Source organism: Quercus robur, chromosome 12 (genome assembly GCF_932294415.1).
Source record: "Quercus robur chromosome 12, dhQueRobu3.1, whole genome shotgun sequence".
Lineage (NCBI taxonomy): Eukaryota > Viridiplantae > Streptophyta > Magnoliopsida > Fagales > Fagaceae > Quercus > Quercus robur.
Window position 1 is genome coordinate 39,477,629 of NC_065545.1, and position 72,089 is coordinate 39,549,717.

General features: G+C 35.4%; 4 protein-coding genes across 7 annotated transcripts; 3 read left to right on the plus strand and 1 right to left on the minus strand.

The window, feature by feature from the left end:
* Window positions 1-4,601: 4,601 nt before the first annotated feature.
* Window positions 4,602-8,905, minus strand: LOC126709158 (cinnamoyl-CoA reductase-like SNL6). Its single transcript, XM_050409271.1, has 5 exons — window positions 8,647-8,905; window positions 8,379-8,533; window positions 6,831-7,022; window positions 5,613-5,947; window positions 4,602-4,883 (listed from the first exon to the last, which is right to left on the minus strand). Exons 1-5 carry the CDS (start codon window positions 8,777-8,779, stop codon window positions 4,781-4,783), a joined length of 918 nt encoding a protein of 305 aa, XP_050265228.1. The 5' UTR covers window positions 8,780-8,905; the 3' UTR covers window positions 4,602-4,780.
* A 14,111-nt stretch (window positions 8,906-23,016) lies between these two features.
* LOC126708501 (uncharacterized) lies at window positions 23,017-25,052 on the plus strand. Its single transcript, XM_050408291.1, has 4 exons — window positions 23,017-23,122; window positions 23,242-23,489; window positions 23,610-24,153; window positions 24,364-25,052. The coding sequence occupies exons 1-4, from the start codon at window positions 23,017-23,019 to the stop codon at window positions 25,050-25,052; spliced, it is 1,587 nt and encodes a 528-aa protein (XP_050264248.1).
* A 3,975-nt stretch (window positions 25,053-29,027) lies between these two features.
* On the plus strand, window positions 29,028-37,389 carry LOC126709065 (uncharacterized). Of its 3 annotated transcripts, none has more exons than XM_050409142.1 (5): window positions 29,028-29,337; window positions 29,764-30,068; window positions 30,551-30,689; window positions 36,647-36,732; window positions 36,856-37,389. In XM_050409142.1, the coding sequence occupies exons 1-5, from the start codon at window positions 29,334-29,336 to the stop codon at window positions 36,982-36,984; spliced, it is 663 nt and encodes a 220-aa protein (XP_050265099.1). In that variant the 5' UTR covers window positions 29,028-29,333; the 3' UTR covers window positions 36,985-37,389. The 3 variants fall into 3 exon arrangements, with proteins under 3 accessions (XP_050265099.1, XP_050265100.1, XP_050265101.1); XM_050409143.1 differs by having other exon boundaries at window positions 29,028-29,331; XM_050409144.1 differs by having other exon boundaries at window positions 29,028-29,304.
* Window positions 37,390-62,108: 24,719 nt separating this feature from the next.
* On the plus strand, window positions 62,109-64,277 carry LOC126709514 (uncharacterized). Of its 2 annotated transcripts, XR_007649409.1 has the most exons (4): window positions 62,109-62,728; window positions 62,817-62,989; window positions 63,158-63,352; window positions 63,851-64,277. XR_007649409.1 is itself a non-coding variant. In XM_050409785.1 (3 exons), the coding sequence occupies exons 1-3, from the start codon at window positions 62,186-62,188 to the stop codon at window positions 63,291-63,293; spliced, it is 852 nt and encodes a 283-aa protein (XP_050265742.1). In that variant the 5' UTR covers window positions 62,109-62,185; the 3' UTR covers window positions 63,294-63,616. The 2 variants fall into 2 exon arrangements, 1 of the variants encoding a protein (XP_050265742.1); XM_050409785.1 differs by lacking the exon at window positions 63,851-64,277 and having other exon boundaries at window positions 63,158-63,616.
* Window positions 64,278-72,089: the final 7,812 nt, after the last annotated feature.

Consider the following 72,089-nt stretch of genomic DNA (forward strand, 5'->3'; position numbering starts at 1 on the left):
TTGCATCTTTGATACCCACATGGTCTAAAGCAACTTTCTTTTGTTTTTGTGATCCCCTTAAGTAAAAATTTAAAAAGAAGAAAAAAATCCCAGATTTCATTGAATCTATGTGCTGTTTTTTTTTTTATAATAATAAAGGTAGTTAGAAATTATAAAGGTAGTTAGAAATTAACCCTTTTGAGTTTTTATTTTTATTTTTGCAAATCTAGTGGTGTTTTTGGTGATTTTGGTTTGGTGGGAATCAAACAAGAGGTGGGCGGCTACTATGTCGTCGCTTGGTAGAGAGCTCGTGTTCTTGATCTTACAGTTTCTAGATGAGGAAAAGTTGAAAGAGACTGTTCACAAGTATGCTTCTAAGAGTTTAGCTTGTTTGGTTTTTTTATTTCAGTGTTTTTTGCTTTAATTTTTTTTTTCCAGTTTTGTGTTCTTGAATCTGGGTTTGTGTTCTTGTTTTTCTTGTTCAATACACACTTAGATCTCAATTCATATAATTTTTATTTTTTAATTATGTTTTTAATTTTTTTTATTTAGTTAAAATTAATAAATTAATTTTTTTTAATTTAAATGCTGACGTGACATTTTTTAATGCCAAAAAACATTTTTTATTATTAATTTAGGCCATGTCAGCTTTAATTTAGTATTATTTATTCCTACCGTTTGTCACGTCAGCTTTTTCCGTTTCTGATATAACGGCAGGGACTAAAACGAAAGCGTTTTTCAGGATAGGGACTAAAAGCGGTAAAAATAAAATTTAGGGACTAAAATGGGATTCGCTTGAAAATGTAAGGACTAAAAGGTGGTTTTCGCCTTTTTTTAATTATAGAATTTTAAACTGTTCTATGATGAATGTTATTTATTATCAATCTAAACACCAATTGATTTTTGTATAAATGAAGTTCGAACCTCAAATCTTTAATTTGATTACAAACGACTTTATTTACTAGTCTAGTTCTCATACAATATTGAGAGGATCACTCATCACATAATCATATATACCAACATACGTGTGCATGGTTTGGATAACATATGTGCATCATCTGTCATGTTATTATGACTTGCGGCCATTCATATAAAGAAAAGGAAAAATTTTTTATAAAAAAATGAAAAAGAAAAAAGAAATTAGAGATGTATACACCAATGTGGGAGAGTAGAGGAGGCAAATCTACCCGGGCAATAGTAATCTTAACGAAAAGAGTTGTAATGTGGATGAAGGACGAAAGGATTCGTGAATTTATTTTGGTATAATATTAATAATTAAGGATTCATACAAGACAAAAGGCAAAAGAAAAAAGAAAAAAGAAAAAAAAGACAGGATGGAAAACGATCTGCAGGAGCCAAGCCATCCTGATTGATATGCTAATAATAATGTATGCTTTAATTTAATTTTAATCACGATGAGTTTTCATCACTCCCACCCTCGAAATTCACCATCAATTTGTTCAATTTCTTGTTGCTTATCCTCTGTTGGATGATCTTCATATCCAGCTCACCGCTGTACAGAGAATAAAAAGCATGTTATTATATATGCAAGTACAAACTGTACATCCAAGTTGCAACACAACGAGTTTCTCAAAAAAAAAAAAAGAGTTGCAACACAACAATTAATGTGTATTATAAATTATGAATTATATTACAGTCACGCCCTTAAAATAGTGGTATATTTATTCCAACAAATGTTAATCTAAGCAATTTTAATACCCATGTTACGGAGAAGTAAAAAATAAAAAAAATAAAAGTCAATAAATCATATTCTAATAGTCATATTATTTGATGGCAAGTGTCCTTTTTTTTTTTTTTCTTAAATGATGTCAAGTGTCACTATATTAATTTTAAATATACTCTAATTTTGTGTGTTGTGTTGTGAGCATATTTTTTCTTTGTAAACAACTCGTGCTGCTGCTGAATGCTGATGGCTGATGCTATATCTATGTGTTAATTCATGACGTGAAGCCTACATTAGTGGAGGATTGTTCGGTTTTGTCAGATTTGTGAAGTTAGCTGGTGCACAAACCAAAAAAAAAAAAAAAAAACCTAGTTCAATTTCTAAAGGGATGGGATGGCCCAACAACCCTGAGAGTAGAGGGCTAATGTGCATTTATGTTAAAAATTAAAAATTTATATATTTTTATTTTGTATGTGTGTTTATTTCTCAAAAAAAACAAAGGCTTGAAAATGTGTATTCTTAAAAAAATAACAATTTTAAAATGTGTGTTTTGAAAATATAATTTCAAAAAATTACCATTAAAATGTATTTTTAAAAAGAATAGTAATTTTAAAATGTGCATTTTGTAAATAGAAATTTTTAAATCACCATTAATTGTTTAGTAAACTTGTGAAAAAAGTTTTGTTTCTCTCTACTTAGGGTTTGGATAAAATTGGGCTAAAATTATTGTTTCAAAGTATAATTAGCAAAAAGGAATTAACTTTACTATCACGTTATTTGTCAATCTTTTTAAATGCACTCAATATTATTTAAAATATTATTTCAATAAAAAAATATTATTTAAAATTGTGACTAACATTAGTTTTGAAATCACAGTAGATAGTAAGACCTTCCCTACTACAAAGCTAAAATTCTTATAATACTACACTCGATAGAGTGTAGATTAAACTTCTATCATTATATTATGTTAAGTTTAATAATAAGGTTCCGTTAATATATACCCTTAGAGTATATATTAACTATCTATTTTAAGAAATTTTTTTTATGGGAAATTAAAAAACTAATAAAAAAAACTTATCACTTTTTCATTTTCCCATAAAAATTTTCCTAAAATAGTATACTAATTTATGGTGGAGTTTGGATACAGATTATTCCACGTCCACGTTTGCACTGTAGCGCATTTTGCCTTTTTTTTTTTTTTTGGTTTAGCTCGTAATTGTTGACAAGTCAACTGTGAACAGTGCTCTTATGCATTGTTCACGGGTCTCACAAATTACACTTTTTAGCAATTTTTTCATTAAAAATTGGTCTTATAGCACTATTCACACATTTAAAAAATGTTTCGCTACAGTGTTTTCAGTTTTCAGTTTTCAATTTCAGCAAAATAAGTTCTATCCAAACGGACCCTATGCCTAAAGGCACAAGTTAGTAAAACCCTTAATAATAGCACATCATTTTCATTTCCCCCAAATTCTAACTTTTGAAATATTTTTTATCTATCAAAGGGGGCAATTAAACCATCATAAATATCCTATTAATTAGTATGCACAAATATTTTTACTCTACAATCATGTGAATTTGATTCTTTCCGAGTAAATTATATGGATTCAATGAAGTTAAATCAAATATGGGGGCTACGTGTAGAAAAGACACCATGAGATAGGCAATTAACTTCAAAAAGAAAATATTTTTTATTTGTCAAGGGGCCATTCAACTAACATAATCTGGAGTTTAAAGTTTATACACTCTATGGAGTTTTTACTTTCAAACAAAATTTAACTACAAAATTAGTTATAACCTTAGACTACCACCTTACTTAATATCTTTTTATTGGAGATGAATTTTGATAAATCTACAATTGGATTACATCTTCTTCTTATATCTTCCATGATTGTAAAATTTCAAGAAAATTAAAAATCAATAGGTAATAACTATGTCGTCAATAAATTTTTTAAATTGCAAGTTTTTGTAATTTAAAATTATGTACAAAATATAAGCTTATAGATCATATAGTAAATAATATTCGATTGATATAAAATTTTACATGTGTATTAAGAACATAAAAAAAAATGCAATTCAACGATTAGATTTTCAAAATATGTTGTAATATTTATTTTATTAAGTGAGTTTGTAACTTTAAGTTACAATTAATTTTTAGCTAAACTTGACCCTTTTACCTTTTAGGGAGGTCGGCCTGTGATCATCAATGTCTCTCACTCTTTAAAAGTTAAAAATTGAAATATATGTGGCTACGCTGCTAGGATTATGTGCGTAGCACACGGAATACATAGATCAATGTCCTAACAAGCCATAATGCTTTGTTTTCTTTTGCTAAATAAACCATGTATCTATAAACATGGATTTGACTTGTTCCATAAATAAATGATGGTGATCATTGCTTGAATGGTAGGTGAGCAATTCGATTAGTCTTTCATTTTTTTGTCTAACATAAAATATTTTCATTCTTCTTCTACATATTCAGCTGTTAGGTTGCTTCCAGAAGATTTATAAGAGAAAAAAAAATTTATATTGTAGCTACCATATTTTTTTTTTAATTATAGAATTTTAAACTGTTCTATGATGAATGTTATTTATTATCAATTCATGCACCAATTGATTTTTGTATAAATGAAGTTCGAACTTCTAATCTATAATTCGATTACAAACGACTTTATTACTAGTTCTCATACAATATTGAGAGGATCACATAATTATATATACCAACACACGTGTGCATGGTTTGCATAACATATGTGCATCATTTGTCATGTTATTATGACTTGCCACCATTCAGATAAAGAAAAGGAAATTTTTTTTATTAAAAAAAAAAAGAAAAAAGAAAAAAGAAACTAGAGATGTATACTATACACCAATGTGGGAGAGTAGAGGAGGCAAATCTACCCGGGCAATAGTAATCTTAACGAAAAGAGTTGTAATATGGATGAAGGAAGAAAGGATTCATGAATTTATTTTGGTATAATATTAATAATTAAGCATTCATACAAAACAAAAGGCAAAAGAAAAAAGAAAAAAAAGACAGGATGGAAAACGATCTACAGGAGCCAAGCCATCCCGATTGATATGCTAATAATAATGTATGCTTTAATTTAATTTTAATCACGATGAGTTTTCATCACTCCCACCCTCGAAATTCACCATCAATTTGTTCAATTTCTTGTTGCTTATCCTCTGTTGGATGATCTTCATATCCTGCTCACCGCTGAACAGAGAATAAAAAGCATGTTATTATATATGCAAGTACAAACTGTACATCCAAGTTGCAACACAACAATTAATGTGTATTATAAATTATGAATTATATTACAGTCACGCCCCTAAAATATTGGTATATTTATTCCAACAAATGTTAATCTAAGCAATTTTAACACCCATGTTATGGAGAAGTAAAAATAATAATAATAAAAGTCAACAAATCATATTCTAATAGTCATATTATTTGATGGCAAGTGTCTTCTTCTTTTTTTTTTTTTTTTTTTTTTAAATGATGTCAAGTGTCACCATATTAATTTTAAATATACTCTAATTTCACGCCAAGTGTTATTTTATTTATATATATTTTTAGAAAGTTTCAACTTATGACGTTCATTGTTAATGATAATTCTTTATTATAAGACCAATACACCAATCGGTTTTTGGTATAGGCGGGAGTTAAATCCTAAATGTCTTATTTAACTATCAGAGACTTTAGAAGTTAAGCTAACTGGAACCAACCATTTCAATTATCCTTCAGTTGTATATCAATTATGATTACATGCAAATTCATGTATTTTAGCTTAGAAAATACAAATATATATATATATATATATTAAATTCTAATTTTATTATTATTTGATAATCAATTAAAATTAATTATACTTCTATATGATATTATAAATGTGTATTGTCTTTTACTTATTGGGTAGAAATATTATTTGTATAATATATATACCTTTGAGGTAACATAGGGGCAGAAGAGGTCAACATCTGGGCAAGCTTAACAGCATCTTCATGTCGATTAATAACATGATTGAAAGATAAATAACGTCCATAGGATGAGATATCTTCGTAGACACAAATGTGGGCTTCCACCAAAGAATTGAGATCGACGGTCACCAACACTCCATCTTCGTACATCTCAGCAGCTCCCTTCAAATATGGGTTAGTAATAGACAGATCAGGGCCCATAATCAACCCTGCATTGATTGATACCATATTCACTCCCCTGTCCATTGCTAAGGCCCATGCTGTCTTTTCTGCTAGTGTCTTTGATACCGCATGCCACAACTGTTTTTCCCATTTTAAGGGTTAACATGTACATTTTTTTTTTAGTCAGAAATTCAGAATTGGCAATATATAGATGATATATTAATTATTAAATAATGGAAAAGCAATAAATATACCTATATATATATATATGAAAAACTTTCTATTTTTTGTTACAATTTCTCAATTATTTGAAAAATAAAATCATAATAATTAAATGGAAAAGTATATATATATGTGTGTGTGTGTGTTTTCTCAAACTAGTAGTGGATGTTGAGTCTTACCACAAGGTTTTTTTTTTTTTTTTACTATTTGGGGGAGTTTTTATTTGGAAGAAGAGAGGGAGGTAAGTTAGTGACAGAGAGATTGAGAAGAGGGATTAGTTCTACTTATGTATTTTATTTTCTTACCTATTTTGGAAAAGGTAAAATTTAGGTACGTTTTGTTTTTTTAGAATGAGGTACGACCTCTTTTTTTGACAAAAATGATGTACGATTTCTTAGTCACATTACATTAATTAGGTTTTCCAATAAATTTTAAACACATAACTACATTGAATTTAATTATTTTAGAAAAATAATATTATTTGTGTTTCATTGATCAATACAACCATATGTTTGAACTTAATTAAAAAACTTAATGTATAAGATGTAAATAATTATACTTAAGTCTTGTCCTTCTGAAAAATTTCATATTGATCCCATATATATATATATATATATATAAAGTTGAGACAAATATAAAAAAAAAAATTTAGAGAAAAAATTGTTCATGATAAAGATACTTCTGATATGGAAAAGGTGTAATCAAAATAAATTTAGATTAGATGCCCAATCTAAAAAAAGAATAAAATGAGATACCAATTGGCTTATGATTAACATTATTGAATTTATTATATTTATACCTTATATTTACGACAAAAATTAATGTCACTCCAGTGTCTCTCATCCAAATCAGATGCTGTGGACTTACGATCATCTCTCCAAACGACGGCTGTGACCGAGGATGTGAAAACCACCTTCTCCAATGTTTCTGTTTGTGCACAAGCTTCTAGAACGTTGTGTGCTGCCCTCACCTCCACTTCCGCCATAAATTCCTACAACCCAAATTCAATAATTGCTCTTTTACACTTTTAAATTGACAGAATTTATTGAATGAAGTATGATCAGAATTTTATTTAAAATTTGGTCTGATTTTTCAATATTTGAATCCAATATTTATGACTTATATATAGTTATATAACAAAAGTGCAAAAAAAAAAAAAAAAAAAAAAGCCTAAATTTGGATTTAAGAATGTTGTATTTTTCAGGCAAATTCCTGGATTTAACTGAATATCCCGCGGAGCTCAAAATCCCTCAACTACAGTCTACTTTAAATTAAAGGACTAAAGCCCTATTTTTTTTTTTTCACCTTTTTCCAAAGAGGGAAAAAAGAAAAAAGAAAAAGACCCTTAAATTGGAGCTGGCATATATATATATATATATATATATTCGTGAGAGATGTGAGAGAGAGAGAGAGATAAAAAGTAATTTTAAGCAAATAAGCTCAGAAAGGTGAGTTCTCTTCATTGCTGGTGGAACAATTACAAAGTAAATAAAATTTGTAGGTTTTTGTTTTTAAAGCCAAATTATGAGCTAAGTAATTAAAGACTACTTTTTTATTAGTAAAAATAAAGACTACTTTTCTCTACCTTTTAGAACTGACTTTAAATTCACCTTAAAGTGACAGCCTTTTAAGGAAAGTTGCGGTGGACATCTCAGGTAGGGTAGCCTTATGAGTTTTGATATCAACACTAATAATAAAGTAACGGTATAGTTTTGTTGAAAAACTAGTAAAACTATAAATTTTATTCCTCATATATTATTAATTATAAAACATAATTTAAATATTACTTTATTAAATAATTAAAGACTCACTAATTGAATTTATTATCCTATCAATTTATAAATATTTTGTAAATTAAATAAGGTGGGCCTGGCCACATGGTGTGTCTTGGTTAATTTTGACATTATTAATTATATAATGTCACGTTACTTAATTGCTCGGGAGACAATCTTGAACGTACTAGAGAGGAACCGATAACCATTGCCTGAACTTTAATTGTGTGCGTGTCCCAACACACACGGCACAGAGAGAGAGAGAGAGAGAGAGAGAGCTGGAATTGCATGCACTGGCAAGGCAACAAAAATATAGCAAGTTGGAAAGTAACAGGCAACTAATACCTATGCAACTGCGTTGTAGTAATAAATTACATGACGTAACTTAGCTTCAGCTATAGTCACCATGTAAAGTGCCCGCATAATCGACTCTCCAAGAATACCACATATATGATCTTAAGCTAGCAATTTGTCAATACTCAATAGCATGAATCTTAATTGCCCCAACAGAGGAATACTAGTTACTCTTTATGTGTTGGCTAGAACAAGTAAATTGAAGATGAGAAGGAACTTACATCATAGGAGGGTTGGTCTTTTGGGGGCTCAAATGTGTAAAACAAGCCAGAGCAGCCCTTCAAAGCATCAATTATGCTTTGATAGTCGTAGGGATCTGAATGGAAAATCTTCAGTTTCTTGTTATCAGAAGCAAGCCCATTAAATTGCAATTCATCTGAACAATATTGCAAAAAACGACCAATATATAAGAAACAAATTAATTAAAAGAAGAAGATACGGTATTTCTATAATCTAGCTATAGCTAGGTTGAGAGAGAGTTGAGCTAACCATGGTGTTGAACCGCAGCGTGGACAGTGTAGCCTCTTTGGAGGAGACGCTCGACCAGGGTCGAGCCTAGGCGCCCTGAGGCATCCATAACACATACTGTATTTGAGGTGTGATGGAAAGAAGCTGGTGCCATTTGTATGTTTATTGTCTGTGTAATTGTGAGTGAGAGAGAGAGAGGGAGAGAAACTTATGGGCTTTTAATAAAGAGCAAGATAGCCAGCAAGAATACACATGAGCTTGTACTGTTTGAAGAGAGAGAGATTGGTCACGTAGTTATATAAATAAAGAAGGGTGGCTAGCATTGAAAGAGCGTGGTGAGTAGATTGGTTGGCGAGTAGTTGTTATTGCCTTATTGGAAGAGCGTTCGAGAGCGATAGCGAAAGTCATAAGAATCATAAGATACATAGAATGATAAATGCGAGTTTGGTAGGAACATGTTTCTCTAGCTACACGGCCACGTGTTATCACTTCTCACACCTACTCACTTTGTGGAGAATGGGGTCTTCACTTGTATCTGGCTAAGAACCGGACCACGTGGAGCAAAGATATAAACTGTTTACACAAATGGTTAGGTTTTAGATTGTTGAGTGAGTTGGTAAATCTTCTATCAAAACATATCAAGTTTGATTTGTATTAACTATTTAGAGAATTATGATAGGGTTGAGTCTGGGTTAGAATTAAGTTACGTGAAGTGTTTATATACTGAATTGATGATTCTTTAAATTATAAAGAATTTTTAGAGTAAGACGTTATTGTAAAAAGTAAATAGGGCTATTTATTTTTTTTGAAAAAGTTTCAACTTATGATATCTGCTTCTGATGATAACTCTTTATCATCAGACAAAGACACCAATCAATTTTTAGTATAGGTAGGGATTAAATCTCAGATCTCTTATATAACCATCAGAGATTTTACCAATTGAACTAATTGAAACTCACAAAATATGGCCATTTGAACAATTGCACTATATCCAATAATTTTGTTCGAGTGAAAATCAACTCACACTATTGAATCATTAAAGGTAAAAATGTAAATAAAAAAAATTAAAAATAAAAATTGATCTTACTTTGCCCAATGTTCACTCAAGTGAAATCATCACGTTTTGAATTTTGCATTTTGTTAGAAAAAGAATAATTTTTCAATTTTAACGCTACTTTGTCAACGTATATATAAAGCATATTATGCAAAACTTCTTGACAGAAGAAAGATCATCATATCAAAGCAAGATAGAGGAAATCTTGAGGCCTTCCTCTTGAGCCTAAACAAATAAGACATCATTGTAGTATTGTACTTTGTTTGAAAAATAAGAAAAACTCTTCTTTCTTTTTTTTGCGAAACAAAAAATAAATAATAAAAATTAATAAAAAAATCTTTGAACCGTTCTTAATTAAAACCACAGAGTTTGATCCAATGAGTTCATTGTTGCCACAAATCTTTAAGGAGTTCTTTAGAGTGTTAGGGATTTTGAGTTATGCAAATGAGGAGTTCGTGGAGGAAATTACTAACTTATAGGTTTTGGGGCTATTATAGGAAGAAGCGCAAGTCATGCTTTTGCATAGGTTAAAAAGACTCCAGATGTACAAAGATTTTAGAAGTAGACCTTTGTAGTTGTTTGTTTGTACTGAATTTTCTATGGAATTAAATCTCTAGAGTAGTTTTTTCATTGAAAAGGTTCTTCTTTGATTTGTTGTCCAATTGATTATCAAATTTTTATATTGTTAATGCTTTCATTATTATTATTGTCGTCTTAGATTTGGTATTTGATATACATGGCTAACATACGTACTTGTGTGTGGGGTTTGGAGTGCTTGGACAACATCAGGCTAGTCACTTGGCTCAATGTTTTCTCAAGACACCAACGACTCCTCATGCCTATCTAGTAAAGTTCATAACTGCTCTTTGAGGGGGACAAGTCTGGTCTCCCTGCTAGATTCAGAGTGATGAGCATAATGAGGGGCAGCATGTGGAGGCACCTTGCTCTACATGATACCTCAAGGCCATGGCAGAGAAGGGCCATGATGGGTAGAGACGGATTTTGATGTTGGGCAGCAGCAGATGGTGATGACCCTATGGGATGGTGCATGGCAATGGTGGCTTGGCTTATGGTTGCTTTGTGTGTGAGCTTGGTGGCTTGGATGCAATACAGTGCTGGGCTGTTGTGATGATGATATGCTGTGCAAGGCATTGGACTGGTTGGTGCTAGCAGAATGCATGGACTTGTGTGAGTGGGCTGATGGTAATTACTTGATGTGCTACATATGGACATGTTGTGTAAGCTGTGATGCTGATGAGAAGGGCTTAGGCAGGGGGCCAAGCCTTCTAAAACGTGATGGAAAAATTGTGTGTGGGTTGTTGGAACATGGATAGAAGCCCCATGATGATATGCTAAGACATGGGTTGGCATGTGCAAAGTGTGCAATAGCAGTTACCAAGCAGTTCCTGGCTTTCTGAATGCTCAGACCTGCTGTGTAGGGGCTGGAAACATGGAGAGCAAGCCAAGACAGTATCGGTTAAAGGTGTCCTAAGTCAGACCACATGTGGCAACAAGTCCTGGATAGTGCAGTTACTTGGCAGTAACTGTCATGACAATTATTTCTGTGTATTTATCCTAGGCTGTTGGGGCTGTCAATAGCAGAGTGTGTAATTTTGGTTTAAAGAATTTTGTGTGTATTCTCCAGGCTTTCTTTGTACTTGATATTGAGTAATAAAAATTGGGGTTGGTGCCCTATAAATACTGTGTGTGCAGTGTGTATGTGTGTGAATTCCCTTGATAATTTTGTTATAAGTGTTCCTGCAGTGTGTGTGTGTGGAGTGTTGACTGAGACTAAGTCAGGAACTTAGTGCCATCGCAGGCAGAAAATTTCACTGCATAAATTACTTGGGGTTCAAAGAGAACTTTTCAATTGGTTAGAACTTTTAGGATACATAGGGATAGGGGTCTAAATAGTTTTTTCACAAATTTTGTGCAACAATTTGATGAATAAAAAATGATGTACTTTGTCAATGGGCTTCTAAGCCGATAGTCTATCCCCTCCTTGTTTTTCATATCATCAGGTCAACTCACATTCTTTTGCTAAAAAAAAAAAAAAAAAAGGTCAACCCACCTTCTCCCTCTCTTCCCTTCTAGCATCTCACTCTTATATGACTTAGGAATTAGTAATGTTAGAACTATTGAAATTGGCACAATTTTGTGCCGCAACTCACCATGTGACAAATTGTGATTGGTGAAGATATGTCTCCACATGATCTACTATCACACATTCACCAATCACAACTCGCTATGTGGCGAGTTGTAGCACAAAATTGTGCCAATTTTGGTGGTCCTAGCGTTACTCCTTAGGAATCTATGTATATGGGAATGCTTAGGAAAATGACTGCTTCAAGGGATATATCTAAGTATCTTAAGAAAGAGAGGGAAAGTTTAGAGATAATTTAGATTTTTTTTTTTTTTTTTTTTTGGGAGAGATAGATAATTTAGAGTTAAAAAGCTAAGAACTTGGTTATTGTCTGCCATAATGGGTTACAAAGGCTAGGAGCCTAGGAACCATTTATATAAGTGTTGTCATTGTGTAAAGGTCAAGATTGAACTAACTGAATTCCTAAGTAATTGTAAGCTGGCTCTTAACAGCCCCCAATAATTAACTGAACAACTTTCTAATTAAGCACATGGGAATAGAAGCAATAACAATGCGACATTTGGCAATGAAAACATACCACTATAGATTCCACAAATAAAAACATACCATGTGTCTATCTAATTTATTAAATGCTAAATTTATGCCTTCTATTATTTCAATTACCTAATTATGATGGGTTATTTATTTATTTATTTTAGGTAATTGAAATAATAGAAGGCATAAATTTAGCATTTAATAAATTAGATAGACACGTGACATGTTTTTATTTGTGGAATATATAGTGGAGCAGGAAGAGTGGAATAGAAGAGTTGCCACTTGTCTATCTAATTTATTAAATGTTAAATTTATGTCTTCTATTATTTCAATTACCTAAAATAAATAAATAAATAACCCATCATATTTAGGTAATTGAAATAATAGAAGACATAAATTTAGCATTTAAGAAATTAGATAGACAAGTGGCATGTTTTTATTTGTGGAATATATAGTGGAGCAGGAAGAGTGGAATAGAAGATTTAGACTCGTACTTTGTTTGAAAAATAAGAAAAACTCTTTCTTTTTTTCCGAGAAACAAAAAATAAATAATAAAAATAAAAATTAATAAAAAAATCTTTGAACCGTTCTTAAAACCACAGAGTTTGATCCAATGAGTTCATTGTTGCCACAAATCTTTAAGGAGTTCTTTAGAGTGTTAGGGATTTTGATTTGTGCATATGAGGAGTTCATGGAGGAAATTACTAACTTATAAGTTTTGGGGCTATTATAGGAAGAAGGGCAAGTCATGCTTTTGCATAGGTTACAAAGACTCTATAGATGTACAAAGATTTTAGAAGTAGACCTTTTTAGTTGTTTGTATTGAATTTTCTATGGAATTAAATCTCCAGAGTAGTTTTTTCATTGAAAAGGTTCTTCATTGATTTGTTTGTCCAATTGATTATCAAATTTGTGTATTGTTAATGCTTTCATTATTATTATTGTCGTCTTAGATTTGGTATTTGATATACATGGCTAACATACGTACTTGTGTGTTGGGTGCATAATAAAGTTGTTGAATTAATTTGTTGATATCACTGCATAAATTACTTGGGGGTTCGAAGAGAACTTTTCAATTGGTTAGAACTTTTAGGATACATAGGGATAGGGGTCTAAATAGTTTTTCACAAATTTTGTGCAGCAATTTGATGAATAAAAAACGATGTACTTTGTCGATGGGCTTCTAAGCCAATAGTCTGTCCCTTTCCTGTTTTTCGTATTATCAGGACAACCCACCTTCTTTTGCTAAAAAAAAAAAGGTCAACCCACCTTGTCCCTCTCTTCCCTCCTAATTAAAAAAAAAAAGAAAAAAAAAGAAAAGAAAAAAAGAAAGAGTTATGCAGTTAGCCACATCTCACTCTTATATGACTTAGGAATTAGTAATGCTAGATCCACCGAAATTGGCAAAATTTTGTGTCGAGTTGTGATTAGTAAAGATGTGTCTCCACATGACCTACTATCACACATTTACCAATCACAACTTGCTAAGTGGAGAGTTATAACACAAAGTTGTGTCAATTTTTATGGTCTCAGCATTACTCCTTAAGAATCTATGTACATGGGAATGGTGAGGGAAATGACTGCTTCAAGGGATATATCTAAGTTTCTTAAGAAAGAGAGGGAAGGTTCAGAGATAATTTAGATTTTTTTTTTTTTTTTTTGGGGGAGAGATAGATAATTTAGAGTTATAAAGCTAAGAACTTGGTTATTGTCTGCCATAATGGGTTACAAAGGCTAGGAGCCTAGGAACCATTTATGTAAGTGTTGTCATTGTGTAAAGGTCAAGATTGAACTAACTTAATTCCTAAATAATTGTAAGCTGACACTTAACAGCCCCCAATAATTAACTGAACAACTCTCTAATTAAGCACATGGGAATAAAAGCAATAACAATGCGACATTTGGCAATGAAAACAAGATTAATGGTCAATGCCTCATATATAAATAGAGACACCTTGTTACACAGGGCATACACAGTCAACCATTAAAACAAGAGACATTGATTGACTCTCTCTTGTATTAGAATTTATCCAGTAGGCTTGTAACTTCATGGTTGTAACTTGTAAGTGTGTTATATCGTTTTGTGTGAATGTAATCTTAGGCTTTGTAATTTAGGCCTTTATACTTCAATAAAAGTATCTTTAATTTCTTTATTCTCATTGTTAAGCAGGGTAACCCAGAGTTAGCTCCTCCAAATTGAGGAAGGCTCCCAAATTTTAACTAATTAGATTAGTTCTTTGATTCAAAAAAATTAATTATATAAAATGTATTTAATAAACCCAAATTATAGCCAATAAATAAGGGAAATAAAAAGTCAAAGAAAAAACAATCGGCAAAGAAAGGCCCCATTGTAGGAGTAATCAATTATACTTGAAATATTAACATAAATAAATAAATAAATAAATAATAGAAAAGATAAATTCTCTTTGTGATTTATAAGCTGAAATGTATCTCTCTCTCTCAACAAAAACATAAAAATCCAAAAGAAAAAACTCAAACCTCTTTTTCTTTTCACATCGTTGGAAAATTTTGAAATTTTTTTTAAAAATTCATTTTAAATCTTGCTTTGTATTTGCTAATTTTGCTACGCATCAAACTCCTCAGTTCCAACCATTTCCTTCAATTTTGACGTTTGTTCTACTTTGCCTTAACTAATTTGATTATTTGTTGTGTTGGTGTTGCTCTGCGCCTATGCCCTTACTTTATGTCCTTTAAGTTATGTCCTTTAAGTGTCTGTTTGGCTAGTTTATTTTTTGTTAACTTATTTTATTATTTAGCTTATTTTTGGTATTATTCATGGGTCTCACTGCACTTTTTAGTACTATTCATGGGTCCTACTATACTATTTCAACTAACATTTACCTTTATTTACAGTATTTTTAGTAAACAGTTTTCAATTTTAGCAAAATAATCGGATCCCAAACAAACCCTAAATCCTTTATAGGGAAAAATGGAAAATTATCTTAATTTTAAAATTATGTAGCAAATACCATTCTTTTCAAAATATTTAGTAAAATGCCACTTTTTTTGAACTTGATTTTAAATATTTAGCAATATGCCATTTTTTTTTGAATGAAACTTGGCATTAGCAATGTTGAGTTTTATGCATATTTTGCTACTTAATTTTTTTTGAAAATTTAAGTGAAACTCAACATTGCTAATGTCGATTAAGTTCAACTTAAAAATACACATAGAACTCGATTTTGAGAATATCAAGTTTTACATAGAATTCAAAATCGAGTTCCAAAATATGGGCCTTTTGCTGCTAAATACTTTGGAAAGAGTTACATTTTGCTCATAGTTTTAAAATTAAGGATATTTACCCATTTTGCTCACTTATTTGTAGGAATGGCAATGAGTCGGGTTCGGGTCGGGTTTTTGCATACTCGGACCCGATCCGCAGGTCTAGACCTGCGACCCGGACCCGACTCAATTATTTAACAGATTTTTTACGAAGCCCAAACCCGCCCCACCGGGTCCCACGGGCCCCATTTTTTGAAACAAGCCCCTAACTCAACATCAAACCCACGACCAAACAACCAATCCCAAAAATCCCTTCTTTTTAAATCTCCACAGCCACACCCAAATAAAAAAAAAAATCCCATTTTTCAATCCTCAAACCCAGAAATAACAAACCAACAGAGGAGATTTCGGATCAATTAAAAAAAATATAAAGAAGAAGATAAAAATAGAAATGGAGAGAGAAGAGAGTCTTGGCCCTGAGTTGGAGATCAGAGAGAAAGAGCTTGAGGTCTTCGGCCTTGGGTTTTAGATCTAGAGATAGAGGGAAGAGTGCTTAGGTTCAGCCATGGAGGCCCAACCAGGGACTGGCTATTAAGCGAGAGAAAGAGATGGAGTTGCCTCAGATGGTGGCTCGCGGCGGCAGCTTGTGGTGGCATCAAGTGGGGATGGGACATTTCGAGAGAGAAAAACTGACCGAGGCATATGAAACTTCGAGAGAGAAACTTTGATTTGTTTCTGTGAGCTTGGCCAAGACGTGGTTGCGTGCTGAGGCACTGAGGTGTGAAGGCGTGATGAGGCACTGACTGAGGCATGAATTGAAATGGGTTTGAGAGGCGGCTAGGCTGGGTATTGGGCTAGTGAGTAGTGACTTAGGGTTTGCAAATTACAATGATATATATATATATATATATATATATATAAGGGGGGTTTTAGTAATCTCACATAATCGGGTAATATCCGAGCCGGGTTTCAGGCCGGGTTTTGGGTTTTTTGATAAAACCAAGACCTGATCCAGACCTGCTTCGGGTTTTTTTTTAAAACTCATACCTGACCCTATTCTTTATCGGGCTGGATAAAATTCGGCCCATTAGGGTCAGGCTGGGCCGGGTATCCACGGGTCGGATATAAATTGCCATCCCTACTTATCTGATGGCTACAGGAAATGAAATATGTGGTCCACACGAACCACACCCACTTTACACGATTCACCCTTGACCTTCATTTTTTGTTCAAGTGAAATATTTGGCTGATGATTTATGCCTTTTTCCCTCATTCTTCCTATCTCTCATGTTACAATTGTTTATGTAGAATATTTTTTTTCAAAATTAAAATTGATAAAATTATATTTAAGATTGACAATGTCATCATAAAGATTAAGTGGATTAACCATATTATCTATTGAAAAAAAAATTAGAGGAACTTGAATACAAAAATTTATTAACTAATTTTGCATCTTAAAAAGTGAGAAGAATAAATATGAAGTAAAAAAATTGTTGAAGTATTATTTAAATATATAAAATGCCTCATTTTAGTCTTTGTCGTAGGCCTCAAATTCCATAGAGAGCTGCCCTGTTGTTAACTTTTGCATTTTCACAAAGAAGTCTATTAAGTTAGGCTGTACCAAATCCATTCATTTCTTGCAAAGTTAAATCCTTTTGTCCTGAATGGTTTATAATAATGAGTAATGCTACAAGTACAAACTATTTTACAATATTTTTATAAACTATTGATGATGTAAATTCTTAATAGTTCTTTTAATATTTCTTATCTGGGTCCACCATTAACAACATCTTTTTACTTACTAATAATCACCCACCACATCAGCAGTTTGTAAAGAAATTTGTAAAATAGTTTGTGACTTTAACATTTTCCTCATAATCACCTTGAGAAATTGAAAATCGGTTTGTACTCAAACACCATAATAATTTCTCTTTATTATAAAGTTAAGACACCGATTGGTTTGGTACAAGTGAGATTCAAATCCAAGTATCTTATTTGATGACAAAAGTCATTAGTTGAACTAATTGATATTAACACTATTAACAGTAAAGAAAAATTTAAATTCAATGTTTCTTTTTCACAAACATAAAGTCAAAGGGGTTAATTGTTTAAATTGAGAATGCAAATATTAAATTTCACCTACATAAAAATGAGGGATTAGATTTATAAAATTGACTTAAAAGAAAGGGTTTGGTTAACGGATGCCCTTAAGACATTTATTAATAGATTATTTTAAGAAAATTTTTACTATTTTCTTAAGGAATGTAAAAAGCTGTCCAAAAAATTAATTATTTTTTGTTTTTACATAAAAAATTTCTAAAAATATTTCTTAAATCAATGCTTTTAGGGTATATGTTAACTTCTCTCTAAAGGCAAAAAAATAATGTATTATTTTATCATTTCTTACTTCTAAATTAGTTTCTCAATTTTGGAATGGATGTTGTAGCGGTTTGTTATGGTATTCTTAGCTCTCTGGCCTTTTTTCGGTCTATTGTAATTCATATATTGGTCGGTAGGGTAATGCAATGCTCCTGCACATATGTTAGCAAAACATTTCTTTTGCAGATGACTTTGTTTCTTGGATTGAAGAGGGACCATGTTTTTTAGAACATATGTTATTTTATGATGTACTTTTATTTCAGTTAATGAATAAAGTTGATGAGCTTTGTATAAAAAAAAAAAATAATAATAAAGACAAATTAAAACAAAAAAAAAAAAAAACAAAAAAATCAGAATGGATGCTGTGGAGACTTTTTGCCTCAGCTCGGCCAATAACTTGCTTGTAACCGATTTTGGCTTGAATCCCACATCGAAGGAAAACCCCCCCACTTGCTGCCTTATAACTTATAAGCTGTGAAGCTAAGGGAGTAGTATACCACCAACTCCCTTTGCTTCACAGCTTATAAGGCAGCAAGTGGGGGGGTTTTCCTTCGATGTGGGATTCAAGCCAAAATCGGTTACAAGCAAGCTATTGGACGAGCTGAGGCAAAAAGTCTCCACAGATGCTAAACCCTTTTTATCCATATTTTAGAGAGCCATAGATGCTTTGTACACAAAGTCCTCTTTAATTTAGAAAGTAGAACCATAAAATGCTCCTCCAACTCTCTCTAAAGAATAAAGTGTTTTTTTTTTTCTTGAAATATTCTGTTTAGGAGATATTTTAAGCTCAAACTACCAAAACGTTTCACAATATAGTTTCTCTTTCCTCTTTTCTTTCTCTCTCTCTCTTCTCACGAGCTAGAAACTCCTCTCTCTCTCTCTAGGCACAAACTATTTTACAATATAGTTTGAAGAGAGACAGTTGGAGATCATGGGTTCTGTTTTGCAACTATCCATGGTTTTTGGGTTTTCTGGGTTTCCTAGGTTGCTACTATGTTATACAACATATACTTCATAAATATGAGACTCTTATCAGTTACTAAAACTAATATTATCAATTTGTAATTTCTTTGGTGTTCAGGACTAAATATGAAACCTTTTCAACTATCACATGGAGCCTACGTACTAACGTACGTGAGGTGCCTATTGCCACTCTAATTTATAACAAATTGAGTTGTACTGTGGAAAAATGTGTTGGACCTTATCTTTTTGTCCAATTGACATCCTCAAAAATTATAAATTTACTTACAGAAAACCCAAATCTTTGACATTTGATTCTCATTCATTGGGAGAGGATTTTACAAAAACTTAGCTGTATGTAAGTGTGGTTATTGTAGCCATTTGGCGAGTACCAGATGTGATGTCTTTGGCTATGTTTTATTTTCTAGTATTTATAAATTTACCTAAGTTAATTTGCACTGTCTACCAAATAAAACTGAAACAAGGTATCCCTTTTAACTGTTTCACGTGCTTATTGGTTCCTCTTGAAGGCCCTTATTTTACTGATCAGCAAGGAAAACCAGCTTTACTATTCACTAGTACTTGTCACTAGTTCCTTGATTTTATGGGAATATATATATATATATATATCTTGTCATTAGTTCTGATTTTATTGGAAGGACCAGCTTTTCTTTTCTTTTTAGTCTTTTTTCTTATGTACCATTTAGTTTTTTATTTTGAGGAACATGTACCATATAGTTAATCAGATACTTTTTTACCTTTCAAAAGGGGGAGTTCGTTTAAGTAGTGTTATTTGCACACCCCCAATATTCTTGACTTATACCTAGAGGTGGCAAATGGGTGGGTAAGGGTCATAAATGAGTTGGGTGTGTAATTACCTATTTATCCATTTATGATCCGTTTATATATAGGAGTAAATTAATTATCCATTACCCACCCAACCCATTTAATTAATAACCCGCCTATTTAACCCAATATGACCCAAATAAATAAATAACTTGTTACTAGATTTTCCCATTAAGTTAGCAACAACAAAATTTCTCCTAAACCAAACAGGACCCTTGAAAATCGGATTAAAATCTTTTAGCTTTATAACAACATCAACCACTTGATTTTCATTTATTTTCCCAAACTTTCTCACAAACCAAACAGAACTTCTCCTCACCCAAACCAATACCTAGCTAATCAAACAATCTTTTAAGCAAACAAACAAATACTCATAGAACTAACTTGAACTTTAGACTAAACTCTGAAATACAGTTTTTCCCTAATTTTCTCAAAACTTTCTCGACAACCAAACAGAAAAACTCGAAAAATGAAAAGTAAAAAAAAAAAAAAAAAAAAAAATTGTTACCAGTATCTTTCTTGATATCCTCATGCCTCCGCTTCCGATGGCGAGCCCAATCAGCGATAATATTACAGATACTTGTACAACCTTCATTGTCAGGCTAGTTCTCGAGCAGGTCACCCATAATCTTGATCCGAAGCTACCGGTCTGAGAAGTTACTATCGTTGAAAGCGAACGCGAAATCAGCATCTGTAGAAGCCGATACACTACCTCTAGTGAACTCCGATTCCATCCCCAGTCTCTCTCTAGAATTTCCTTTTGTTTGGTTATTGAGAAAATCTAAGGGAAAGTGTTTGGGCTTAGAAATCTAGAGGTTAAAGTGTTTGGGAAAGTGTTTGGTTACTGAGAAAATCTGAGGGAGAGTGAGATTAGTGAGACTAAGGGTCGAATGTTTAGGCTTAGAAATCTAGAGGTTATACTGTTTATTTAAGTTTTAGATTTTAGAAGGGTTTAGTGGGTATTAGTGGGTTTATTTAATTTTAAATTTTAGATAGGTTTAGTGGATTTATCCATTTAGAACCATCTAATTAAATAACTAAATGGGTCTTTATCTATTTAACCCAAATACTCAAATGGGTTGAGTTAAGATTTATCCAAATAAGATGGATAATAGGCGGGTTCATGGATATGGATAAAAATTGCTTCTGAATGTGTGGAAAAGTATATAGTATAAGTTATACCATATACTTTGCTTTTGAATGTGTTGGTTCATCTCCCAGCAAGAGTGCAAGACATATGGATGCTTAGAGCACTCATATCAGTGAGTGCATAATAGAAAAAGTGCAAGAATAGACAGACAAATTTAGACAAACTGATGTCAATGTTCTAAGTATTTTGTTTGCTCAGCCAGTTGTATTAGATGGTGCCAAGTATGCTAGAGGAAATTTCTATTTCTCCACTGGTTGTTAAGGTATTAAATTAGATTAAGAGGTTTTTTATTTTCTCCACCAGTTGTACACAATGAACATGTCATGCTATTTAATCATTATTATTATTATTATTTTGGATGGTTTTCTTGTTGGTAACTAGTGTATCTACTATAAGGAGGAGATCAGATTGGAATATAAGGCATAGTATCAATTCAGTAGGGACTAGGGATTGTTTGCTCAATTACTTGAGTTGAATATGATTTGTGTTAAAGTGACGGGGATGGATGCTGTGTTTTTATTTATTTATTTATTTTTATATTTTATTATTATTATTATTATTAATCTCTGTCTGTTTTTTTTTTAAGTGACTTTTGGAAGTACATCTGATTTTGGTTGTGTGATTCATCTTCTTTCTCAGTGATTGTTGTGGGCGAAGCTTTGAGTAGATTGATACAAATGAATTTTGTTCTTACTAATTAGAATTGCTTATTTTGTTGTGTGGTATTTGACCAAACATGTTCAGCTACTGTTTAATAAACAAACTGTTAAGCTACTGTTTAATAAACAACGAAGTGTGTGTGGGTTTTTTTTTTTTTTTTTGTGTGTTTTTTGTGTTTTTTGTTATTGGATTCTTAGGAATGGATTTGCATATGACACGAGGCACATCTTGCAGACCATGAGAAGGAGATGGGGCAAAATCATCTTCAGGAATAAAAAATTGCAATGGCAAAAATGAAAATGAAAATGGAACTGGAAAAGGCAAAAAAAAAAGGATAATAAAATGAAAAAAGAAAATGGAACTGGAAATGGAAAAATGAAATTAAAAAGTTAAAATTGGAACATGCATGACTGTTGTAAAATATGATTGTCATAAAATATGACAGTTTGAAAAATGTGACTAAAAAAAAAAGATTGTTAGGAAATATAACTGTCAGAAAATTTGAAAATATTCCTGTTGGGAGCTGATTTGGAAAATAGTTGTTGAGAATGAATATATAAAGGTAGAAGAAAGAAAGATTTTTTTTTTTTTTTAATGGAAGATTAAAACAATAATGAAAAAATAATATTTAAATAAAATAAAGAAATGGTAAAAAGTTTGTTGGAAAATATATTTAAAAAAAGTAAGCAGGCAAAAAAATAAATAAATTATACCTTCCAAATTGGGTGAAAATATGTCTATTTTACTAGAAATGCTTTAAAAATAAACCTTCAACAGTATGACCCGTTTGGTACATGTGTTTAAAAACTGAAAATTGTTGTTTGAAAACATTTGTGAAAATACGTGTGGGTAAAAAAGTGCGTTGAAATGCGTGAAATGTTGTTTAAAAACTGAAAATGGTTGTTTAAAAACACTAACCAAACACCCCCGCTATCAAATATTCATTGTTCTTATTTTCTACCGTATCCCTGCATACCAAGGACAATTGCGTTACGAGATTGTCCCTCTTGTAACGTGTGTGGGTTTCACATGTTTGTGTAAGACTAAGGCAAAGGTAAGGCTCTAAGCCTAGTAAGGAAAAAAAGAATTGCTCAAAACCCACTCACAGAATTAGATCAGAAAACTCTGGAAGTGAAAAGAAGGAGAACGGAAGTGCAAGAAAAAGATGAGGTTGAGATTGAAACTCAAAGGGTTGGCGGTGTGGCAGATGCTGCGAGGCAGCACCGCCGAGCCCAATGAGCCTCTTGGCCTGGAACTGCCGGGGCGTCAGCTCCGGCGGTGCGCTCACTCATCGATGAGGTGAAAGACACTGACCTGGTTTTGGTTTTCTTATCGAAGACCAAGGCAAACCGAAATAGAGTTAAAGGAATTCAGAGAAAGCTAAATTTTACTCAGGGGATTATAGTTCCAAGCGATGGCCGGAGCGGGGGGTTGGCGATGTTGTGGAAGGAAGGGGCGGATATGTCCTTTAAAAGCTGTTCAAATGCTCATATCGACGTGGTGGTCCGTGAGGGAGTTGGTGCGCAATCGTGGCGAGCTACGGGGTTTTACGGACACCCTGATGCAGGTATGAGATTTACATCTTGGAATTTACTTAAATCACTAAATAGACAGTGTGATATGCCGTGGGTTGTTTATGGGGATTTTAATGAAATGTGCAATCTGATGAGAAATTGGGGTGGTTAGATAGGGACGCAAGACAAATGGAGGTGTTTAGAAAGTGTCTATCTGACTGTGGTCTCATTGATTTGGGGTTTGTGGGGCAGCGTTTTACGTGGTGTAATGGTAGGATTGGGGAGCAACGTACTCGGGTTAGGTTGGATAGGATGGTGGCAAATGAGGAGTGGAGGAAGATGTTCCCTGAGGCAAGAGTTATTCACAGAGCAATGGCAGCTTCAGACCATTGTTTGCTAAATCTGTCACTTAGGCAGCGGGTGAAAAGAAAGGGAAGTAGAAAACGGTTTATGTTTGAAGCTATGTGGACTAGAAAAGAGAGCTGTAGAGAGGTGATTGAAACGGCCTAGGATTCTTTGAATGCTAATCTGGATGTGCAGATTCAGGATATGCTAAAAAGTTGCCAAGCTCACCTGCAAACCTGGAATCGTAGGGAATTCGGCAATGTTAACAAAAATTTGAGGCAGAAGCAGAGTCGCCTACAGCAACTAGAAGAGTTGAACTTGCTACATGAATCAGTAGAGGAGATTCAGACTTTGAAAAAGGAAATAAACGAAGTATTGTTGAGGGAAGAAATGATGTGGAATCAGAGGTCAAGGGCTTTATGGGTTAAATGTGGGGATCGGAATACAAAATTTTTTCATGCCACGGCCAGCAATAGGTGCCGGAAAAATAGAATAGAAGGTTTGTGTGATTCGGGGGGTATGTGGAGAGAGGACTGCGAAGAGGTGGAAGGTATTATTTTGACATATTTCAAGGAAATTTATAGCTCAAACTTCCCAGTTGATTTCGGGGCTAGCCTTGGGGCGGTGGACAGGAAAGTTACGGAAGAAATGAATGAAGACCTGCTGATGGAATTTAAGGCAGCAGAGGTTTGGCGTGCCTTAAAGCAGATGCATCCCACAAAATCTCCAGGCCCAGACGGTATGTCACCTATATTTTTTCAAAGATATTAGGATATTGTTGGTCCTCACGTAGTAAACTGTGTCCTCCAAACCCTTAGAACAGGTGTTATGCCCAATGGTTTAAATGACACTTATATATGTCTAATACCTAAAGTTAACTGCCCCCAAAAGATAACGAAATTTCGTCCAATAAGCCTGTGTAATGTTATGTATAAACTTGTATCCAAAGTATTGGCTAACAGGTTGACGAGAGTGCTCCCAGAAGTCATCAGTGATGCACAAAGCGCCTTTGTACCAGGGAGGCAGATCATAGATAACGTTCTTGTGGCTTTCGAAGTCATGCACTGTATAAACAAAAGGAGAAAAGGGAAAGAGGGGTTGATGGCGATAAAGCTTGATATGAGTAAGGCATACGACCGAGTTGAGTGGGCGTATTTGGAGGCGATGATGCGCAAAATGGGCTTCCAAGATAGGTGGATATCTTTGATGATGATGTGTGTGACCACGGTGTCTTATTCCGTGCTCTTAAATGGGGAACCGAAGGGTAGGATCGTTCCAACTCGAGGGCTTAGGCAGGGGGACCCGATATCACCGTACCTTTTCCTTTTGTGTACGGAGGGTCTCTCAGCTATGCTTAAAAAGTCTGAAAATGGGGGAATTCCTAGAGGCATTGCTATGTGTAGAAGTGCTCCTCGGGTCTCTCATTTACTTTTTGCTAATGATTGTATAGTGTTTGGCAAAACTTCAAAGGAGGAGGGGCAGAGACTTTTAAAAATCCTTGAGGTGTATGAAAAGGAGTCGGGACAAAAGCTAAACAGAGAGAAAACTTCTCTCTTCTTCAGCAAAAATACAAGGGAGGAGTTTAAAGAGGATGTGAAGGATATGTTTGGCGCACAAATCATCCATCAGCATGAGTGATACTTGGGGCTGCCCCCGTTGGTGGGGAAGGGAAAAAAGAAAGCCTTCCATCGGATTTTGGATCAGGTTGGTCGAAAAGTAGTGGGTTGGAAAGGAAAGCTGTTGACAACAGCGGGCCGTGAAATCCTAATAAAGGCCGTTGCCCAAGCCACCCCAATGTATACGATGAATTGTTTTAAACTTCCTGATTCCTTATGTAATGAGTTGAACTCGTTGATGAGGAACTTTTGGTGGGGTCAGCGTGAAAAAGAAAGGAAGCTTGCTTGGATAGCTTGGGAGAAGATGTGCACACCAAAGGCTGAAGGTGGGATGGGCTTTAAGGATCTCAAAGCTTTTAATCTAGCCTTGCTTGCAAAACAGGGATGGAGAATCTCTCAAGATACAGATTCCTTGGCTCATCAGGTGCTTAAAGCTAAATACTTCCCGGATTTCACCTTTTTGGAGGCTCAGTTAGGCAAAAACCCATCATACACTTGGAGAAGTCTAGTGGCTGCTATAAGGGTTCTAAAGCGGGGACTGAGATGGAATATTGGCAATGGGCAAAGGGTGAGGATATGGGCAGACAAGTGGGTTCCAATTCCTAATTCATTCAGGGTTGTAAGCCCTCGTCCTCAAAGCTTCGAAGGTGAACTAGTGGAAAGCCTTCTAAACCAAGAAATTGGGGGGTGGAATACTAGTGTTGTGAAAAACTGTTTCTTACCCCATGAAGCAGAGGCTATTTTGAGCATCCCTATCAGCAAATGTTTGCCGGATGATGCCTTGGTCTGGGCTTGGACCAAAAAAGGTAACTTCACAGTGAAAAGTGCTTACCATGTAACACATGAGTGGCTGATGGATGGGAGAAGCAAAGGGGCTGGTTGTGAGGGATCAAACCCGAATAAGAAAAAGGAATTTTGGAAGACCATTTGGGGATTAAAGTGCCCAAGTAAAGTCAAACACTTTATGTGGAGGGCGTGCAAGAATATTTTTTCCTTCAAACTATTGCCTTTGCCTTTGGAAGGTTTCCAAAGGGGATGAGTGTGGGTTGTGCGAGCTGGTAGAATCCTCAAGACATGCCTTGTGGGACTGTTGGTTGGCAGATGCAGTTTGGAAGGAAGCTAAGATTTCTTTGCCAAGGGCCTACTACCTTCATCGCGACTTCATTGATGTGGTTTGGAAGCTGTGGGAAGAAAGAAAGGAAGGCGAGCTAGAACATCTGGCGTGCACAGCGTAGTGCATTTGGAAAAACAGGAATGCTGTAAAATTTGAAGGAAAATGCAAGGATGCGAGGAGGATTGTAACTGAAGCCACTACTCTTGTTGAGGAATTTAGTGAGAAATATGGCGCCCCTAAACAATCTACCCCACAGAGATCTGAAAGATGGACCCCACCTAGTGAAGGTTGGTATAAAGTAAACGTGGATGGGGCGGTGTTTAATGAGCTGGGCAGTTGTGGAATTGGGATTGTCATAAGAAACGAAAGGGGAGAAATCATGGGAGCGATGAGCAAAAGGATGGACTTTCCGTTGGGAGCTTTGGAAGTGGAAGCCAAAGCTTTTGAAGAGGGTTTGCTGCTTGCTGGTGACCTTGGGCTGAAGCACATTGTGCTGGAAGGTGATGCGCAAGTAGTAACAGATGCGTTGATGGGTTGTAGCTCCCCTCCAACCTCTGTCCAGATGATTATCGAAGGCATCCAGAGGCTGAATTGTAATGTCCTGGTTTGGAAAGTCAGCAATGTTCGTAGAACAAGCAATATGGCTGCACACCGTATGGCTAGGAATGCAAAATTTGTGAATGATTATATTATCTGGGTTGAGGATATTCCACCCATCATTGAATTTCAAGTTATCAAAGATGTAACTGTTTTGGACCACGGTCCAGTTTAATGAAAGCTGTTTGAAGTTTGAACATCAAAAAAAAAAAAAAAAAAAAAAAATATCTTAAGATGTCATCTATGACTAATATCTTAAGATGTCATCTTTGCCAAAAGAGCCACGTTCATGTGTTTTTGTCCAATAAATTCACCATTCTACCTCTATTTTATTTATAGAATAAATAAATAATAAGAAAATAATTAAAACGGAGAAAGAGTAAAAAGTTTAATGAAAACAAAGAAGTGATCTTCATATATTTATTTAAGTTGGGTTACAATTTGGGTTATAAACCTAGTTTAAAACATTATTATTAATATTTTCATGTGTGTTCTAATAAATATTACTGTTTACTCAAAAAAATGATGTTTATCCCACATTAGTTGTGTGTGTCTAGTGTTTGCTGTTTATAACCCCAGTCTACAATTACAAAGGTTAGACATTTTTGTAGTTGTACTCTGTATATTATGTAATGTATTATAAACCCGATTTAAAAGACATCGTCTTTTTACTAAAAAAAAAAAATATATATATATATATATATAGGAAAATTCTCTTAAAGCATCCACAGCAGTGAAGCTAAAAATTTAGCTATTTGGCACCACAAAAAGTTATTTTATCTATTTTACCTACTCACTTTACAAAACATGCTGCAGCAGTGGATCTATTTTAGCTTTCAACACAATAAAATAATATAAATATCACAATAAAATAATATATCTACTACAATAAAATAATATATCCAATACAATAAACAACAATCACAACCACCCGTAACCGCTACCGCTGCCACTACTGCCGCCGCCACCGCTGCCGCCATCGACTCTTCCACCGCCACTACCACTGCAATCGCTACCGCTACCATTACTGCCGTCTCCACCACTGCTGCCAACGCCACCGCAATCAGCTCATTGTAGCTGATTGTTATAAAAAAATAATGTTAATTTATTTCTACACGCGTGCCTCTCTTCCTTTTTTGTGTCCTTTGCTTCTTCTTGTTTCTAAAATTTCTCATCACCCACGCGGCCACGCCTAGCCTCTCTCCCCTTCTCTCTCTCATATGAAATCAACTCTCCCTCCCAAAATGCCTCTCTTCTCCATCTTGCAACTAAACCCAAAATGTCTCTCTCTTACTTGTCCCTCTCTCTCACTGTGGTTTTTGGTGGTTCGGTGGTCCAATAGGATTTTCAATGGTCTGTGCTTCAGTGGCCATGGGTATTTGGTGGTTTGATATGATTTTCAGTATCTATTCTTCATGGGTCCGATTGAGTGGCTGACGGTGGCTGGTGTTTTTGTTTTTTTTTTTCTTTTCCCGGCTAGTGGTGGTGATGCGATTGTGGGTTTGAGTTTGTGATTTGGTTTTAGGTTTGTGATTTGTTTATGATTTTGGTGGTTGGGGGTTGAGGTTGTGGGTGGTGGTGGTGACAGTGGCTTTGGTGGTGGTTGAGTGGGTTTCGTGGCTAGTGGGTTATGATTGGTGGTAGTTGGTGTTTTTTTTTTTATTTGTTTTCAATGGTGGTGGCTGGCAGAGAATGAAGAGATCAATTTGGGTCGGCGGTGAGTGGAGGAATTGAAGCTTGCAACAGGAAGAAATGAAGAGTGTGAGGACCAACTGATGGGAGAGAGGAGCAACGGGAAGAAATGGGGAAGGAGGAGAAAGAAAAAAAAAATTAAAATATTCTAACCATAAGTGTGAACACAAAATAATATTTTATTTTTACCTTTGAGCTACAGTGTACATCTATTTTTAAATGTGCATTGTAGCTGAGAAGCCAAATTTTTTTGCTATAAATCTATTGCTACAGCTCCACTTTTATGATTGGTGGTGCTAAAAATAAAAATATAATTATTTAGCATCACTGTTATGAGTGCTCTTAAAGGATGAATATACTCTCCTAACAGAGTAACAGTGGTGGTTTTTTTTAGCTCAATTATATATTTTGGAACCAGGTTGAAATTCTATGTATATATATATATAAAAATAAGGGTAAATTCCAGAAACCTCCCCCGAAGTTTGAGGAAATACCAAACACGTCCAATAGTTGTTAAAAATGACCAATTTGCTCCTTAAAAACAGACGGCATGTAACGCCGTTGAAGCACTATATATATCAAACCAAATTTTCTTTTTCTCTTCTTCACGAATCACGCAAAAAATCTCTCTCCTTCACGCCCAGAAAACCTCTCTCTTTTTCTTCACGCCAAAAAATATCTCTCACAAGCTCAAGTCTAAAATTTCAGACTCGGGACCAACAACTCCTCCACCGGAATGGTTTCAAAGCCGGTTTAACCACAAATCTCACGCCATACTCCGCCGTTAAAAGCTTTGTGGTTGGGTTGCGAATCACGTGGAATTGTAGATGGTGATTGCTGGGTCACGATGAGTGGAGACGGTGGTTGCAAGGTCAGTTTGGTGGAGCTGCCGTTGTGGGTATGGGTATTTTTTTAATTTTTTGATTTGGGTTTTGTTTGGGTCTGAGGTGTGATGTTTCATGTTTACTGAATGTTTGTTGAAAATTGGATTCTTATTGTTTTTAATTGTTTTGCCAACGGTGTAATTTGTTTTCATAAATATTACAGGAAAACGCCGCTATAGGGATTTAAAACGTCACTGTAAGGCTTAAAAACGCCACTATAGGTGAAATTTTTTGCATAAAACTCGAGTCTTAAAGACTCGAGATCTATGTGGCATTTTCCCACTCAGAACGCGAGTCTTTGAAGGTCGAGTTTTTTAAGTGGATCTCGATTTTTTGAAACTCAAGATGCTATTTTCTAAAATTGTTTCAAACGTTGTCTAACTTACAAAATAGAAAGGCTGAAGAAGGTTAATATGCTCAAAACCTCCTTAACTACGTGTTTTCAGATATAAGAGTCGTGGATAGTGGATCTGGATCCCTCCAAAAAATGAAAGGCGAGGCCCGAAAGCCGACCGGACTGGTGGTATCCACCACAGAACTCATCCGATCATTCCTCTCTACGGCCTCAAAAGACCCGCACCTCTCTCCTGAGCTCCAACAGATTGCTTCGGATCTCTTGTCCCAACATAACGTGCCGTACAAGTCACTCCGAGCTCTCTGGTTCGCTTCTCGACCCACAACCCGACCCACTCTCATCCAACTCTTCTCAGGCTCCGACTTCGTCTTCACCACCCCCAAACCTAGACACAAGGTAACTCATTTTCTCATTTCTTCATTTTTAAGCTGTGTTTGGTTGATGGGAAAATTTAGAAAAGAAAATGTATTATATTACTGCACATAATGTTTTAGTTTTGTCCAATTTGAAAAATCTTAGCAGTATATTATATAGATGTTATGCATAGTTTAGTGGAGCTCTTTTATTTTTTATATTTCCACAATAATTTTGAGATTTAAACTAGAATATCATCCTAATTCTATGTATCAAAATTCTTTTTCTTTTTTATGAGTTTGGGATTTAGGAATTTTGATTTTTGTTAATAGTTCTTTGTTTTCTCGGCAACCAAAATTTTAGTAATTGAATGAGTTTGTAAGCCGTGTTTGGTTTCTGAGAAAAATTAGAAAAGAAAATGAATTATTATATTATTGCACTTAATGTTTTAGTTTGTTGATTTTGAAAAATCTTAGTTAAAAAATGATTATTTTATGTGTTTGGGGGGTTGTTTTGAATTTCAGAGTGAAGAATTGAAGGCAAGGCTGAAAAAGCTTGAGGAATTAGCAGAAAAGAAAGCATATGCAGAGCTCGTTAAGGATATTACACCAAAGGAGGATGACTCTGAGCCTTTCTCTTCTTACAAGGATCAGCTAGGCTTTGGTAAGCTTCCTTTTCTTTTTCTTTATTTGTCATTTAATTCTTGTGCTAGTCAAGGGTTTATATATCCTCAATAGGAAATTTGAATGTAGAGAAACATTGAGTTTCACATCGAATTCAATTATAAAAGCACAAATATATATGAGTTTATTGAAGTTGTGATGTTATTTTTGCAAGATTTGCCCAAACCTGGTTGCTTTGACATTATTGATGAATTAACATAAACTTTTGGTTTTGGGTGACATTTTGTACTTATCAAAAATATATAAACACTTGGTTGTCCACTTTGAATCTTTGATATAATTATTTAAATTCCATTTCAATTTGCATGGCCCTTTTTTCCCCTTGTCTAACTATTGAATTCAGCCATATTTTATTCTGCAACTATTCCAAATCGTAGAGCCAAATTCTGATTGTTAGAAAGATCTTTGAATATTTTTTTTTGTTGGGGCAATGCAAGTGAAAGGAATGGAAGCATAGCTTGTGAATCTTGTGATAGATTAACTTATCAAAGGGTGGGGGGGACTACGGATAGGTTGATTGAAGGTCGTGGTTAAGGCTTTCTAGTTACAAGGATTGAGTATGAAGAAATGTTATGCAATGCAAGACTTGTTCTTACCATTGTGAAACTGTGGCTTCTTAATTTATAGCTACTTGTGAGAAAAACTTAAGTAGAGACATATTGTAGTGGGAACCCTATCCAAAATACTTGGGGGTTGTTTGAATATAATGTGGTAATTCAAGTGCTCCATTGTGCTCTATATAGTACTGCACAGTACATATAAAACATCCTTATAGGATCATCCCGTTTTCTTAACTGTAGCATTGGCTTTCATTTTCAATAATTACCTGTGTTTTGATTATTATTATTTATTATAACTTTATAAGCAACCCTTTATTTTGATTCTGTATAAAAAAAAAGTTAAAAATTTAAATATACAGTTCCACTTCCATTGGATCATCAAGGTTCAACCATATTCTTGGTAACTTAACATTTGTGTGTTTTGTAAACTCATTAAGTGCTCAAAATCAAAATTTCTGCCTTTAATCGTTTTGCGTTTGATAACATTTTTTATTAAATGATATGAGGCTCTCTCTCCCTACATCCTCCTCACCATCTACACTCAGCTTACCACCACCACCACCATCACAACCACCACCACAATCACATGGTTTCCACCCTCTCCCCACAACAGTTTCCTTTCCAACACCTCCTCAACCCTTTTTTCCCTTGGCCTTTACCCCAGACATATTCCATGCCACACCAGGAGCCTTTTAACCAGTTTGCATCACACATCATCCCACCCAACCTGCCATCAATCAATACAAACCAACCACCCGAGCCAAATACAGAGAAACCTAATTGAGAAATTTCCATCCACAAACAGGTCCAACCTCAACCTCTGGTGACCGAAGTAACAAAAGAGCCCCTTAAACCAATAAGGAGGGAAGGGATAAGGGAGCAAGAGGGGGAAAGCAGGGGCAGAAAAAATTTTCAAGTAGAATCTAAATTCTATGAACTGCTCTTGTTAGAGGATGGGAGTAGCCACTGCCTGCAAATAATCGAAAAGGGAAAAAAGAGCATGAGTAATATTATTTTGGGCAAGGCAGGGATAAAGTGGTTTTGTGCGTCTATGGAAGAAGTTGTTAAGCTACCATCAGATCAGAAGTTGATTAAATCTTTCCGAGAGGCAGGGAGGGTGATCAGTGATGGTTTTGTGGAAGCACAAGAATGATCAGGGGTGATACATTTTGGTATCGGAATATGGGGCCTCAATGCTTCTTTCATCACTCTCATTCCAAAAAAACTTGGGGCAGTAGAATTTAAGGATTTCCAGACTATCAGTCTGATTACTGGGTTCTGTAAAATCATGGCAAAGGTTTTGACCAATAGGCTTGAAAAGATGCTTGATTAGGTGGTGTCTGAGCCTCAAAATGCTTTTGTCAAAGAGCAACAGATCCTGGATTTAGTGTTGGTTGCCAATGAATGTTTAGATAGTCACCTCAAATCCGGATTACCAAGGGTTTTGTGCAAGCTAGATTTGGGGAAAGCGTATGATCATGTGCATTGGAATTTCTTGTTGTATATGCTTCGTAGGTGTGGTTTTGGTTCTAGATGGAGGCAGTGGATTTTCTCTTGTATTTCCACAATTTGCTTTTCGGTGATTGTGAATGGTAGTCCATGTGGTTTCTTCCACAGTTCATGGGGCTTGAGACAGGGAGACCATTTGGCCCCTCCTTTGTTTGTTATTGTTATGGAGGCCCTTAGCAGGATGTTTGAGAGAGCTAGACTTGGCAATTTTATCTCAAGTTTTTCCTTGGGTGGTATATCTGAGGGACAATTAGAAAAATCTCTCATCTCCTTTTTGCAGATGAAATGCTGATTTTTAGGGGAGCAGATCCGGAGCAAATTTGGCATTTGAAAGCAGGTTTTGTCTGGTTTCAGATTATATCTGGCTTGAAGATAAATTTGGGGAAATCTGATCTGGTTCCAGTTGGTGATGTTTTCAATGTGGAAGCTTTGGCTGGTATTTTAAGATGCAAAGTAGCAATGTTACCGATGACCTATCTGGGTCTCCCCTTAGGTGCTACTTTTAAGTTAAAGGCTATATGGACTGATGTGCTGGAGAAGATGGAGAGGCGGTTGGCAGGGTGGAAAAGATTGCATCTTTCTAAGGGAGGCCGAATTACTTTATTAAAGAGCACCTTATCCAGCCTACCTACCTACTTTTTATCTTTGTTTCCTATCCCGGTGAGTGTTGCCCGGCGTATTGAAAAATTACAAAGGGATTTTCTGTGGGGAGGATTAGGAGATGAGTTAAATATCATTTGGTTAAGTGGAAGATTGTTTGTGCACCGGTTAAAAGTGGGGGGTTTGGGTGTTTGCAATCTGGTATTCTGGTTCTTTTTAACAAGTCTTTTTTGGGGAAATGGTTGTGGAGATATGCTGTGGAAAGGACTGCTTTGTGGAGAAGGGTCATAGATTCTAAATATGGTAGCATGTGCTCTGGTACTTGAATAGAATGCAGGGTCCTTATGGGGTTGGTTGTTGGAAATATATAAGGAAGGGGTGGGGTGATTTTTGTTGTTTTATTATATTCAAGGTGGGGGATGGTTCATCTATTAAATTTGGCATGATCCATGGTGTGAGGGACTTCCTTTGAAAAATAACTTCCCAGAGCAATAAAATATTGCCAATAATATGGAAGCTTCAGTGGCTGAGTTGCTGTCTTTTTCAGTGGGAAACTACGATTGGAATATTAATTTTATTCAACCCGTTCAAGAGTGGGAGTTAGAATTGGTTGCCTCTTTTATGAACCTTATTTATTCTGGCTCTTTGAGAAGGAATGTCATGTATAAAATTTGTTGGAAACTATTACCTCGGGGCACGTTTGATGTTCATTCTTACTATAAGGCTTTACAACTTCTAAATTCGTTTTCCTTTCCATGGAAGCCTTAGTGGAAACCAAATGTGCCGAAAAGGTTAGTTTCTTTATTTGGACAGCGGCATTGGGAAAAATTTTGACCATTGATAATTTACGGAGGTGGAAAGTGGTTATTGTGGATTGGTGTTGTATGTGTAAGAGGAATGTGGAGACTATTGATCACCTACTCCTACATTGCCCAGTAGCCCAAGAGTTGTGGAATATGGTGTGCTCACTATTTGGGGTTTATTGGGTCATGCCATGTGGTTTTGTGGATCTTTTAGCGAGCTGGTTAGGCAAGTTGAACAGATACAAAACTAAGTTGCTTTGGAGTATGATCCCTCATTTTCTTATGTGGATCATTTGGACAGAAATAAATGTACACACCTTTGAAGGAAGTGAAAAATCGATTCATGAGTTGAAGCTTCTTTTCTTCCAGACTTTGTTTGACTGGGCAAATACTTCGGGTGTTTTTACTTTTAACTCTCTGCCTGATATGCTTGATTTTTGTACTTTCTTTGTTATTTAATTTTTTCTGTTTTGCCTCTTAGCACTCTACCTGTGTGCTTTGTTTTCCTCTGTATTTTCCTTTAGCATTTTTTCAATGGAGTTTATTACTTATATATTAAAAAAAAAAAAAAAATCTTAATATGTAATATAGTGTGTTTGATAATATAGTTCAATACTTCAATTCAAAATTCATTTAAGAGAAAAATCACTTAATTCATTAAGTTGCAATACCCCAAATGTTTTATTCAGACAATTATTCACACCACCATGAAAATATTCATGCCATCTTCACCACAATTGCCACAATCACCACCAGGCCCCATCTCTGCTACTAAAACTTTGTGACTGCCACCACAATCACCACCATCAATAGGAAAATATTAATACCACTACCACCTTGCAGTTACCATGATCACCACCATCACTATGTTGTCATTGTTGCTGTCACAACTACCACCACTAGGTCCACTACCATGCGGCTATCACCACCACCCCATCATCATCATTCATCGCCTTTATAATGACCATAAAAGTTGCTAATCTAAGAAGCATAGACACCCCAAAAATCCCCAGCATGTTCACATGTCAGACATGTGTTGGACATGGACACACCTAGGACACTATTGCGTGTGTGTCCTTAGTGTATTGGGAGGGAAAAAATAATTTTTCATGTAAAAGAAAAATCTTTTGATTTTAGATATTTTTTAAAGATTTTGATAGTTATTAATTATGAAAACTTAATACAAACATAAAACATGCCTAAAAGTAAATAAAATATACCTAAAGTTATATTTTATCAATTAATTGTTGTATCCCCACCTTGTACTTGAGTCCCAAATTTTTTAGAATTGCTGCTTCGTTGTGTCTCTTGTCGTGTTGTGTCTGTGCCACAATTTTTAGCTGCTAAATATTACCATAATATTGCCACCACTACCACTTTCCCATTGTTGCCAATGCCACCATTAAGATTGTTAATTTTGCCACAACAATTCCACTGCAATGAAGACCAGTGTCACTCCTTTGTTCATGGGTAATTAATACCCCACCATCACTCCCTTGCTGTTATTGCTACCATTAGCTCCACCACTGTTATCACAATTATCATCTCAACTGCTATCACCATCACCACACACATAAAAATTGACATAGTATTCATAACATGTATTTTAAATTATCCATCTTTCAGAATTCAACTATTTTAATTATCAATTAGTATTATTAAATTCAAAATCAAATTTTCAGTTTTTAAAGTTCAGTACTTATAATTTAGCTCTGAAGTTTTCATTGCTAACATTTTCTGTTTATCAAATAATGCCCAAGTTAAGCTTCCTGTCATCATTCCATGTTTGAGAGGCATGCCACAGTCCTGTTCCCATTTCATTTGTGACTGATCTAAATTCTAGGTAAAGAATAAAAGAAGATCTATACTTAAAAAAAAATCTATGTTCTTCTAGATTGATGAATCAGCTTCATTGCCCTGTTTTCTATGAGCAAAACATGTTGCATTGGCACTATGGGCTGGTTTATTACTGAGAGACCTGTATCAGTTTGGGTTCTCTATGTACGATGATGATGATGAATTTAGATTTTGGCTAATCACTTGTCATAGAAAATTGTTTGTAATTTGGGAGGTTTTATTGACAATTTTGGATAAATGGGAAAAACTGGAGGTCAATAATGTGAAAAATACTAGGTAAGGATTTTGGTAGTTTTATTTCACTCAAATGCTCATTTCATTGAGACTTTTTTTTTTTTTTTTTTTGGGTGTCAATTTCAGTGTTATTGATTATAACTTAAATTCTGATAATTTGGTCACCTTTCTCTTTTATTCTTTTATTCTGCTCTATGATTTTGCAATTTTCTGTTTTCAACTGTCCTTTGATTCAGAGCTCTCAATATGTACTTTATTATTTAAATTTGGTTTCTGCGCGTGTGTGTGTGTTCCTATATGTATGACTTTAAGATCTTTTCTTTTGTAAAATTCACATTTTCTCCGAAGTCATGGTTAATCATAAACTTCTACAGGTTTACATGTTGTGGTGACAATGTTTACTGGCTATTTGGTTGGATATGCTGCATTCAGAGCGTTATTTAACCACAGTCCTGTCATGGTACCATCTAAAAGACCTCTTTTTGTTTTCCTTCATTTATTACAGTTAACTATTATTTTGAGCATTATTTTCTTTGTTTCCTGGCGCATAATTGAAATTGATGCTACTCTAAAATCTCTGTAGAATGTTGCTGGAGGCATTCTTGGACTGGTTGGTGCGATGCTTGTAGAAACACTTCTTTTCATAATTAGAACTTCCAATCAAGATTCTAGATCTTCGTCTTCTGCTTCCGAACTAAAGAAGAATCAATAGGCTTGGGCTTAAGAGATTGGGCGTCTGTTCTTTAGTATGTTGTTCACTCTCAGTTACCTATAAAGATCTTTTGACAATATTGTTGAACCAGTTCACTCACACAATGTCAGGGCATGTAACCCTCTTACTACGTCAAGCTGTGCATGGAAAGCAGCACATATGTGCTTGCAGGGATTTTTTATCTCCCGATTCTCCCCAAAGTTCTTTTCTTGTATTTAGTTATGTCTCGTGTTGTTTTCTTTTGCATCCTTGAACATGTATTTGAATGTATAGGCTCTCTTTTTTCTTTTTCAGTGTATGCCCCTTTGCCTCTGTAATATGTTCTCTTTTATAATGACTTAACAAAACAAGAAAAAGCAAAAGGGTATGTCAAGGCTTCTATAATGCTAATTTAGTCTATAGTAACTCTTTGCATTTGCCAAACTCTAGCTTTGATTAGGAATCATGAATGTATATGTAAACCGAAACTTTCAGAGAGATTATGATGCAGGGTTGATGAAAGTTGCTGGGTTATGCAAGGCCCTTTTGATCCACTCTGTTGTAGGCCCTTAATCCTGAGGTTTGAACTTTGAAGAGCTGCATAGTTGTGTTCTATGAGGCTATGCCGTATACAATAAACATTTTTCCTAGACATTTTGACTCGTGAAATAAAATTTGGGTGAACCTTTCATCTAGTATATTTTCCAACTCGTTATAAAACAAAAGGTCTATTTTCCACCTCTTTTTTTATTTTTATTTTTATTCCTTGGCATGTTTTCCACCCCTTATATGTAGAAGACCCAAATGGTGGAATAAAAGTATGTATGAAGTTTAGGTTGTGTTTACTAGGAATTGGAATTAATGTAGAAGACCCCAGAAAGGGCAATGATGTGAACTAATGGATTAATTGTGCCCTCAAAAGGGGGACATTATAGTAGTAAGTTATATCCATGTGTTTAATATGATGGTTTATCTTCATAAACTGGTTTGAGGTGCTTGTCACAATTAAAATCGTAGTGGTGGAAGTACTTTACAGAAAAAAAATTCCCCTCGGCTTGAGGAGTAATTATACAATACTCCCGGAGTACTATAAATGCATACTCTTTCATCTCATATAATTGTAGGTTTCATTAATTAAATTCATGGTGGAACCTGCAATTCATGTGAGAAAGGGGAGTACGTATTTATGGTACTCTTGGAGTATACAATAATTTTCCCAATTTGAGTTACTAAGATGATTGATTGGTTGAGCAGGATAATAGTTATCTACTTGGCCCAAAGGAGAGACACTATTCGTGACTAGCGGATTGAGATTTGAAGTTATTGAACTATGTAATTACTATATCCATATGAGATGTAAAAGTTAATAGAGTAAAAAGGTTATAAAAAAAAGGAAAAAATAGTTCATTTTTAATCCCTAAACTTTCAAAAATTTGTATTTCGTCCTTAAACTTTGCAAAACGTTTTACTTTTCGTCCTTCTATTTATGGTCATTAGTTTATGTCTTATGTGGCTAATGGAATGTTGACATGGTATTTGACTAGGACTAAACCATTTAATCTTAAAAAATAATGGACACATGACACATAATTATTGGCACTTGTGGAATAAATATTTAAGTGAGACAAATGTTAACATACCCCTCACTATAGCAGAAATCAATATCCCCAATGTGAAACCCCAATGCCATGTCCAACCTAAAATCTCCTCCCATGTTCAATGACTAGCGGTGACCCCAAACCATGAAATTCCCACCACCAACCGTGCCTTCCTCTTAGATGCCACCACCAAGGGTGGCCGACACCTCTCTCTCTCTCTCTCTCTCTCATATTGACTCTTTCATCTCTCTAGAAGTTTTGGGTTTCTCACATTGGTGGTTGTTGCTATTGGATTCAAAGATATATGAGCTATGGCATTTTGAAGGATCAGATTCAACACTTCTCAAAATTATGGGCTTTGCTTCGAACTCTCTCATTGAGGCTGGAATGTTAATTAAAGATATTTGAGAGCTTAAAGTTTTGTTTGGTCTTTGTTTTTCTTTGCTAAAAGCAATGGCGGCTCTAAGGATTTTCTTGAGAAGGGTCATTAAGAAATTTAAATTAAACAAATTTTAATAAAAAGAGAACTTGAATATATTGTGTTATTAAAAAAAACATGAAATTTTACAATTTCTTTCTATGAATTTTCATTTTTTGAAATCGTCACATGATAGTTTATTATCAATTGTCAATATCTATTGTCAATGTAGATGTGACCATTTTATTTTGTTAAGTTTGTATAACATTTTTATTTTTATGTAGTTGTCATTATTTATTTGTTATTGTTTTATCTTTTATAAATTGTTGACCTTATATTAATTATTGAACCACATAACCAATCTCATCCATACATAAATAATACATATAACAATCACTGACTTTACTATTTTTTTCTTGAATCACTGGTTTTATAAAAAAAAAAGTTATTATAACATGATAACAAAAATACACGTGTAACACGCACACACACACTCTCTCTCTCACATATATATATAATATAAATTTATAATAAAGAGAGACATTAAGAACTCACAAACACTCACATTTTACTCTTAGAGTCGAAGATACATAGAAAGTTAGATAGAGATTAGAAATGAGATGAGATTCATTAGAGAAAGGGAGAATGATTTGTGTTGTTAATTAGTTTTGGGATGAGCTGATTTATGTTGTTTGATTTTGGGCTAAATTGATTTGTAATCAAGGTGTGCAAGATTTAAGCCAAGTTGTGCAAAAATATTTTTAAAAGTAATTTAATTAATAAAAAGTATTTTATATATATAAATATTTATTTTTTTTGAAGTTAGGGGGTTCATTTAAACCCCTGAATTACAATTGCAGCCGCCGCTGGCTAAAAGTTTGGTCTTTGTTGTACACTCGTTTAAATGAATTCTTTTTTTTTTTTTTTTTGGTAAATGAATTCTTTTTACCTTGAACAAAGCTGCTCTTAAATTATTAAAGTTGGCAAACAATAGAGATGTTGAATGATCCGGAAATCCTCCTCATTTTTTTACTTCTTTTTTTCTTAATTCGTATATTGCCTCCAATGATTATTAACATTAAAAATTAAAAATAAAAATAAAAAGTGTAAAGTGGGATTGCCTGTTGGGGTGGAGATTCACAATTTGGGTCGCCAGTCACCGATTGAGGGTGGAGATTTCACTGTTGAACTTGGCATTGGGGTTTCAACTTTTACGTTGGAGATTTTGATTTTCGCCTAAAGGATAATGAGTTTCCATGTGAGGGGTATTCTTGTCTGATTAAAATATCTATATATAGAGGAACAGTTAGACTCTTTTAAGAGTTTTTGACATTCACATTAGCCAAAAAAAAAAAAAAAAACATTAGCCAAAAAAGAAAAAAAACCTTGTATTTGTTTCATCCCTTCGATGTTGCATACACTGTTGATCACAATTTAACCCAAGCATGTGTGTTATGAAGTCCAAAGACAATCAGACAATGACCCCACTATATTAGTAAGTCCAATAAATTTATAAACACAATGACAATCAGACAATGACCCTACTATATTAATAAGTCCAATAAATTTATAAACACAATTTTATTCAGTTTTTCGCCTCCTCTCAAGTCTTGAGTTGACCAACGGGGGCTTGGTTGAGTGGGTAAGGTTCGTTCGCTTCGTGTACCACATCTAGGTTCGAATCCCGCTACCCGCAGGAGTCCGTTGGTGGGCATCCTTAGTGGGGTAACTCCCCACACAGAGGTACAGGCGAGCCCCTGAGATCGGGTTACCCCGTCTGAGGCCTCTGGCGCCTTGCCCGAGGGTGTAATATAGCCATAAAGGCCCCCATTTTACTTTCTCAAAAAAAAAAAAAAAAGTCTTGAGTTGATAAGTTATAAGTGATAGATGACAAAGTAGCGTAAGTAATGATCTCATATGAAAATTAATAACAACTAATATGTGAGCTCATATGAAATCAATAACAACTTATAATCTGAACAAATTATGAAAAATGTTATAAATTTTAGGTCAGGCTTAGGACTAGTGTCTAGTAGTACTGAACTCATTTAGATAATAACATGTATCTACTTTTAGACACGTATCATCATTTGACTAGATTTAATGCACTGAATGCACTGGACCTAAATCAAATCCGTAAATTTTTTTATTATAAGGACTTGAGAAATTACAAGGATTTAAAACTGGTAAAATAATGATTATTGGTAATCACAAATACTAAAATAGGCATGTTTTGAAATAGACACCACTAGCAGTCTAGCAGATGGCTTAAAGTATCCACATTATCTTCATAAACATTGTTTATTTCTAATAGAGACAAATTTGATCACATCAGAGTTGATTAATTTTGCTGTGGGTCTTTCTAGTTTCTTTATCATAAGATGCTTTTGAGTTTTGATGATTTTTAGAAGATAAGATACTTCCTGCTGAAAGAAGATAAGATTTTAAAGTGAAATATCTAGGATTATACATATCGGCACTATAAGTTAGAAAGTCAATCAAGATCTCTTGTCTTTTCTGTTAGAGATTACGGCAAGAGTTCTTCTTATGGGTGTCTACCTACCCATTAAAAGAAGAGAGTTTTAAACCTTTAGACTCATCATATAGGAGAAAATAGGAACCTGATTTGGCATAATATATATCATGGAAGATATCTCTAACACATGTTACCAAGTGCTCCAAATAATGAAAGTTTGGGGATCGAGTGTAAAGATCTAGTGTCGACATGATTCCATGAAGCTAATGGCATAATCTTAGACCCATGTTTGGGGATGTATTTTATGAGAGTGATTTTGATCTACAAAATGGTATTGATTTCTCACAAGTATATTATTCATAAATTGTATGTATTCTTGACACACACACAGTTAGAATTAAATGATCTTCCTCATAAAATATGGTACCATAGATCCAAGAGTTTGCATTTAATAGCGTCTCAGTTGTTTTTTTATTTTTTATTTTTATTTTTTTATAAGATATAATTTATACTCTAGCCTAAGTGTATATGTGTATGAAGCTTCTTTCTAGAAACTTAAACCCCAATCCTTACTTTCCACATCCCACAAGCATTTATACTTGTGGAGTGACTACCGCACTAAGGATGCGCGGTGGTGCGTCTCAGTTGTTTTTTAAATGCTTTTAGTACCATTCAAGTAAACAATATGCAAGAATATCCATCATTTGATGCTCCTTAAATTCTTTGTGGCATAGTGATTTGGCTCTTTATATAAGCACTATGAGTCTATGATACAATGGGTCTCCATACCCCTGAGCCTCGCAATGTTTAAAACTTAAAAAAATACAAAGTTCATATGCCTTCTCAAATCTCAAGCTTTTTCGCTTGGTTGCATCCTTCAAATTGTTTTTCAAGGCAAGTAGAATATCTTTCATGAACGTCATCAACATGATCAATGAGAATAAGGATAAACAAATTAATATATCACCACCACAAAAAAATTTCTGATAAATTTCTTAGCCATGGATGTGCTACCATTTTAGGAATTTTCTCATTTTCAAGTTAAATTCTAATTGATAGTTAGACTGAAACCCCTTGGCCTTATATACAACTAAATTATCATAACCATGTGAACTAAATACTTTAATCTATAAATTGATTTATCCTCCTTTTTTTTCTATTTCTATTTTCAAATAAGCGCTGCTTATGAATTTTCAACATTTTAAAGCTAGTTGGCTTCTAGTTTAGTAGTTCACGTAATGCCATTGATAGAGGTCACAAGCTTTCATAATAATTTTTATGTTAACATGTGATTTTTCACAAAACTTAAGTATTCTCATACGGCTGCTAATAATTTCAAATAAACACGTGAGAAAGTATGATCTAATAGTCACAATATTGTTAAATATATGCTGAAGTTACAATTAAAAAACCTTTTGTCTTCGGAGAAGAAAACATATAAGAAACAAATTGATTTTTTCATATTATCATGTGGCATTTAAATTTTTTTTTATTATAAAAATGTGACATTTAATTTGAAATATAGGATAAACAAATTCGCTCTTGGTGAGACATATGTCTTTCGATGTTAGTAATGAATTGATTGAATGTTTAACCAAGGTGAAAAGCCATTTGGTATTAACATTTTCCTTTGTATTCTTTTAATGGTGAGTTATTTACAAATGTGACTTTTGATGTATTCGCTGAGCCTAGTAACATAAGCTTGTTACCAAGTGACTTTTGATGTATTCTTATTATAAATTAAGTGAATTTTCCTCATCAAAAAAATTAACTGAATTTTCTTTTCTTAGAATAGCTTCCTTCTGTTACTATTAGGAGATTTCAAAACAATTTATTATATATGTCCCATAAAAAAAAATTATGTTACTAGTTGGTGATAAATTATAATAATAATAATAAATAAATAATCTAAACTTTAAATCTTTTGCAATATCTATGATCAACAACAAAATTTTACCCATTTTGAATTTGAAAGTGAAGAATTGAAGGCAAGGATGAAAAAGAAAGAGGAATTAGCAGAGAAGAAGGCATAAGTGCAGAGCTAGTTAAGGATATTACTGTAGAATATGGCTTGAATTAGGTGTTCGACTCCTTGTTGGATTTGGATAAGGAAGAAATTTTATTCCTTTTGGGTTACTGTTGTTTGAAGTTATCAAACTCTATTAGAAGTCTTGTCTACTACTTGATTTGGAATTCTTTTTGGAATAGGAGTGATTCTCCTTTTGTATGTGGAAAAGAAGTCTAGTCTTTCTTAGTTTTAGATATACTAGCTAACTCAAGTCTCCTATATAAGCATAGTGCTACTACAAAAAATTAGAAAAAAAGAGATGAGAGGGTGTGAGGAAAAGAGGCTTTCTCTTGTATGGTTCTTTGATATTTGTGGGTTGCAATTTGGAATAGTGAGAGAGGTTTGTAATTGCTTCGTTTTGGTTCTGTGGTTTGGTGATTTGCTCTCTTTTTGTGCGTTGCAACTTTTGGATTTGCTTTGTGGCTCTTTCTTTGGTTTTTGCGCAATTTGTATTTGGTATTTGGTATTTGTGAACCTTTGGTTTTGTGTTTGTGAGAGAGAGCCATTTGCGTGTATTTGGAATTTGGGTTTGTGAGAGTGCTTCTACACCAATTTGTATTATCCCAAATTTGTTATAGTGAAATTTGTTAGTCGTTGCCCGTGGATATAAGCTATTGTCGAACCATGTAAATCTTGGTGTTTTGTGTCTATTTTCTTTTGGATTAATTATTTTTTTTGTTCTTATTGTTTAGTTTAGAGATCTTTCTCAAGCCTAAAATATTTTCACAATCAATCTTGGTAATTTAAGCTTCCGCTATTTTACAACAATTACGCTGATGAAGGACGACTCCGTCGCTAAGTCTTTCTCTGACTCTTCTTAGAAGGATCAGCTAGGCTTTGGTAAATTTAACTCTTGTCTTGTGATATTGGCACCAGACCACCATGGCAAGTACATAATATAATAATAATAATAATGATAAAAGCTAAAACAAACTTAATGGGTGGCTCAACTATTAGGCCAATTAGCTAATAATCTCAACTCCCAAATAACCATTAAAATGATGTGTTGTCAATATGTCTCATGGTAAAAAAATTTAACTAAGATTCAAAACTTTTAGGACACGTTTGATACACTATAATAGTTATTACAATGTAATAGGAATAAGTATTACAATTTACAAGTAATACAAGAAGTTGGAATGACCAATAACTATTCCTATTCATTTGTTTGGTGACAACATTGTAATAGAAACCTAAATTTATGTTAAGATAATGGAATGTAATTATTTTTGTCAAAATTCATAAAATACCATTTTTAAAAAGATATATATTTTACAATATGGCTTGATATTGATCCATTTATAAATTAAAAAATATATGTGATTAATTGATTAGTATTATGGGGATGGGAGGCCTAGGGATGTATATTGGGCCGTGAGCCTTGTTCAAGGATGTTTAGCAGTCCGAGGACAGTTAAACATTAGCTAAGACATACAAATTAGTAGGGTATGGAAAGATTTTGGCCATGAAGGTTTGGGAAGGTAGTCCAAGGAGAAATGCCTCCTCGGCAAAGCAAAGCAGAGGTTAGAAGGTTTGATCTGCCATCAAGAACAACACCCCGGACAATTCTACCGATAAGGATAAACATTAAGAGGGAATAGGACAAAGGGAAGCTAAGAAATATCTAAGAGAAATCTGCTACCACCGCAGTAAATGCTCTGTAGCTAACTCTCTAGCCGCATTAATGTGGAAGTGATACTTGAACAGTGATATTCAGCCTTACAGCCACCCCCAAAGACTTTAGGAAGGTGCTAATGGGACAAGGATGAAAGCAAGCAACTTGACCTACACGTGGAGGGTGGAGATGAAGCAAAACAAGAGAATATAAGGAAGAAAGACCCCATTACAAGGGGGGATCGGAGAATCCGTGGAGAAAACACTGTAGCAATAAGAACTATAATTGTAATCAAGTCCAAGAGAAATATATACAAGAACTACTCTCCTCGAACATTGCCGAGGAAGATTTTCTTTGCACAAAACTTGTTTATCTTTGTTTTTTTGTTATCTTTAACTCATTATGATTGTTGTCCAACCCATTGAAGTCTAGTTTCTAGCCCATTCTCTAAAAATTCATTGTGTTGGGCTCTTTAGACCTGAATCCTTTTACCTTTTGGGTTTAGGAACTAAAATGTGTCCTTACAATTGGCACCGTCTGTGGGAAACTTGAGCTTTAGTGAGATCAACATTCAGCTATGATAGGTTCAGGGCCAAATTGAGAAGAGTATGTTGGTTCCCAATGCCAAGATCAGTTTCTCAATCTTGAACAACGGAGGGACCGGGATGTTAGTGTACATACCATACACACTAGTAGGAGTCAGTCTCGAAGTGGAAGTCATGTCTCTCATAGAGAGAATACTAGGAACATGTAGTTGGAGATTGAGCATCTACAGAGGAAGTTACGCCATAAGTGATGGAGAGGGACTCCTTCTAGTTCGGAACCTTCTTCTGATGATGATAAGGATGATAGTTATAGGCCCAGATCAAAGACTCCCCCCAGTGAGTCTTTTTCGTGCTATGAGGATCGCCATTATAAGCAGAGAAGTAAGAGTCTATCTCGTAAAGGTCTGGGTAATGATGTTATAAGTAGGGCTCTGAACTAGATTTCTAATTCACCTTTTACACGTAGGATTGAAGGAGGAAAACTTCCTCGGCAGTTTACTCAGCCAACATTTACCATGTATAATAGCAGAACAGATCCTATGGAGCATGTTAGCCACTTCAACTAGGGAATAAGTGTTCACTCAAAGAATAAGACCTTGATATGCAAGGTGTTCCCATCCAGTTTGGGGTCTATGGCGATGAGATGGTTCGACGGACTGAAGGAAGGTTCTATTAACTCCTTTAAGGAGCTTACTAGGGCGTTTGGGGCTCGTTTTGTAGCTTACAGTAGGATTCCTCGGCCTTTGGACTCCTTGTTGTCTATGACCATACAAGAGGGGGAAGCCCTGAAGACGTATTCTGACAAATGCTAGGAGATGTTTAATGAGATAGATAAGAATTTTGATGATGTGGCTATAAGGACTTTCAAGGTTGGCCTACCCGTTGAGCATGATTTGAGAAAGTCTTTGACAAGGAAACCAGCTAGGAGTGTACGTCAGCTTATGGATCACATTGATGAGTACAAACGGGCCGAGGAGGACCAACAATAGGGAAAGGGAAAGGCTAAAGTAGTCCCCTAGGATCGAAGGGATTTCAGGTCAGAGAGATACAACAATAACCGACCTAGGAAGGATTTTGCTCGACACCGTGGATCTACTACTGCTCAGGTGGTTAATACGGTGTTTCAAGAGCCTGTGCATCAAATATTGGATAAGATAAAGAATGAGCCATACTTTAGGTGGCCCAATAAGATAGGTGGGGACCCTAGGAAATGTAATCAAAGTCTTCATTGTTAGTATCACCAAGATCGAGGACACACTACAGAGAAGTGCAGGACTTTATGGAATCATCTCGAGTAGCAAGTTAAGTTTGAGAAGTTAAAACAATTCTTATATCAGCCCAGTGGACAAGGCAGTCAGATAAGGTCGGGAACTTAGAAAAATGCTCTTCAAGACCACCTTTGGGGACAATCAGCGTTATTCTTATTGCCTTAGGTAGGACCGGTTCCCATCTGTCCAGGGTGATGTCTATAGATCGGCCATATGCTGAGATCTTGATTCCTGACCCTAAGAGGAGTAGAATGGAAGTCTAACTAGCCTTGAGCTTTTTCGATGAAAATAAGGTGGGAACCCTGTAACCGCATGATGATGCCTTGGTGGTTACCCTCAGGATTGGAGGGTATGATGTGAAGAAGGTTTTAGTAGATCAAGGTAGTGGTGCAGAGATCATGTACCCTGATTTATTTAAGGGGCTGAAGCTGAAGCTCGAGGACCTGGCTTGCTATGACTCTCCTCTAATAGGGTTTGATGGAAAGATTGTCTTTCCAAAGGGCCAAATCATACTACCTGTTTAGGCAGGGTTAGAAGTTGTAGAAGTGAACTTCATTGTAGTAGATGTGAACTTCATTGTAGTAGATGCCTACTCCCCCTACACTACTATTGTGGCAAGACCTTGGCTTCACGCCATAGGGGCTATGTCTTCCACTCTGCACTTGAAGGTGAAGTCTCCATCAGGGGATCAAGTTAAGGAGCTAATTGGAAGTCAATCTATGGCCAGATAGTGTTTAGTGGCCGCGATTAGGCATTAGAGCAAAGGTGAATTCTCAGCCTCTGCAAAGAGGGATTTATAACAATTAAGGGCAATAATCTTGTTCGCGGACGTGGTGGTAGAAGGGGCAAAGTGTGAAGAATTGGAAAAAATCGTTATTCATGACGACGAGGAGAAGTTTTTCCAAGTAGGAGTGCAATTACGTCCTCGGGAGAAGGAAGAATTAATTGTCTTCCTTAAGAAAAATTTTGATGTGTTTGTGTGGAGTGCTTATGAGGCCCCCAGGGTGGATCCAAATTTTATTTGCCACCATTTAGATGTCAATCCATTTGTTGCTTCTAAGAAGCAACCACCTCATCGCTCTTCTAAAGAACACTCTGATGCTGTCAATGAGGAGGTGATCAAGTTTAAGTGAGCAGGGGCAATAAAAGAGGTGTTTTACCCTGAATGGTTGGCTAATACAGTGGTGGTAAAGAAGAAAAGTGGGAAGTGGCGAATATGTGTAGACTTCACTGATTTAAACAAAACTTGCCCAAAAGACCCCTTCCCAATGCCTCGGATAGACCAATTGGTGGATGCAATTGTGGATCATCCTCGGACGAGCTTTTTGGACGCCTTTCTAGGATATCATCAAATACCATTAGCTTTGGACGATCAGGAGAAGACTGCTTTTGTTATGCTCGGTGGGAATTACTATTACAAAGTGATGCCCTTCGGACTAAAGAACGTAAGATCTACATATCAGAGGATGATGACTAGGATGTTCGAGTCTCAACTCGGTAAAAACATTGAAATCTACATAGATGATATGGTGGTGAAGAGTAAGGTAAAGTTCGAGCATGTGAATGACCTCAAAGATATTTTTGGAATACTGAGAAAGCATAAGTTGCGCCTTAATGCTTCCAAGTGTTCTTTTGGCGTTAGCTCAGGTAAATTTCTAGGTTACATGGTCACTCATCGTGGAATTGAAGTCAATCCTGATCAGATTAAGGCAATTAACAATCTGCAGTCTCTTTGGAATCCCAAAAAGGTTCAAAAGCTAACATGAATGACTACTGCTTTGAATCGATTTATCTCTCGATTAGCAGATAGGTGTAGGCCTTTCTTCTAGTTGTTGCATAAGTGGAAGGATTTGAATGGACCGAAGAGTGTGCCTTGACCTTCCAGCAGTTGAAAGAATACCTCTCTCAGCCACCCATTATATCCAGGCCCGAGGAGGAGGAGGTTCTATTTGCTTACATTACTATGGCCTTTCATGCGGTGAGCTTAGTACTGATACGGGTTAATAATGGATTGCATAGACCAATTTATTATGTGAGCAAGTTATTGTATGAAGCAGAAATTCGTTATCTACCGTTAGAGAAAGCTATCTTGGTAGTGGTGCATGCTACACGGAAGCTCCCTCATTACTTCCAAACTCACACAGTTGTGGTTTTAACCCAACTTCCTCTTCAATCACTACTTCAAAAAGCTGATTACATAGGAAGAATTGCTGGGTACGATCCTAGGGGCTTTTGATATCAAGTATATGCCTCTCACCTCTATTAAGGGCCAAGTCCATGTAGATTTGGTGGCCGAGTTTGCTGAATCTCCACTGGAAGATGAGTGAGAAAAGTAGAACACGGATAGAAAATCAGTTGGGATGGTTTCCTTACAAGAACCTTTATCTTCGAGGGTATACGTTGATGGTGCAACTAATCAAAGAGGATCTGGAATGGGGCTAGTTGTGGTATCTCCTGAAAAGATTATTATTAAGAAATCCTTAAGGTTGGACTTTTCGGCCACGAATAATGAGGCTGAGTATAAGGCTTTGTTAGTAGGGATGGCTATGGTTCAGAAAATGGGAGGAAGAACAGTGGAGATATTTACAGATTCAAGGTTGGTTGTAAGCTAGGTAAAGGGAGAATTGAAAGCCAGAGATTTGAGAATGGAAGAATATTTGAATCAAGTTAGGCACTTGCAATCAGGGTTTGAGTCTTTCACCTTACAGCAAATCCCTAGAAGCAAAAATACACACGCTGACTCTCTTGTCACTCTCGCAACCTCCTTGGCGTAGAGTTTACCTTAGGTTATCTTGGTTGAAAATTTATGTAAGCCTACTGAGATAAAAAGGGAGAAGGCCTAGATTCATCAAATTAGAGTGGGACCTAGTTGGATAAATCCCATAGTTCTGTTCCTTAATAATGACATCTTACCCAAGGAAAAGGGGGAGGATAATAAAGTGCAAAGAAAAGCTCCCCGTTTTTTGTTGTCCGAGGATCAAAAGTTATACAAGCGCTCTTTTTCTGAGCCATATTTGCTATGCGTCCATCCTGAGGCAGTAAAGTCACTCCTAGAAGAGTTACATGAAGGGATTTGTGGAAGTCATGCAGGAGGCAGATCACTGTCTCACAGGGCCCTCACTCAAGGGTATGCAAAAGGAAGTACAAGAATACGTGAAGAAGTGTGACCAATGTCAAAGATTTACTCCAAACATTCATCAACTAGAAGGTGTCCTCAATCCTCTATCTAGTCTCTGGCCTTTTGCTTAATAGGGCTTGGATATTGTAGGGCCCTTCCCTAAGGCAGCAGGAAATAGGAGATGGTTTTTGGTCGGCACTATCTACTTAACCAAATGGGTTGAAGGTGGGCCATTAGCAAATATTAGGGATGCGGATGCCAAGAGGTTTGTGTGGAAAAATATCATCACTCGATTTGGGATTCCTCATACCCTCATCTTGAACAATGAGCTTCAATTTGATAGCAAAACTTTTAAGAGTTATTATTGTGAATTGGGTATTAAGAATAGGTATTCAACTCTGGCTTATCCACATGGGAATGGACAGGCCGAGGCTATTAATAAGGTCATAGTGAATAGGCTCAAGAAGAGGTTGGATGATGCAAAGGGTAAATGGGTGGAAGAGCTGCCACATGTTCTCTGGACATATCGGACTACCCCTCGTCAGTCAACAGGGGAAACGCCCTTTTCAATGACTTATGGATCCGAGGCTGTGATTCCTTTGGAGACTGGATTCCTAACACTGAAGACGAGCTTGTTCACTCCAAATAGCAATGACAACCTTTTAGAAAAGAGCCTGGATTTGATTGAAGAGCGAAGAGAAAATGCCATGGTTTAGTTAGCATAATATCAATAGAAGCTCAAACAAGGGTATGACACAAGTGTGAGGTTAAGACCATTAGCACCTGGAGACTTAGTATTAAGAAAGGTTGCGGGTATTGCAAAAAGCCCAGCATGGGGAAAATTAGGGTCCAATTGGGAAGGGTCATACCGTATCACCTCGGTAGCTGGTATAGGTGCTTATTTCCTAGAAGATTTAGATGAAAATGTTATACCACGCTCTTGGAATGTAAATAACCTGCGAAGGTACTATTATTAATGAAAGGTCGTTCTGCCATGTTTTTACTTATGACATTATGTGTTATGTTTATTACTTTTTTGAATATTAAACAGAACCTTGGTCATGTCTAGTTCCTCGGACCACATACCTTGGGTAAATTAATATTCTTGATCACTTGTTTGAATATTAAACAGAACATTGGTCATGTCTGGTTCCTTAAACCACATACTTTGGGTAAATTAATATTCTTGATCACTTGTTTGAATATTAAATAGAATCTTGGTTATGTCTGATTTCTCGGACCACATACCTTAGGTAAATTAATATTCTTGATCACTTGTTTGAATATTAAATAGAACCTTGGTCATATCTGGTTCCTTGAACCATATACCATGGGTAAATTAATATTTTTAATTACTTGTTTGAGTATTAAATAGAACCTTGGACATGTCTGGTTCCTAAAACCACATACCTTAGGTAAACTAGTACTCCTTATTATTTGTTTAAGTATTAAACAAAACCATGGTCATGGCTGACTCCTAGGACTACATACCGTGGGTAAATTAATATTCTTTAAGCAAATATTCAAGTGTTAAACAAAACCTTAGTCATATTTGGTTCCTCAAACCACACACTATGGGTAAATTAACACCTACCATTGCTTTGATATGTTGTTAATTGGATGAGTAGGTGAAACTGTAAGTAAGTGCATGATTTATCATTATTCAAGATTGAAAAGGGAAGCCTAAAGCACATATAGTCATATGAGCTGCTTGTTTCAGACATGTAAGGTATGTTTTTGAAGTTAAGATTACACTTTATTATAGATTGTGGACTTGGAAGGTTTACCCCGTTCCATTGTTAATTGTGTAGAGTGTAGCAACTACACTATCACTCATACAGATAATTGTTGAAGTCAAGAATGTAGGTATATCTTAAAATTGAATGAAATTATATCTCATTTTTATATCAATTAAGTGTAAGGTAAATTAGAAGTTATATTTGAATTTGCACAAGTACAAGAAGCATAAAAGAAAGCTCATAATTGTCATTAAGTCAAGCCTTGGAAAAGGCAAAGTAAGTACAATTTTAGAAATGCTAACTACAATTACATAAAAAAGAAAAACAATACAGAATGTAACTAAACACTATTTAATCTTCAGTGGAGGGTTGTCTTTTTCTATGGCCTTGGTAGGTTTGGCAGTTGCAGTTGTTGTAGAGACTGGACCTTTACCCTTAGAATCCTCCATGGTAGGTATAGGGAGGATTGCCAGGACAATTTCCAGGCTTTGGGCGACCTCTTTGTCCTTAGGGGGGTCCTTGGCTGCAGTTGAAGGCTTGGTAGCTTCAAGGGCCACTCCTTTGGTTGTATCCTTCTCATTTTCAACTGCCTTGACTTGTTCTACCTCTTTGGGAGGACTATTGGAAGAGGAAGGGGCTTTGGCAGGTGAGTCCTAACTAGGATTTGGATCTTGGGGAGTAGTATCAGCCTTGGAGCCCAAGGAGCTTGATGCATGGATGGCTAAAGGGTAGTAGACGTTTTCTGCTCTCCTCAGGGCAGAAGAGGCTTCAACCTCAGCTTGGTTGAGGGCCTCATTCCATACTTGGAGGCAGCAGGTCCTACAATCCCCAGTGACTTCAGTCTTAAGGGCCTCCTCAGTCTCGATCACCCCAATATCGTAGCCATCCTGCTTGGCCTTTTCTACAGCCTTCTCCACCTCTGCCAACTTCTTCTTCTTCAGGGTCCCTATCTGCTTCTTAGCTGCAGATAGCTGATCATCTGTCTGGCGGAGTTGCTTGCGTTGAGTCTCTACTTGCTTCTCAGCCACGTGCAGAGCAGCCTCGACACTCTTCCTCTCCTTATCAGCTTCAGTCAGTTGGTTGTTAAGTTCTTGGATCCTCTTCTCGACCAAGGAAAAGGCCTCCATAACAGCAATCCACCTACCTTCCTCATCTTTCATTTGCCGGTGGGATTTGGTCACCAGCTCCTCGACCATATGCACTAACTGGACAACCTTCAAAGGAAATAGTACAATAATGAAAGAAAGCAATTAGAGCCTTAAGCATGATATATATATATATATATATATATATATATATATATATATATATATATGTATGTATGTATGTATGTATGTATAATAACTCAAAAATAAATGTAAATAAGAAAAAAGTTATACAATACTTACCAGCTCAAGATCCCTCTTGAGACTTAGAAAAACCTCATATTTCTTCATGATCCTTAAGTCAGCCATGTCACTTGGCAGCAACAGAGCCTGCTTCACAATATCTGCCACGTATCCAGCTCTCCCTTGCTAGAAGTTCCTTATTGAGGTGTTTGAAGGGAGAGGAAATCCATTAGCACAAATGGAGGATTCCAAGCTTGGATCTTAGAGGAGTGGTCACACCCCCTGTCCACTATGGGTCCTTCACTAGAGGACCTCGTCTAGCCAGTCTTGGCCACTTTGGCCCCCTTCTGAGGTTCAGCTTCTTTGGTGGGAAGACCCCTCCCTTCCTCCACAACATCCTTGCCCTTGGGATCCCGTTTCCTCTTCTTGTCAGCAGGGTCAACTTGAGAGGCTTGGGAAGGTGGAGGAGTGGGGGGTTTGGTTTAAATGGCCACCTCGGGTGCATTACCCCCCACGTGGAACTCCAAAAGCTCCAAGAGACTCATCTTAGCCTTGCATTGTAGCACCATTGCGTTAGGAACACTTACAACTTCTTGGATGCTACTTGCTTGGGCTAGAAGAAAGTAGCTAAAGTCACCAGCTAGAGGCTTTGGGGATTGGGGCTGGTTGAAAACCTTAAACTCGTCCTTGGAGTCTGAAACTTCAACTACTTATTCCTCCTCCTTAATTGTTAGCTAGGAAGGAGTTGCTTCCTCCTCGGCAACGTGCTGAAATGGTAGTTCTACTTGTTGTACGCCATCCGGAACAGGGCCGATAACAAGGAAACCCGATACGGCGATATTTATCTGGTGCAAGCGTTGATCTCTCGCTATGATCACGTACTTTGGTGCTTGGAAGTTGGATGATAAGGGTTCGTAGCCAAGGATGAGGTGGGCCGCTCTCAATTGTCTGTCTTTGTGGACAAAGATCTCGGACTTGAGTATTCTTGTCAAATACCCCTGCCTTGTTAGTTTATGACAATTGTAAATCCAATTAATGTCATGATGGGTGAGGTTCACACCCATCTTCTCATTGAGGGCATCTACACTACCTAAAATCCTAAACATATTGGGGGCGCACTGGATGGGGGAGAGTTTGTGAGCAATCAAGTGATCCCTAGTTACTCTATCCATAGGGATTCTCATACCTCCCTCTATAAAGGCAATCATAGGGAATACTACTTCTCCCTCCTGCCTCATAGTGTGCCATTCCCCCTGTTTGCAATACCTAATAGAAACCCCCGATGGGATTCAATATTGAGATTTAAAGCTCTCTATACCCTTTAGGGTGTCTACTAAGTAAGCAAATCTACCCATATGAAAGAAAAATCGAAGGTAGTAGAGAGACGAGGTGAAATTGGACAAGTCGAGGAAGAAGGGCTCTAAACAAAATTAAAAAAAAAAAAAAAGAAAAAGAAAATACTAAAGACGACTTACGGAAGGGAAGAAGGGCTCCTCGGACTAGCTCTTGAGATTTGAAAGTGCAAAAAGTGAAGCAGTCTAAACTTTTAGGCAATATATATATATATATATATATATATATATATATATATATATGAGAGAGAAAAGCAAGCGGGAAAACTCCCGCTTAAGTTCCGATGAAATCTTCAACTGTTGGATCTCCATCGTACCATAGAACGTGGGGAACATGGAGCCGCAGAAAATAAATACAAGCGCGTCCCGGATGCCGAAACACCAAGAGTGTGCTTTTGGGCAATTGAAAAGGCACCTGCACAAATAGAGATGACGTAAGGACAGAATAGAATAATTGTTGTAATATCGAAATCCTCCTTTTTTTTCGAGGAGCAAAAGAGGGGAATTTCAAGGGCTATTGTGGGGATGGGATGCCCAAGGGTGTATATTGGGCCGTGGGCCTTGTTCGAGGATGTTCAGCAATCCGAGGACAGTTAGACATTAGCTAAGACATACAAATTAGTAGGGTATGGAAGAATTTTGGCCATAAAGGTTTGGGAAGGTAGTTCGAGGAGAAATGCCTCATCGGCTAAGCAGAGCAGAGGTCAAAAGGTTTGATCTGTCATTAAGAGCAACACCCCGGACGATTCTACCGGTAAGGATAAACGTCAGGAGGGAATGGGACAAAGGGAAGCTAAGAAATATCTAAGAGAAACTGCTACTACTGCATTAAATGCTCTGCAGCTAACTCTCTGGCCGCATTAATGTGGATATGATACTTGAACAGTGATATTCAACCTTACAGCTACCCCCAAAAACTTCAAGAAGGTGCTGATGAGACAAGGATGAAAGCAAGCAACTTGACCTACACGTGGAGAGTGGAGATGAAGCAAAACAAGAAAATTTAAGGAAGAAAGACCCCATTACAAGGGGGGGATCGGAGAATCCATGGAGAAAACACTGTAGGAATAAGAACTATAATTATAATCAAGTCTAAGAGAAATATATACAAGAACTACTCTCCTCGGACATTGCCGGGGAAGATTTTTTTTGCACAAAACTTGTTTATCTTTGTTTTCTTGTCATCTTTAACCCATTATAATTGTTGTCCAACTCATTGAAGTTTAGTTTCCAGCACACTCTCTATAAATTCATTGTGTTGGAGTCTTTGAGCTTAAATCATTTTACCTTTTGGGCTTAAGAACTCAAACGTGTCCTTACATATATATATATATATATATATATATATATATATATATGTTCAAATAATTCACCTCTTAGGCTTTTTTTATTTTTTATTTTAAGGGTTTTGTCTTACTCTTAATGGATTGCATTGTTAAAATAATTAACACTTTATTTATTAGCACGAATATTTGAGAATCTAGCATGTGTATGTCTGTTGCCCCAGATGGTCCATGGGATTGGGAACGCGTAAAAGCAATTCAGTGTGCTTCACAATACAAAGCTTGTTAATGACAAAAATATTTTACCGTCATTTACTGATTGATATTATAGGAGATAAACATCATTCCTTGGCTTGAATGACCTGACAGTAACATTTATTTTTAAATTATTGTGTAGGAAATTTATATATGACTGTACCTCATTAATTTTTCTCTTTTCAATAATTGCAACTTGTAAGGAAAATGACCTCCCTTAGGCTTTAACACCGTTAAAATTAATAGTAACTGAAAGTGATTGAATTGATTAGCACTAACTTGGATTAAGTTTCACAAATTTTATATTATACAAAATGTTTATGGGTTGCTAAACAAGAATAAAATAAACCATAAGATCCATTATGAATGAGTTGGGAGTGGATGGAGGAAGAAGGATTATTTTTCGTTCAAAATTTCAAATACTTGCTTATTTCTACTTGATTGAATATTGACTGATAGTCTACTTTGCAGAAAAACTGACTATTATTTAACACACTGTAGTTTATCAAACAAAAAAAAAAAAAAAAAAAAAGGGACTAAAAGGCACATGGGAGGTTTTAGTTTAACTTAGAAAGAAATGATCATATAGAATTAATATTTCTAACAGGAAACAACAATTTTAATAGAACTTGAAATATATATATATATATATATATATGATTAATTGATTAGTGTTATTTTTATAAATTAATCTTAATAAATATAAAAAATTGATAATATCAATATAGTTATTTTTATCACAACATATAGATACCAAGTTATAAATACAAACAATATAAAAACTAAATAGAATTTATAATTATCAAAATTTTAATACCAAATCATATCAAAGAACATGCTAGCACAATGGGTTCTTTTGACTCTTTTCACATTATTGAGCTTTGAATGTTGAACCAACGGTGAGAATAATAGTGGGAAAAAAAAAATAACATGGAGAATAATGAAGCCAAAAAAAGAAGTAAAAAAATTGTGAATTGATTCATGAGAGAGAGAGAGAGAGAGTTATTGGGGTTGGAAGTCTTTTATAAATTTTATTTTTTTATTTATTAGGCAGGTTAAAGAATAGTTATTACTTATTACAATCATTTTGGTAGGAAATAGTTATTCTTCATTTTGGTAAGGAATGACTATTATTTGTAAAAGAAATGTTATGTTTACAACATTTTTACAACAAATTCTAAGTGGCAAGTTATTACTAGTTGTTATTTTTGGGGCAAAAAAGTAATCTTAGCGTTAGTTTGAAATTTGAACTAATAACAACTAACCACATGTGATTTGTTGTAAAAATGTTGTAAACGTAACATCTCTCTATTTGTAATAAAAAGTATTAAAAACACAATCAAACAACCGAATGGCTCTTTGTTCCTAATAAATAGCTATTACGTTATAGAGTCTTGGATTGAGATCTGGTGTAATAGCTAGGACTATTATACCATGCAATACCTTCCCAATGATTCAAATTAAAAGTTACAAAGTTAACTTTTGATACCAACCATTGGATCAAGAAAGTTAAAAATGTAAAAAAGTTGAAAGTTTAAAAAAAAGTTTAAAATTTTAAAAAAATAAAAATGATGTGAAATGTATTGTATAGTGCAATAGACTATTTCACGAATCCCAATCCATAGTCTATTCCAGTGTACATACCAAACATACTCTTGGTTCATATTATCTTCTCTTAAATTGTTGTGCACTTTGTTTACGTGTTTTACTTTATTTGCGACACTTTAAAAATTTTCAATCTCCCACATGAGTAGAAGGTGAACAAATTCTTTATTTCTTTTTCTAACAAAATTAAAATAATAATAAGTAGTCTTTCAAATAAATTCATTACTAAAATCTAATATTTAATACATAAAATCCAAAATTGTGTAGAGAGAGACAATGACTATCACTTTTTGCCCAAAAAAAAAACCGCCCTTGATATTTGAAGGAATCAAAACATTTTTATTTCCTAGCTCATTGCAAATTTTGCTTCTCCATCTTGATCTCTTTTTCTAGTTGCTCATCATCATCAATTAATGTACGGTGTTTGAGTGTTCTCCAGTCTCCACTCATTTTTATGTGATTCCTGTGAATGAAGGTAGTCGAAAAACATTGAAAGAGGTGTTATGAGGCAGTTCATAATCCACTTGTCATTCATAGAATTTATGCCACATGGCGTGAAGTGAAAATTTCGCACATGAGAAATCACGTGCCGAACTCTCCACGTGGATTCCATTTAAGAGTCCACATGTGGTATCACGTGAATCAGGTTGTCCCCAGCCCATGTCACTAGACCCTTTTTTTTTTCTTTTTTTCTTTTTTTGTTTGTTTGTGAGAAGGCAGTAAGGCTGAGAATTGAGAGCAAGTACAAATACAATGTACGAATAATGCAAAGCATCAGTGGAAGAAGAGGCAAAGGAGATGGAACTTAATTTTGGGACTTCAGGAATCTTTTCTATGAAAAATTATTAGTTTAAATTGTATTTTTCTTTAGGTTATGAACTAAATAAAATATGTATAATATTGTATATTTTTATATAAAATGGGCATTGGTTTAAGAACTATTTTTATAAATTTTTTATTGAACAAATGATAAAACGATAAATGGTTGTTGGCAATTTTTTATATTTTCCATAAAAATAGCGTCAAAACTTTCTTATTATGATTTATTAACAATTGCAAAATGATAAAACAATAAATGTTGTTAGTGGCTTTTTATATTTTTTATAAAAGTGATATCAAAAGTTTCCTATTATGATTTATTAACAATTTTCCTAAAAACATCCGTTAACATGATTTTTTATTAATTTATAATGTAAATCTTACATAAGTATTACAATACAAATCAATAATTATCTTTTTTATTATATACTATAAAGCAAAAACTAAGACTGTTATTTTAGTCACAAAACAATGATGCATAGGGCCAAATAGTTGTAATTTCCTTGGCTAGTATAGAAACAGCATGGGAACATCGAAACGACCAAAACCATTTGCTCCGGTACCTCTTTTTCACTAGTGGAGCCCTGGTTTTGGGAACGTGGGTTTTATTTATCGATTCATTTAATTTACCCAATCAGATATGTTTAAGAAAAGATAAGAATGCCTTTATGCCTCAATTTTTATATTGTTTGTTTGGACGTCAATAATTAATATAATATAATAAAATATATATAGCCACAACTGTTAGAAAAAAAAAAAAAAAAAAAAAAAAAAAAAAAAAAAAAAAGAAGATATTTTTATGCAATATGTGTCGATTCCATTTCCATCAATTCTCCTTTTTTTTTATTCTTTTTTTTTTTTTTTTTAACTTGATACATAATTTTTGTTTGATGCGAATAAAAGAAATGCTCTGGACACGCAAAGTGAGTATTTCTAAAACATTTGAGGCTTTTTTTAGATCAGAAAAATTTGAGTCAAGTTCTATTTAATTGTTGTTTCCCGTTAGAAATATTAATTCTATATGATCATTTCTTTCTAAGTTAAACTTAAACCTCCCATGTGCCTTTTAGTCCTTTTTTTTTTTTTTTTTTTTTGTTTGGAAAAACTAAGTGTGTTTAGTGTGTTTAGGTCCGTTTAAATACAACTTATTTTTATTGAAAACACTGTAACAAAATAATTTTTAAATGTGTGAAAAAATATTGTTCACTTAATAAAATAAAATAAAAAACCGCAAACGTGGGTTTGGAAACGTGGATCCAAACCCACACTATTAGTCAATATTTAATCAAGTAGAAATAAGCAAGTATTTGAAATTTTGAATGTAAAATAATCCTTCTTTCTCCATCTCCTCCCAACTCATTCATAATGGATGTTATGATTTTATTTTATTTTATTTTATTTTTGAGAGTTTCAACTTACAGCGTCCGCTTCTAATGATAGCTCTTTATCATCAAACCAAGGCATCAATCAGTTTTTTGTGTAAGCGGAAATTGAATCTTAAATCTCTTATATAACTATCAGAGACTTTACTAGTTAAGCTAATTGGAACCTACGAATTATATTTTATTTTTGTTTGGCAATCCATAAACATTTTGTATAATATAAACTTTGTGAAACTTAATCCAAGTTAGTGCTAATCAATTCAATCACTTTCAATTACTATTAAGTTTAGTAGTGTTAAAGCCTAATGGAGTTGCAATTATTGAAAAGAGAAAAATTAATGAAGTACAATTATATATAAATATCATACACAATAATTTAAAAATAAATGTTATTATTAGAGACTTTACTAGTTTTTTTTTTTTTTAGAATGAACACTGTAATTTTATTGATGGTTAGTCAAATCAGCTTGAATTACAGAAATAAGTTGTGGAAGAACATCCTCCATCCACACCGAAAACTCGCTAACATATTTCACATGTCTAACAATGTTATGGGCTAACTTGTTTGCCTGTCTTTGCACGTACTAGAATTCCACTAAGTCCATTTGATTTGCTATCTCCTTGGCCACATCCAGCAGATGACTGTACTCTGTCAGTGAATATTTTTTGCTCTTTAAACCGTCAAAAGCAATCTTCGAGTCACCTTCAAGAATAATCGAAGATAGATTAAGATCTTTGGCAAACTGAGTTAATTGAAACCCATGAATTATATTTTATTCTTGTTTAGCAATCCATAAACATTTTGTATAATATAAACTTTGTGAAACTTAATCCAAGTTGATGCTAATCAATTCAATTCAATCACTTACAAGTTGCAATTATTGAAAAGAGAAAAATTAAAGAAGTACAATTATATATAAATATCATACACAATAATTTAAAAATAAATGTTACTATCAGGTCATTCAAGCCAAGGAATGATGATTATCTCCTATAATATCAGTCATTAAATGATGATCAAATATTTTTGTCATTAACAAGCTTTGTATTGTGAAGCACACTGAATTGCTTTTACGCGTTCCCAATCCCATGGGCCATCTGGGGCAACAGATCCCACCCATACACATGCTACATTCTCAAATATTCATGCTAATAAATGAAGTGTTAATTATTTTAACAATGCAATCCATTAAGAGTAAGACAAAACCCTATAAAAAAACCATTAAGAGTAAGACAAAACCCTATAAAAAAAAGCCTTTCTTGAGCTGATTTATTTTTAAAGAGTTTCAATTTATGACGTCCGCTCCTGATAATAACTCTTTATCATCAGATCAAGATATCAATCATTTTTTGGTATAGATGGAGATTGAACCCCAGATCTCTTATACAACTATCAGAGACTATACTAGTTGAGCTATCTGGAACTCACCACAGGAGGTGAATTATTTGAACACACACATATATATAGGGTGGGTTAATTATATTTTGTTCCTTTAAATTATAGGATTAAATTTAATTCCCTCACTAAACTATAAAATTAAAAAATTAATTGTTTGATTGTTTGATAATGGGCAAAAAATGAATATTTGCATTTCTAATTTTTGTTTTTTTAAAAAATTTTAACGAGAATTTCAATAATTCACAAACTCAAAATAGGATAGATTCAATATTTGAACAATTCTCTATTTTAAAAATTTTCAATAAAAGTTTTAAAAGTGAAAGAAAATTTTAACAATAGGAGAAATATGGTATATTACAAATCATTAATAAGAAATCTCATTTTATTTTAATAAGAAACTGTTATATCACTCACTAATTAAATAAAATGTGGAGAATCTGGAGATTAAAACTCATTACCACTTGCTACTGGAGATAAGTCAAATCTTTATTTAATTAGTTAATTTCATAATTTTTTTTTGAGAAATAAACACACAAGAGAAGGAAAATGAATTCTAATACAAAAACACATTTCTTAAAAAAAATTAAAAATTAGGTTAAAAAAGAGGTACATGGGACCCACATAGCCTCCACGTGGCATGATAAGGTAGTCTAATCACGCTCTGCTCGTGAATGTTCCCATTTTTCTTTACTTTTACTTCTGTACGCGCCTTTTCCCACAAAAAGCTCACCAACGCCGACCCCACTGGGCGTGCCTATTCCTTAGCAACGCTCACGTGCTCCCTCAACACGTGTCTCCATCTCTATCGTCCCACAAGTCAACATCGTCAGTACATCCAACGGTACGCGATCACCTATATATATATTTCTTAAACCTCAGCGTTTCAGCGAAAGTGAGCAAATTATTCAAAAGCCAAAAAAGGAAAAGGCGTTTAGTTTACAATTCAATTCAGCAATGAAAGCTGTTCTGATCAGAACCGGCTCGGTCCCGTTACTATCGCCCGGTTCGCCCCGAGTCGCACTCTACCTGAACGACACCGTTTCCGGCGTATTCACCGGCGAGAAGAGCTCCGTCACTTCCCCGAAGGTTTCTCTCCATTTGGACACCAATGGCCGGAGAGACGGGGGGATGCGGAGGGCGTATTCGGAAACCGACATGATCCGATCCGAATCCGGGTTTTCCAGACTGAGCGGAATCGGATCTCGATCATTTCCGTCCATAATACCCGAGGAAGAGTACGTATCGGATAGCGAACTCGGATCGCCGGGTTTGAAGACAAACGGCGCTGGAGTATGGCCGGAAATTGGAATTCCGGTGGAGGAGCTAGAGTTCTCTGGCGGAGGAGGATTCGATAAAGGAAGGAAATCCGGTGGCGGAGATAACGGAATCGGAAACGACGAAGAGAAGAGCAAGATGGCAGCATATTATTTAGAAATGCTCAAGTCGAATCCTGGTGATTCACTTTTGCTTCGAAACTACGCTAAATTCCTGCACGAGGTACTTGCGTACTTCAAGAATATATATATTGCTAATTATTAAATAAAAAAAAAAGGTGATTTAATTGTGATTGTGGAAATGAATTTAGGTGGTGAAAGATACAGTGAGAGCGGAAGAGTATTATGGAAGAGCTATATTAGCGAGTCCTGGAGATGGAGAATTATTGTCTCTGTACGGAAGGCTTATATGGGAGACACAGAGAGATGGAGATAGAGCCAAATCTTACTTCGATCAAGCCGTTTATGCCTCCCCTCATGATTGGTACGGTACTTACTTCTTGTTTTTGTTTGTATTAATTAGTTAGGTCTGTTTTTATTCTTAAAAACAAGTTTATGTCGATGGATCTAGTTTAGGTTATTTTAGTTAAAGGAAAGTTTATCTCAATGAATCGTGACACTAATTTAAATTTTACTACTTTGAAATATGTAGCATGGTTTTGGGATCATATGCGCAGTTTATGTGGGAAGCGGAGGAGGAGGAGGAGGAGGAGGATGAAAATGAAAATGAAGAAAGCGAAGATACAAGTGGATCGTCGCGGACACCTGCTCTGGTTGCTGGTTTTTGAGGATGTTTACCAGTAACCATGGTCGATAATATGATCCTGTTGACAAGGATTACAGCTGTGTAATACTCTGCTACTTTGCTACCACTAACATCAACTACCACAAAAAAAAAAAAAAAAAAGGAACTTGAATAATAATGAAATTATGTCGCATATAGTGTTATAGTATGCATGTACAAATCCAACTGGAAGCTCTAGTCTATAGAATGCAATAAGAAGAAGATGGAAGAGAAGAGGGAGAGGTGTGTGTTGTTTTGTACAGTGTAATATTGTTCTAGATGAGGTCTGACCGACTTATCACTTTTATCCATTTTCGATTACTCTAATTTGTCTGTTTGCATACCGCTGTAAATAGAATTATAGAACCCAGTTTTAAAATTTGCGGTCCCTTAAACAATGCATGATACCCACACAAAACGCCAAACCCAGCTGAAAATTTCATTCTCAATGCTATCCCCCACTTCCTTTAATTGCACAACTAGTTGTGTAGTAATTGTTCATTTGTTTGACTTTTTTATATGTCCCCGTGCAACGACTTGACTTTCTCTTTTGTGCAATAGGGCATGCAATGCATGAAATCCCCAAGCCAATGTTGATTTGAGAAAATATTTGGGCGTTCCACTCTTTACAAAACGGAGGCCCCCGCAGGCGGCTTTACCAATTCCTAGTAGACGAAATTGCTCCCGTGTTAGGGCAATCCACACACAGTAAATCTGCAAACAATTCCCAGTAATTGGATGGATGTTTGGGGTCTTTTTGTAGTTTTGATTTGCTTTGTGTTTTGATAAGTTAGGGGATATATAGTTTCGAGTTCTTTTTAGGGTAATCGAGTTGAGTACTACTTATGCCAATGGATCACCTGTTAGTCATTTATAATATAATGAGTGATATAAAAAATAATATATTAATGAGAATAATAATTTTCTCATATGTGTAAATAGTTTTAAGCTATATGAAATAAATTGGAGAAGATATGTTGGGTTATAACTTATAAGGCATGTGAAATTGAAATAATGAAATATATTAAGCAAGGCTACTAAATATAAATTTCTCAACGTCGGAGTTAATACACTTAGAATTAAATTTATGCCAATAGATGCAGTAAGAAACATTGTAAGAAGATGTGCAGGAAAATATATATAAAGATCGAATTACTGAGTAAAAGTGTATTCTCATGTGTAGATAATTTAAATCATGAGACATTTACAAATAAATGTGAAATATGTTAGGCCAAGCAGGTGTATTTGGAGATATTTAACGAATATACTCGTCTGTACCCAGGTTGATATATAGCATTAAATCAATGCAACAAATGTAATAAACAACATCATATAAAGATGTATAGAATTATATAAAGAGAGTAGAATTTAAATTTAAATCGATGGCGTCTACTCCATCATGATTGTTCTTTTCATCAAGTTAAGACAATAGTTAGTTTTTGGTATAAAAGAGATTTGAACTCCAAATATCTTATTTAACAGCAAAATAATTTACTAGTTGAACTAAATGTAACCCACTATATAAAGAGAGTAGGGTATTTGAAACTTTTCTTAGTTACAAGAACTCATACTTCTCCCTTGGCCGAAGCATATCATGAGGCATATGCAATAAATCAAGTTTTAAGAATTCATGATAGGAAGTATGAAGTCACAACAACTACAAAGCTTGCACATAAATCAAGTTTTTAAAAGAAGTGCTATTTCTGTAATAGTAAGGGCATTCCCATCAACAATTCTAAAAAATTTAGCATTTACCATCTCAAAACCCAATTTTATAACATATAACACACCACTTTACAATACAACCTATATCAAAACTTCTATTTTTTTTTATCATTTCATTTAAATATTATTTATTTACTATTTTTTATTCGGTCTCTCCCTCTGTCAAAACCCAGAAGCTGTCTCTCTCTCCCTCTATAGAAGACTAGAACCTTCTCCCTCTTTTTGATCTACTCTCAAAATCGTGCTTCATGTCTCTGATCCGCTCTCAAGCCCATGCTCCATGGCTGACCACCAAGCTCCGTCGGCCTAAAACACTTCTCACCCTCTCCATCGGCCTAAATCACTTCTCACCCCTTCTGGGTATTTTGGAAACTGATTTTCTAGTATTTTGGAAGCTGATTTTCTAGGTTTTGGCTGTTGTTTTTCTGTGTTCTTTTTTTTTTTTTTTTTTTTTGGAAGCTAATTTTCTGGGCATTTTTAGTGAAGTTTTGGGCATTTTTTGGTGCTGATTTTTTGGTTTTGAGGTTGGGTTTCTGTGTGATTGCAGTGGGGTTCTTTTTGGTATTTTCTGGGTATTTTCTAGATTGCAGTGGTGAAAGAGTTGGCTGAGATGGTGAGAGGGAGAGGAAGAAGCTTGGGTGAGATGGTGTGATAGAGGAGAAGTGAGAGGGGAGAGAGAAGAGACTTGGGAAGGAGACAAGCACGAGATAGAGAGAGAGAGAGAGAGAGAGAGAGAGAGAAATTAATAAAAAAATGATAGCATTGTGCTATAGTACGGTCTCAAAAATGAGAGCGCACTGTAGTAGTATTGCAAAAATTTTAGCATATGCAATCTTTGATGGAGCAAGTTTTTGGATTATAAGAGCATCTCCAACAGGAAATTCTATCATATCTTATTTTACCATCTCAAAAAGTCACTTTATAAATTATACAATACTCCCAGCATCCTAACTTTTATTTTCCTATTCTACTCATTAAAATAATATTTCTATACAATAAAATAATATATCCCACAATTACCATCATTCACAATACCACACATTATTTATTCTTTCTCTCTCTTTCTTTCTATTCAAGAACCACAATCACCACCACCGCTACACTACACACACCTAACACCACCACCACCAGCAACCCATAATCTACCGTCAACACCAAAAAAAAAACACACAGCAACCCACGGTCAAACCCATTAAAAAAAAAATCACTATTGGAGCCATCGGAGCTCTGATTCAAACCTTTGTTAAACCCATTCAAACCCATTGGAGCCATCACTAGCAAACCCACACCGCTGCACCTACTGCCCAAGTCGTTGCACCACCAAACACACGTCGCTACATCCATTAACCACGTCGTTGCCCACCAAAATCACACCTACTGAAACCAAACCCATTGGAGCCATCACTAGCAAACCCACGCCGCTGCACCTACTGCCCAAGTCGTTGCACCACCAGACCCATGTCGCTGCATCCACTGACCACGTCGTTGCCCACCAAAATCACACCTATTGAAACCAACCCACCACCACCCACCGACCCAAAACCCACTCCCACACAGATCACAACCCACACGACCCAACACTAACCCATTGCGATCTCCATCGCTAACCACTGTGAAGCCACACAATCTTCACCCACAAACACAACAAAATTTATGAAAACCGAATTGCTCAATTCGTCGCTGGGTAGCTCGATTTTGTTGAAGCTCAAAGGAAGCGGATTCACCGCTGGGAAGCTTGAAGGAAGATGATTTTGTTGACCCACACGGAGACCCTCGCGGAAAAGGAAAAATGAAAGAGAGAGAGAGTTGCCGGAGAAGGAAAACTGCAGAAACCCACCACCGCTGATCTAGAAACCCACCATGCCGATCTCCAACTCAACCGCGCCACCATGCTGATCAAAGGGACGAAGAGGATGATGACTACTTGCGTTGCATTTCCATTGGGTTGATGAGAGTTTAGCATAGAGTGAAGGTAATAAGAAGAAACAGAGAGCAAGAAGAAGAGAAAGCAGCAAGAAAGAGAGAAAAGGAAGAGAGAGAAGAATCAGAGATAATATAATAATAATTTTTAATTATATAATATTGCTACAGTACCATCCTACAAATAAGATGGTACTGTAGTAGTATTGTAAAATTTTTTACAATTGGCACATTTTGCAAGTCGAGCTGGAGCAACATTTGAAGGCTATGATGGTAAAATATCTCAACATATACAATATACCATTTGGGCTACGGATGCTCTAAATGCTAAAAAAAGCATCTTTTAGCATATGCAATCCTTAATGGGAATGCTCTAAGAGCATCCGCACTGGGAATTGCAAATCTACTCTATTTTACCATCTCAAAATGCTACTTTATCACTTATACCACACCATTTTACAATACCTCCAGTATCCCAAAACTCTATTATTTTACCATTTTATTAAAATATTATTTTTAAGTCCAGAAGGCAAACATAAAAAACATTTTTTTAATTCGTCCTCTCTCATTTTTTTATTCCTTCCTCTCTCTCTCCTATCTCACTTCTCTGTTACTTATATGGGTTTGATTGTGCTCCAGTCTGTGCTCCGGTTGTGAATTGTGGGTCATGGGTCGTGAATTTGTGATATGGGTTTTTGTTGGTCGTTGTGCTCCGGTGGGTTTTTGTTGGTTGTTTTGCTCCAGTGGTGGGTTTTTGTTGGTTATGCTCCGATGGGTTTTTGTTGATTATGGGGATCATATTTGTGGGTTTGGTTGTGCTTGATGGCGTTGTCGTCGGTTTGGCTGTGGGTTGTGGGTGTCACCGTCGGTTTGGCCATGGGTTGTAGGTGTCATTGTCGGTGTGGCCATGGGCCATGGGTCGTGGTTATGGTGCTAGGTTTTTTTGCTTGGGTTGCTGGGTAGCGATGGTGGTTTGGTGTCTGGCTACGGCAATGGTTCGATGTCTGGCTACAACTATGGTTCGATGTCTGATCTGTGGTGCTAGGTTGGCTATGCTGTGGGTTGCAGTCTGGTGAAGCTTCAGCGATGGATAGACAGAGATGAGAGAGACAAAGATAAAATATTAATATTTTCTACAAGAATTGCACTGTAGCATAATTGCAAAAAAACTTGCAATTGTTGGCTTTTACAATTCCAGATGCTGAGGTTTTTGGACTTGAAATGGCATATTTTCTTTACATTTGACATTTGCAATTCCCAGTGCTAATGCTCAACAAACTTTGACTTTGAGCATATTTTGCCACATTATTTGGCCCACAATGTGCAGATTTTAGGCGCATAGTTTGCAGTAGGTTAGAGCTTAATCCAAGCTTTAGGTGGAGTTTGGATAGCGTTTTTGAGCTTGCGTTGTGCGTTTGCGTCTCTGTCAATAAGTCCCGTGCACTGTTCATAGGACCCACAAGTACTATTTTCAGCAAAATTTTCATTAAAACTGGGTCCCACAGCACTATTCACACATTTAAAAATTATTTTACTACAGTATTTTCAGTTTTCAGCAACGAGCGGTATCCAAACAAACCCTTAGTCAGTCTAAATCTATATATACATTATGTATTGATTATATTAGATTTTATGCAAGAAATTATTGAAGCACTCTCTCTTCTCTCTTCTCTCTATTTCTGCACAAATAAAACTCTTTCTTTTTTTTTTTCTTCTTGTTCTTGCATCACTGTAACTCTTAAGATTTTCTAGAATTTCTTCAGTTCTAGCCATGGAAGGTTGGTAGGCTGTTGCTATTTTGTGTGGGCCTTAATGGGCCATTATCATCAATTTGATTTAGTGGTTTTGCTGCCCATGTTGATGTGCCTTGAGATTATTTTCATGGGTCCCTTTTATCATCCACATGTTTTGGTTGTGATTGGGGGCTATCGGCCTGATCCATTGACAAGGCTGACTCAACAACTTTGGGGTCTAAGCCGAAAATTTTAAATGTAGTGTTTTTTATATTTAAATATTAATCAAATAATATATATTGATTTTTTTTTATTTAAAATCTATTTTTCTTGCCTTTTGAGATACAAAATTACTAATTAAGTTTTTGTATTTAAGTTTCTCTAACATTTCTCTTTCAATTGATAATATAATTAATTAATTTAATCTTTCTTGTGACATAAGACCTTAAATAAGATTTTGTTAATTTTAATTTTAATATAACTAATCCACTTAATCTTTCTTTTTCAAATAAAAATTAATTTATTACATAGTTCAATAAATTAGTATCACTATAATACAAATGAGTTGATATGATACATATCAAATTATTAATTGGTATGATAATTTATAATAATTGATAAAGTAAGAAAACGTGTTGTCCTATGGGCCACTGGGCTGTGCAGCCTATGCAGCCTGTGCAGTGTGTAGTGCGCAATTGTGCAGCCTGTGCTGCTGTGCAGTGCGCAACTGTGCAAAAAATGTGTTGTCTAGACTAAATTTAATTTTGTTAGCTGAAGTTGGACTATTTTTGTTTTTTCCCTTTTTAATCTTCTACATTTTATGATACAATGGAGTCTTTTTAATGCATTTTATTGACCAATAAAAGTACTTTAAAAAAATTAATTAAAATATATAGATAAATATATTATATATATAATTTTTTTTTTTAACAAATGGGGGCCTTCTTTTATTTGGGGGCCTTAGGCGATTACATTAATTGCATCACCTATTGAGCCGGCCCTGTCCATTGATGAGGAAAATTTGTGATCCTTGGGCTTAATTTGGCGAGCCCAACTATATATATGCTCTCTAATTCCTCCTATTTGTAAAGTACAAAGAAGCACCTTGTGCATGGCCTTAGCTTATAATTTTCCAAATCATTGTAGAAAGAAGAGAATGTTGAGTATTGGTCCTATTGGATGCCGTAGAACTTAATAGATTTTGACAATGGTAGCCACATTTTTATGAATTTTCAAGCCAAGTACACAATAAAGTTCATGCAATTTAATTGTAAGCATAGTCGAACATAAACCCTAGCCCTTAAGAACAAATTTACAAGTAGATATAGAAAGAGAGGATTGATGGCCATACACGGTATAAATAATCATCATGCACTCCAAAAAACACCTTTCATCTTCTGCTTTGGGGGATTCACAACCTTCCGAGACCTTTCTAGTATTTTGTTTATGGTCTCCTTTGAACGGATACTTATCGTCTTTGAAGTTTGAAGCCTTATGTTCCTTATTTTCTAAGTTGCTGCTTTCCCCATTAGAGATGAACTTACTTTGTTGGCCAAGCAATGGAGATTTAGGACGTGTGATGGGGATCTGCAAGTCACTAATTAGCAATAATCACAATTATTGATCAACTATGAGCTCCAACCAAAAAAAAAAAATTTTTGAAACTAGTCACAAACTGTAGCATGAAAAAGTTCAACAATTTATATATATATATATATATATATATATATATATATATATATATATATATGTAAGGCCACAAAATCTGTAACGGCCCAGCGACGATGTTGGGCTCGCACACGGAAGGTCCCTCACAATAATATTTGTAGAGAGTGGGGTTAAAAAGCCAGCGTTGGATCACAGGATGGCATTTTGGGCCTGACTTTAGATGAACCAACATGAGATAAAGCTTTGGGCTGAATATTCAGGCCCTCCGACCTTGTATTGAGGAGGATATGGCTCCTCGGATACTGTCCGAGGAGCGATGGAGTTGTCCCCGATTGCCCGTCGGCGGGTTTTTTAGGTGATGTCCAGCGTATACTCTTCAGACATTCCCTTTCATCCAGTTCCTTTTTCTCGAGCCCCCCCCTTTGGTCACATATCATTCTCTTTTATACTAGCCTACGTTCGTTGCCCTTCGTCCACGTGTAGGGTCGATCTTTCCAGGACAGATATCTGTCCCATCAGTCTAATCCCTGAATTGTGGGAGATGATCCATAAAGCCTAAAAATCCGGCTCTGTCTGGGGCGATGTCATGTCAATGAAGGATATTTAAAGACTATTTTCGTGAGATATTTTCTGATCTTTCAAGTCTGCCTGTATCCCATTCTTGTCAATGGGGTTCTGGGCTTTCTGAGGACTGAGCGGTCCTCGGACGTACCTTTGAACCACATTGGGCTCACTATTGTTGGGCTTGGGCCTTGGCCTCCTTTAATTTGGTGATCTGTGGATTCCCCATAAGCTTGCGAGCTGGGCCCATAGACTGTTGGGCCCCACAATAGCCCCTCAAAACCCTGCTGTCCAACGTCTGAGTTGGAGAGGTGGGTTTTGGTAATACCGAGCCTTGACTGCGGCTCATTTAATTTGGCCCTTGATCAACGTTGATGACTCTTCACCTCCACGAGGGATGCGCCGGTCTACGAGCCGTTTTTCCTGGATTTACGTACGTGGCCGTTATGCCGCGTGGTTATCTGCAACGTGCCTTTAATCTCTTACCATTTACGAGATCTTCCAGATGCAACGGTTACTGATGGTGTGGGAGAACGAAACGGCACGTCATACTCTGGATTTCCTTGAGGATTTGAATGTACCCTCTTCCTCGTCCCCTATATAAAGAGAGAAGACAGAGGGTGACCCTTTCATATCCGAATCCTTTACGTTCTTCCCAGAATCCACTTCCTCCATCCGGTTACTCCCTATTCAATAATACTTATCTCATAATCATCCACCATGAGCAAACCCTTCCTTTCCCAGAAACGCCATGTCCCTACAAAACTCGAGATGGCTCGGTCGGGGCAAGGGTGGCGGAGGCTTAAGATTTGCCTCCCCATTCTTTTAGCCAAAATCCGAAGCAGGGACTCGTCACACCCCATTTCTGGTGTGACTGAGTCGAAAACATCCCTTGTCATCTCCATCCGCTCTCTCATGAGCATACCTAATAAGGCTCCCCTTCTCCCTCTTTTGCTCCTTTTACTTTCTTTTCATTGCTTCCCTCTTCTTCTCCTCCTTCCCGCTCATGTCCTCCATCTTCTTTTTCCCTTGCTTTTTTCAGCAACAAGAGCTTGCTGAAGTGCTTCCATGTGTTCCAATTCTTCTTCCTTGTCCTTCATTATTTTTGTATAAGGTTCTTCTCCTGATATGAGCAGTACTGAGGCAGAGATTTCAGAGAGACTTTGAAGGCGAATTCAGAAGACACTTGGTGG

Bases quoted from the DNA above. Each gene is read 5' to 3' on its own strand.
- LOC126709158 (XM_050409271.1), bottom strand. From the start codon at position 8,779: ATGGCACCAGCTTCTTTCCATCACACCTCAAATACAGTATGTGTTATG. The intron at 8,534-8,646 runs GTTAGCTCAACT...AATATTGTTCAG, and splicing joins CGCTGCGGTTCAACACCATG to ATGAATTGCAATTTAATGGG. The intron at 4,884-5,612 runs GTATATATATTA...TTCTCTGTTCAG, and splicing joins GCCCCTATGTTACCTCAAAG to CGGTGAGCAGGATATGAAGA.
- LOC126708501 (XM_050408291.1), top strand. From the start codon at position 23,017: ATGTCCTTTAAAAGCTGTTCAAATGCTCATATCGACGTGGTGGTCCGT. The intron at 23,490-23,609 runs GTGAAAAGAAAG...CTGGATGTGCAG, and splicing joins ATCTGTCACTTAGGCAGCGG to ATTCAGGATATGCTAAAAAG. The intron at 24,154-24,363 runs GTATGTCACCTA...TTGTATCCAAAG, and splicing joins AAAATCTCCAGGCCCAGACG to TATTGGCTAACAGGTTGACG.
- LOC126709065 (XM_050409142.1), top strand. The intron at 30,069-30,550 runs GTAACTCATTTT...TTTGAATTTCAG, and splicing joins CCCCCAAACCTAGACACAAG to AGTGAAGAATTGAAGGCAAG. The intron at 36,733-36,855 runs GTACCATCTAAA...AAATCTCTGTAG, and splicing joins TTAACCACAGTCCTGTCATG to AATGTTGCTGGAGGCATTCT.
- LOC126709514 (XM_050409785.1), top strand. From the start codon at position 62,186: ATGAAAGCTGTTCTGATCAGAACCGGCTCGGTCCCGTTACTATCGCCC. The intron at 62,729-62,816 runs GTACTTGCGTAC...AAATGAATTTAG, and splicing joins ACGCTAAATTCCTGCACGAG to GTGGTGAAAGATACAGTGAG. The intron at 62,990-63,157 runs GTACGGTACTTA...TGAAATATGTAG, and splicing joins TATGCCTCCCCTCATGATTG to CATGGTTTTGGGATCATATG.